This window comes from Arachis ipaensis, chromosome B1 (assembly GCF_059453495.1).
Source record: "Arachis ipaensis isolate K30076 ecotype BB chromosome B1, ASM5945349v1, whole genome shotgun sequence".
In the NCBI taxonomy this organism is placed as follows: domain Eukaryota; kingdom Viridiplantae; phylum Streptophyta; class Magnoliopsida; order Fabales; family Fabaceae; genus Arachis; species Arachis ipaensis.
Genome location: NC_142436.1, coordinates 120508288 through 120580032, shown reverse-complemented (window position 1 = coordinate 120580032; position 71745 = coordinate 120508288). Strand labels below are relative to the sequence as shown.

The window sequence follows — 71745 nt, the reverse complement described above, 5'->3', positions numbered from 1 at the left end:
TGACTCCGTACGGGTCATGGGGGATCGGGAACCCGTTGCATGCCTAGCGTGGTGCCTCCGGGGGCTTCTACCTTGGGCTTCCCCTCTCCTCTGAGGAGACCAGGAGCAAGGTTGGCTCGGGTCGGGCTGGTAGCGCTCCCTTGTCGCCAACTCCCTCTCAAGATTTTGCAGCCTATGGCACAGCTCCTGCATTACTCTTCCGCTGTCGCTTCCCGTTCCTCCGAAAGGGCGCCTTTCCCTAGAACGAGAGGGGAGCTCGTCCCCACAGGAGGGGGATCTCGTGCGTTCGCAGGAAGAAACCAAAAAGGCCGCCCTACTGATTCGGTGAGCATTCTCCTTTACGCGTGGCTCACCTCCATCTTGCCCTTCCACCGGGCCTAGCAGGAATTCCATTCAGGCCAAGGTTCCCCACAGAAAGCGCCAATGTTCGGTAAGTCAGTTCCTGAATGGGTCGGAGATGCTATGAGTGTGCGTGCGATTGGAGGGGACCTGGCTCTGGGCGGCCGGAGCGCGAGTAGATCTCCCTAGCTGGCGCTGGTGAGTGAGGAATGGGGCTTCACGACCTCCTGGGTTGTTGGAGTGAGGAGGGGAGAGCCACCAGCAAAAGAGACTCCAACGCTCAAGTCAGGATCCGTACAAGGTGGCAGAAAAAGTGAGGGTATCGTGACGTACCTCTAGGGAGGGGTAGCACCCTCCCCTTATATAATCTGTACTAGGGCGGGTCCCACAGGAGCAGACCCTCCTTCCATAAAGTTTCTTTCCCAGCTATCAAGTGCCTCGTGGGAGGGGAGGTGACAGGCGGGTTTCCTCCCGGTTCGGACCGTACGAGTTCGTCGGGTCGGCCGGTCGGGTCGGGATACTAAACCAGCTGGGCTGTGTCAAAACAATACATAAACTTACTTTTTTTTGTTATGCTTCACCTTTTGTTGTTTGCTTTGTCCTTGTCCTTTTTTTTTGTTTGTTATTTTTCTTGTTCACTTCTAATAATACATTAAAAAATTTTGCATAAGAAAGAGAAGAACTTTTACAATAGAAAAAAAAATTATTGGAAAACAATATGAATCTTACTTAAATTCTAATTCAATTTTGTTTCAATTTTTTAGAATAAGATGTGAAAGGAGGAGCTTTTATTGTATTTTTACTCTTTTTGTCTTTAGACGAACTCTTTTTGAAAACAAAATACAAAAATTCTATCAAACAACACCAAAAAATACTTACTGATGATAGTCATGGAGGGGTTTAGGAGGGATAAATTTCACAGAGAAATTAAAGGCATTGACAGCTCCTCTGGGGAGATGGAACAAGGACAACTTTAGGGGCATGGATAAGAAAATTCTGCAGCTTGAGGAAGAGATAAAGAAGCTGGATGATAAAGTCAGTAGCGAAGTGCATGATGGAACACTGGAGGCAAGAAGGAAAGCGTTGGTGACCTGCTATGAGAGATGGTATGTCAGAAAAGAGTTGCACTGGAAACAAATGTCACGATCTCGGCATGCGAAGGATATGGACAAAAACACCAAGTACTTCCACCAGATAGCTTCTGCTAGAAGGAGGAATAACAGGATTGATGCTTTGATGATTAATGGGAGGTTGGTTAGGAACTCAGCTAGAATAAAGATTGCTATCAGAGAGTTTTATAAACAGTTGTATTATCAAGAGGAGTCTCCTAAGGTGGGCTTCAGGGATGGATTGGTGACAAGGATATCTGAAGAGGAGTCTGTGGAGCTAGAGGCTTCGCCATCAGCTGAAGAGTATAGAGAGGCAGTGTGGGACTGTGAATCGTCTAAAGCACCAGGTAGTGATGGGTACAACATGAACTTTATTAAGAGGTGCTGGGATGAGATCAGGTCTGAGTTTACGGCAACTGTGGTTGCTTTCTTTCAGACAGTCAAGTTACCTAAGGACGCTAATATCACTTGGGTGGCTTTGGCTCCTAAATTTGTTGGGGCCAAGGAAATTAAGGACCTGCGCCTGATTAGCATGGTTGGTTGTGTGTATAAGGTGATCTCTAAGGTGCTGGTCAGGAGGATGAGAGCAGTGATGCCAGGGCTGGTTGGAGAGACTCAGAGTGCATTTGTCAAAGGTCGCAAAATACATGAGGGGACACTCATTGCGTGTGAAACATTGCATTGGCTCAAATTAAGAAAAAAGGAGGCAGCAATCATCAAGCTAGACTTTCAGAAGGCATATGATAGAGTTAAGTGGAGCTTTGTGGACATCGTCCTGCAGAAAAGGGGGTTTGGAAGCCGATGGAGGGCTTGGGTTATGGAGTGTGTGGGCACAGCATCTATGTCAGTGTTGATAAATGGTTCACTAACAAAGCCGTTTATGATGGAAAGAGGTTTGCGACAAGGCGACCCACTATCTCCTTTCCTTTTTGTACTTGTGGTTGACGTTCTACATAGAATGATCGGCGAGGCAGTTAGAAATGGCCGTATTTCTCCTTTGATGGTTGGGGGAGACAACATAGAATTATCGCATCTTCAGTTCGCAGATAACACTATTTTGTTTTGTCCGCCTGAGGAGGAGACTATCAAAAACTACAAAATGACTGCTACGCTGCTTTGAGCTGATATCAGGGTTGAGCATTAATTTTGACAAATTCAGTCAATCAATTGTGACCAACAATGGGTGTTTCGTATGTGCAGCTTGTTGGAGTGCAAGGAAGCTACACTACCAGTCAGATACCTTGGAATTCCTCTAGGTGCTAATCCGATGTTGGTGAAGACTTGGAAGCCAATAATAGATAAGGTGGAAGAGAAACTAAGCTTATGGAAGTCAAAAGTGCTAAACAAAGCGAGAAAGCTGGTGCTTATCAAAGCTGTTTTAAATAGCTTACTAGTATATTACTTAAGTTTGTATAAGATGCCAAAGGCGGTTGCTGAAAAATTGATCTCATTACAGAGAAAATTCTTGTAGAGTAAGGAGGATGGTAGTAATGGCATAGCTCTGGTTAGCTGGGAAGTGGTTTATGCTCCAAAAAAGCTAGGTGGTTTAGGTGTTGGAGATGCGATGATCTGGAATACAGCACTCTTGTTTAAATGGTGGTGGAGGTTTTCAAAAGATGAATGTCCATTGTGGAAGAAAGTGGTCTGCTCTATTTATAATCTGAATCCTAATAAGCTACTATCCACTCAGACATTACCTATTAGAGGAGGACCATGGAAGGATATATATGTCAACTACAGATCAAGGAGCAACATGTAAGAGATAAGATGATCACTGGTCTCACCATGGAGGTTGGTGATGGTAGAAGAACCCGATTCTGGGAGGACGTTTGGCTATGTTGTGGTGCTCTGAAGGATAGGTTCCCAAGGCTCTTCTCAGTTTCACTCCAAAAAGGATCAGTCATTGGGAATTGTGGGTTCTGGGATGGGATATAGTGGATTTGGAACTTCCATTGGAGGCGTGAGCTGTTCCAATGGGAGTTGGAAATTGTAAATCAGTTGCACGATGCTTTGAGGCCGGTTAAACTAGCGGCGGATAGAGATGATAGGCTTGTGTGGAAGTTTAATAGACAAGGTGTTTTTACTACTAACTCATTTGTGCAGGTGTTGCAGGAGGAAATACTACCGGAGGATATAACAAGTTATAGCTTCACCAAGACTATTTGGAAGGGCTTAGTTCCTCTAAGAGTGGAGCTGTTTGCTTGGTTTACCTTGATTGGTAGGGTGCATATAAAAGAGAGATTGTGTCGACTTGGGATAATTACTCAGGAGGATAATATATGTGTTCTATGTAAAAAGGATGTTGAGAATGTACATCACTTATTCCTTGGATGTGAATTTACTTGGCAGGTTTGGTGTGCATGATTATTTCATCTTGGCAGGAAGTGGTCCTTTCCTGGTACTGTAAAGGAGCATTTTCAATGTTGGACAGGCACAACCAGTAGAAAGGAGGAGTCCAGAAATTGGTTCATTTGCTACTTTGCGATTGTCTGGAACGTCTGGCTGGAAAGGAACAGGAGGATATTTCAGAATAAAGAAAAAGGCGTAGACGACATTATTGACATGTCATTTCTTAGCTACCAGGAGTGGAAGTATAAAGATCCCTTGTGTTGTTGATGGCTATGCCGAAGATGACATGGGGTTGTGTTGTGCTATAAGCTGCCAGTTAGTTTCTGTTTGTGTTAGTCTTTTTGATTCAGTTTCTTGCTCCACCTTAGTGTTGAGCTCCTTTGTTTCAAAAAAAAAGTCATAGAGCTTACCCAATTTGTAATATTGTGATTGGGATTGCAGCATATGGAGTTTTTAAGCAGTCATTATCCAGATCGTAGTGTCTAACTAGCTCCATTTGAAGCATGTGACTCAAGTTCAATGCTTGGATGTTGCTTAATGTGCCAACCCTATTTCATCCACAATATCTCTCTTTTCTTCGGGGATTGCCTTGAAAATCTTCGCAATGTATTGCGAAAAATATCTAATATCATGAATTTTCTACAATGATTCATATAATCATGTTAGTTAATATTTTCTGTATGAAGTTGAATCTTAGATTATATATATATGGGAAAGTCTAAGGAGTCAGCAACTTTTTAAAAAGTTGGCTAGCATTTAATCATCAAAAGAAAATTGAATGATCCTACACCATTGGATTTAATCTCACACCATTAAAAACACTATTAATGGCCAATTGATAGTTACAAAACACAAAAATTGTTGTCCCTAACACTCCTCTGTGTATATATATATACTTAAAATATTTTTTTAGTTTCTTTCTCTTTCTTATCTTTTTTGCATGATCACCTTTCTCGATAAGAGTTTTTCTCATATGCAAATATTTAAATTATGAGATTAGAAATGTTTGTTCATAGCAATGAAATAATAGACACCAACATACAAACAATGGACTAAAGCATAGAATTAATAGACCTCAGCATGGACATACTGAATCAAAGTATATAAACAATCAAACACCACATATAAACAAACCTCAGCACATAAATAAAGAATTACAATACACAAACAATAAAAATTAATACAAAAAATGAACCACAACACACGAAAAATGAACTTCAGCATACAAAAACTGAAACACGGCACACAAATAATGAACCTTTAAGCATACAAATACAGAATCAAAATACACAAACAAATGAACTTTTTAACACAAAAACAATAGATCACATGCACACAAATTTAGTACTTTCAAGAAATTTACATGTAAATGGTTTTATTTCATTTACATTCTTCATAAGTAATTTTTTTAAAAAAAATATAAAACGTGATTTTTTTTTTTTGAAAGCAAACAGCTCAACACAATAGTAGTGGAGCAACCATATCCATCAACAAACAAAAACATAGAAAACATACAAACTTAACAAGAACCACAACAACACGAAAACGATCCCCATGTCATCTCCGGCATAGCCATCAACAACTAAAGGAATCCCCACCGCTCCACTTGTTAGCACTATTCGAAGACATGTTGACTATTTCTTCAACTCCTTTGCTTGTGTGCTGAAAGATCCGCCTATTCCCTTCCAGCCATAGGTTCCATACGATCGTGCAGAAGCACCTCAACCGGTGATTACGCACTTTCATCCTCCTCGGTTCCTCTGTCCAACTAAGAAAATGCCCTTTCATCGATCCCGGAACAGACCATCGTCGGCCAGTAGTACCTCTCCGTTCCTCTTCATGTACTATTTCATTAAAGTCTCCTATAAAACAGCACGGAACCTGACATAACCCCGCTATATAGCTCAACTCCTCCCACACATGAATCTTTTCATCTCTATTATGTGTACTATAGACCAAAACAAACGCACAGTTGAAACTATTTTTTAATATCACTCCTTCAACACACAACCACCTCTCTCCCTTATAGCAATTATTTAATTTAAACACCATCTCATCCCAAATTAACAACAGTCCACTAGACGCCCCCTCAGAACCTACATATTCCCAACCTGGACTACCTTGTCCCCATATTTTTGCAACATCAAAGCTCGTCACTATCTGCCTTTTAGTTTCAATCAAACCTAGAATTTGTAGTCTATGTTTATTCTTTAGGTCCTTCACCATTCTCAACTTCCCATCTCCTCTTAACCCCCTAACATTCCATGAACTAAATATCATTTTAAAGTTGTTTTGCACACCTGTTTTGCATGTTTAGGTCTGCACCGTCTCATTTTCGCTCTCTGCTTTGCCACTTTTTTTACGAGCTATTTTTTCATTCTGTGCTTGAAGAATTGCCATAATATCATCTTCTTCGTTGTATAATATCGCTCCTGACTCGTGTGCCAGCTCCCAGGTCTTTCTATTTTCTAACAGTTGCTCCTCCACATCGGTGTGCTGATTGTCACTTGTTTCCGCATCATTTCCCTTTTCCTCATGGCCCAGTTTGGCCCCTTCAATGCTACACTCATTCATCCTTCCTGTTTTCAAACAGTACTGATCCCTACCAGACATTCGTTCGCTCTATGTATGGTTCCTTGCTCTGTCGCTCTGCTGCCCGTGCCTCCCCTCTATTTTACCAGCCAATATCGCGCCTCCATTCTTTCAAAACTCAGAGGTTTTGTCACTTCGATCTCCCCCTCTCCCTGTTGTTCTGAATTGCCACACACACCGAGGTCTGCCGCAGCCACACGCACCTCTTTCCCGCCACTGACGTCGCTCCCAGCGTCTTCAACAGCATCAGTCGCGCTGGGTTGGGGCCAGACTTCTCCATCGCAAAGCAGCTGTGCCCCCAAGTTCACGTCGCGACCATCTCCATCGCGGCCTTCCCCATCGATCGCGTCGTTCCCTCCAGCGAATAGGGATCTACCATGAGCGATGCGTCCATCCCCCAGGTTCATGCTGCAGCCATCTCCACTGCAACCTTCCCCATCAATCACGCCCTTCCTTCCAGCGAAAAGGGATCCACGATGAGCACTGCGTCCATCTCCCACGTTCCCGCCGCGACCATCTCCTCTGCTGCTGGTGCACGAAATCGCAATCACACTTTTACAAATATGCACAACTAACCAGCAAGTGCACTGGGTCATCCAAGTAATACCTTACGTGAGTAAGGGTCGATCCCACAGAGATTGTCGGCTTGAAGCAAGCTATGGTTATCTTGTAATTCTTAGTCAGGATATCAGTAATGATTCTTAGTTTTAATTTCAAAAAGTAAAAGAACATGAAATAAATACTTGTTATGCAGTAATGGAGAATAGGTTGAGGTTTTGGAGATGCTCTGTCTTCTGAATCTCTGCTTTCCTACTGTCTTCTTCTTCACGCACGCAAGGCTCCTTCCATGGCAATCTGTATGTTGGTGGATCACCGTTGTCAATGGCTACCATCTATTCTCTCAGTGAAAATGGTCCAAATGCACTGTTACCGCATGGCTAATCATCTGTCGGTTCTCACTCATGTTGGAATAGGATCTATTGATCCTTTTGCGTCTGTTACTAAGCCCAGCACTCGCGAGTTTGAAGCTCGTCACGGTCATCCCATCCCAGATCCTACTTGGAATATCACAGACAAGGTTTAGACTTTCCATATCTCAAGAATGGCCGCCAATAATTCTAGCTTATACCACGAAGGTTCTAATCTTAGAGTAGAAACCCAAGAGATACGCACTCAAGCTATTGCAGATAGAACGGAGGTGGTTATCAGGCACACGTTCATAGGTGAGAATGATGATGAGTGTCACAGATCATCACATTCATCAGGTTAAAGTGCGACTGAATATCTTAGAATAGAAACAAGCGTGATAGAATGAAAAACAGTAGTAATTACATTAATTCATCGAAACACAGCAGAGCTCCTCACCCCCAACCATGGGGTTTAGAGACTCATGCCGTAGAAAATACAAGTTTTGATGTAAAATGTCATGCCGTCCATAGTAAGTCTCTAAAAGTAGTTTTTATACTAAACTAGTGACCTAGGTTTACAGAAAATGAGTAAACTAAGATAGATAGTGCAGAAATCCACTTCCGGGGCCCACTTGGTGTGTGTTTGGGCTGAGCATTGAAGCTTTCACATACATAGGCTGCTCCTGGCATTTAACTCCAGCTTTTGTGCCAGTTTGGGCATTTAACTCCAACTTTTATGCCAGTTCTGGTGTTTAACGCCAGAATAGGGTAGAGACTTGGCGTTAAACACCAGTTTGCGTGATCTCAACTCGGGCAAAGTATGGACTATTATATATTACTGGAAAGCCCAGGATGTCTACTTTCCAACGCAATTAAGAGCGTACCAATTGGGCTTTTGTAGCTCCAAAAAATCCATTTCGAGTACAGGGAGGTTAGAATCCAACAGCATCTGCAGTCCTTTTTCAGCCTCTGAATCAGATTTTTGCTCATGTCCCTCAATTTCAGCCAGAAAATACCTGAAATCACAGAAAAAAACATAAACTCATAGTAAAGTCCAGAAATATGATTTTTGCATAAAAACTAATAAAAATATACTAAAAAGTAGCTAGATCCTACTAAAAACTATATGAAAATACCCCAAAAAGCGTATAAAATATCCGCTCATCACAATACCAAACTTAAACTGTTGCTTGTCCTCAAGCAACTAGATAAATAAAATAGGATAGAAAGAAAATCAAGAGGCAATAACATCTCAGAGTTTTATATGAAGCTCAAATTCTCATTAAATGAGTGGGACTAGTAGCTTTTTGCTTCTGAACAGTTTTGGCACCTCAATTTATCCTTTGAAGTTCAAAATGATTGGCATCTATAGGAACTCAGAATTCAGATAGTGTTATTGATTCTCTTAGTTTAGTATGTTGATCCTTGAACACAGCTACTTTATGAGTCTTGGCCGTGGTCCTAAGCACTTTGTTTTCCAGTATTACCACCGGATACATAAATGCCACAGACACATAACTGGGTGAACCTTTTCAAATTGTGACTCAGCTTTACTGAAGTCCCCAGTTAGAGGTGTCCAGAGCTCTTAAGCACACTCTTTTTTTGCTTTGGACCACGACTTTAACCGCTCAGTCTCAAGTTTTCACTTGACACCTTCACGCCACAAGCACATGGTTAGGGACAGCTTGGTTTAGCCGCTTAGGCCAGGATTTTATTCCTTTAGGCCCTCCTATCTATTAATGCTCAAAGCCTTGGATCCTTTTTACCCTTGCCTTTTGGTTTAAAGGGCTATTGGCTTTTTCTGCTTGCTTTTTCTCTTTCTTTATTTTTTTTTATTTTTTTCGCCTTTTTTTCGCAAGCTTTGTATTCACTGCTTTTTCTTGCTTCAAGAATCAATTTTATGATTTTTCAGATTATCAATAATATTTCTCCTTTTTCATTATTCTTTCAAGAGCCAACAAATTTAACATTCATAAACTTCACTATCAAAATTTATGCACTGTTCAAGCATTCATTCAGAAGACAAAAAGTATTGCCACCACATATAAATAATTTGAATTTTTCTTATTAAGAACTCAAAAATAAAACTGCCTCCTTATTCTAAAAAAATTTGCTATTTTATTCATGTTTAATGATGATGAGAAAAATAAATTATAATTTACTTGGAGATAATAAAAAAAATAAAAAATAAAGATACTAATTACTATTATTCATGTGACTCCTAAGGTAGATCTCTAATAGCAAAAGTTATCACAGAGTTAAGATTAGGACTCAACAACCTTTATTTTGGGAGATGGATGCTCCTTCAATCTGTGGGGTGTCTGGCCCTTCAAGAGACAGCTTCTGGCGCTTCAGCTCCTGTAGCTCACGCCCTTGCTTCTCTTGTTCCTTCAGTAGTTTGCAGAGCATGCTATTTTGAATTTGCTGTTCTTCTTTCAGTTGATCCATAGCTTCTTGCAGCTTGGAGACAGATGCTTCTAGACGGGTCCAGTAGTCAATCTGAGGGATTTCTGAGAGGAACTCCTGTGCCCTCCTTTTGATGGAGTTATCTTGCACTTGTTGTCCTTCCATTGACTTTTTGGTGATTGGGTGCTCGACTGAGATATACTCATCCACTCCCATATTTACCCCAGCATCTTTAAATAGCAGAGAGATTAGGCATGGGTAAGCCAATTTGGCGTCAGTAGAGTTCTTGTTTGCAATTGTATAAAGCTCACAAGAAATCAGATGATGAATCTCCACTTCGTTTCCCAGCATAATGCAGTGGATCATCACTGCTCTTTTGACAGTGACTTCAGAGCGGTTACTGGTGGGCAGTATAGAACGCCCAATGAAGTCCAGCCAGCCCCTAGCAATTGGTTTGAGATCTCCTCTCTTGAGTTGATTTGGGACACCCTTTGTGTTGGTTATCCACTTGGTTCCAGGGATGCATATGTCCTCTAGAACTTGGTCCAAGCGCTTATCTAATCTCACCATTCTCCTATTAAAGGATTCTAGATCATCTTGTAGTTGAGGCAGCTTAAAGACCTCTCTTATTTTGTCCAGGTAGAAGTAAATAATCTTCCCTCTGACCATGGTTCGAAAGGTATAGAAGGCGGTTCCAGTCATTCTCTGCTTATCTGTTTGCCACAGATTTGAGTAGAATTCTTGAACCATGTTTCTACCTACCTTTGTCTTAGGGTTAGCTAGAATTTCCTACCCCCTATTTCGAATCTGCTCTTGGATCTCCGGATATTCATCTTCTTTCAGATCAAATTTAACTTCCGGGATCACTGACCTTAGACCCATTATTTTGTGGTAATGGTCTTCATGTTCTTTGGTTAAGAACCTCTCCTGATTCTAAAGTGATTTTGGAGTGTTCTCTTTCTTGCCTCTTGAAGTGGTTTGTTTTTCCTTAAGAGCCATGATCTTAGTGAATCTTAGCTTAGTGATCATGAAAAATACACCAAACTTAGAGGTTTGCTTGTCCTCAAACAAAAGAAAAGAAAGGAGAGGAATAGAAGGAGAGTCAAATTTGAGTTATGGTGGAGAGGGGGAGGCCGAATGTGAATTTATAAGGGAGGGGGTGGGTTCAAAAATTTTTGAAAAAGATATTATAGAAGATACGATTTGTAAAAGATAAATATGATATGAAAAAGATGAAATTTTAAAATTGAAAATATATGAGTGATTTGAAAAAGATAAATCTGAATTTGAAAAGATAGTATAATGAGTTGAAAAAGATTTGAGAAGAAATTAAAAAGATAGATGAGTTTTGAAAAAGATTTGAAAAGAAATTGAAGAAGATTTGAGAAAGATTTTTAGGATTAAAGAAGAATTTAATTTTTTTATTTGTTTTGTTTTTTTGAAATTGAAATTGAAAGATGATAATTTGTAACATGTTTATGCAAGAAATTTTGGATGTAAAGTATGAACTATTATATATTGCTGGAAAGCTCAAGATGTCTACTTTCCAACGCAATTGAGAGCGCACCAATTGAGCTTTTGTAGCTCCAGAAAATCCACTTCGAGTGCAAGGAGGTCAAAATCCAACAGCATATGCAGTCCTTTTTCAGCCTCTGAATCAGATTTTTGCTCAAGTCCCTCAATTTCAGCCAGAAAATACCTGAAATCACAGAAAAACACACAAACTCATAGTAACGTCCAGAAATGTGATTTTTATTTAAAAACTAATAAAAACATAATAAAAACTAACTAAAATATACTAAAAATATACTAAAAACAATGCCAAAAAGCGTATAAATTATCCGCTCATCACAACACCAAACTTAAATTGTTGCTTGTCCCCAAGCAACTAAAAATCAAATAGGATAAAAAGAAGAGAATATACAATGAATTCCAAAAACATCTATGAAGATCAGTATTAATTAGATGAGTGGGGCTTTTAGCTTTTTGCTTCTGAACAGTTTTGGCATCTCACTTTATCCTTTGAAGTTCAGAATAATTGGCTTCTATAGGAACTCAGAATCCAGATAGTGTTATTGATTCTCCTAGTTAAGTGTGTTGATTCTTGAACACAGCTACTTTATGATTCTTGGCCGTGACCCAAAGCATTTTGTTTTCCAGTATTACCACCGGATACATAAATGCCACAGACACATAACTGGGTGAACCTTTTCAAATTGTGACTCAGCTTTGCTAGAGTCCCCAATTAGAGGTGTCCAGAGCTCTTAAGCACACTCTTTTTGCTTTTGGACCACGACTTTAACCGCTCAGTCTCAAGTTTTTACTTGACACCCACAAGCACATGGTTAGGGACAGCTTGGTTTAGCCGCTTAGGCCAGGAATTTATTCCTGTGGGCCCTCCTATCCACTGATGCTCAAAGCCTTGGATCCTTTTTATTTTACCCTTGCCTTTTGGTTTAAAGGGATATTGGCTTTTTCTTCTTGCTTTTTTTTCTTTCTTTCTCTTTTTTTTTTTGAAGATATATATTTTTTCTGCAAGCTTTTCACTGCTTTTTCTTGCTTCAAGAATCAATTTTATGATTTTTCAGATTATCAAATAACATTTCTCCTTTTCCATAATTCTTTCAAGAGCCAACAATTTTAACATTCATGAATCAACAATATCAAAAATATGCACTGTTCAAGCATTCATTCAGAAAGACAAAAGTATTGCCACCACATCAAAATAATTAAACTGTTTTAAAATTCGAAATTCATGCACTTCTTTTTCTTTTTCAATTAAAAACATTTTTCATTTAAGAAAGGTGATCGATTCATTTTCATAGCTTTAAGGCATAGACACTTAGACACTAATGATCATGTAATAAAGACACAAATATAAATAAACATAAAGCATACTTTTCGAAAAATAGAAAATAAAGAACAAGGAAATTAAAGAACGGGTCCACCTTAGTGATGGCGGCTTGTTCTTCCTCTTGAAGATCTTATGGAGTGCTTGAGCTCCTCAATGTCTCTTCCTTGCCTTTGTTGCTCCTCTCTCATGGTTCTTTGGTCTTCTCTAATTTCATGGAGGAGGATGGAATGCTCTTGGTGCTCCACCCTTAGTTGTCCCATGTTGGAACTTAATTCTCCTAAGGAGGTGTTGATTTGCTCCCAATAGTTTTGTGGAGGAAAATGCATCCCTTGAGGCATCTCAGGGATTTCATGATGAGGAGTTTCCTCATGCTCTTGTCCATGAGTGGGATCTCTTGTTTGCTCCATCCTTTTCTTAGTGATGGGCTTGTCCTCATCAATGAGAATGTCTCCCTCTATGTCAATTCCAACTGAATTGCAGATGTGACAAATGAGGTGAGGGAAGGCTAACCTTACCAAAGTAGAAGACTTATCCGCCACCTTGTAGAGTTCTTGGGATATAACCTCATGAACTTCTACTTCCTCTCCAATCATGATACTATGGATCATGATGGCTCGGTCTATAGTAACTTCAGACCGGTTGCTAGTGGGAATGATTGAGCGTTGGATGAACTCCAACCATCCCCTAGCCACGGGCTTGAGGTCATACCTTCTTAGTTGAACTGGCTTCCCTCTTGCATCTCTTTTCCATTGGGTGCGCTCTTCACAGATGTCCATGAGGACTTGGTCCAACCTTTGATCAAAGTTGACCCTTCTAGTGTAGGGGTGTACATCTCCTTGCATCATGGGCAAGTTGAATGCCAACCTTACATTCTCCGGACTAAAATCTAAGCATTTCCCCCAAACCATTGTAAGCCAATTCTTTGGTTCCGGGTTCACACTTTGATCATGGTTCTTGGTGATCCATGCATTGGCATAGAACTCGTGAACCATTAAGATTCTGACTTGTTGAATGGGGTTGGTGAGAACTTCCCAACCTCTTCTTCGAATCTCATGTCGAATCTCTGGATATTCACCCTTTTTGAGTTTGAAAGGGACCTCGGGGATCACCTTCTTCTTGGCCACAACTTCATAGAAGTGGTCTTGGTGCACCCTTGAGATGAATCTCTCCATCTCCCATGACTCAGAGGTGGAGGCTTTTGCCTTCCCTTTCCTCTTTCTAGAGGTTTCTCCGGCCTTAGGTGCCATAAATGGTTATGGAAAAACAAAAAGCAACGCTTTTACCACACCAAACTTAGAAGGTTTGCTCGTTCTCGAGCAAAAGAAGAAAGAAGGACGGAGAAGAAAAGAAATAGAGGAGATGGAGGGGGCTTAGTATTTCGGCCAAGGGGGAGACGTAGTGTGTATGTTGTGTGAAAATGAAGGAGTGAAGATGAGTTTATATAGGAGTGGAGAGGGGTTGTATGGTTCGGTCATTATGGGTGGGTTTGGGAGGTAAAGTGGTTTGAATTTGAATGGTGAGGTAGGTGGGGTTTTATGAAGGATGGATGTGAGCGGTGAAGAGAATGGTGGAATTTGATAGGTGAGGGGTTTTTGGGGAAGAGGTATTGAGGTGATTGGCGAATGGGTGAAGAAGAGAGAGAGAGGTGGGGTGGGTGGGGATCCTGTGGGGTCCACAGATCCTGAGGTGTCAAGGATATCTCATCCCTGCACCAAGTGGCGTGCAAAAATGCCCCTTTCTGCCAATCCTGGCGTTAAACGCCAGGCTGCTGCCCATTTCTGGCGTTTAACGCCAGCTTCTTGCCCTTTTCTAGCGTTAAACGCCAGTCTGGTGCCCATTTCTGGCATTAAATGCCCATAATGGTGCCAGACTGGGCGTTTAACGCCCATTCTACTACCCTTACTGGCGTTTAAACGCCAGTAAGTTTCTCCTCCAGGGTGTTCTATTTTTAATTCTGTTTTTTATTCTGTTTTTGCTTTTTCAATTATTTTTGTGACTTCACATGATCATCAACCTACAGAAAACATAAATTAACAAAAGAAAATAGAAATTTAACATAGATAAGTAAAAATTGGGTTGCCTCCCAACAAGCGCTTCTTTAATGTCAATAGCTTGACAGTGGGCTCTCATGGAGCCTCACAGATGTTCAGAGCAATGTTGGAACCTCCCAACACCAAACTTTAGAGTTTGAATATGGGGGTTCAACACCAAACTTAAAGTTTGGTTGTGGCCTCCCAACACCAAGCTTAGAGTTTGACTGTGGGGGCTCTGTTTGTCTCTGTATTGAGAGAAGCTCTTCATGCTTCCTCTCCATGGTTACAGAGGGATATCCTTGAGCTTTAAACACAAGGAAGTCTTCATTCACTTGAATGATCAATTCTCCTCTGTCAACATCAATTACAGCTTTTGCTGTAGCAAGGAAGGGTCTGCCAAGGATGATGGATTCATCCATACACTTCTCAGTCTCTAGGATTATGAAATCAGCAGGGATGTAGTGGCCTTGAACCTTTACCAAGACATCCTCTACAAGTCCATAAGCCTGTTTCTTTGAATTGTCTGCCATCTCCAGTGAGATTCTTGCAGCTTGTACCTCAATGATCCCTAGCTTCTCCATTACAGAGAGAGGCATGAGGTTTATACTTGACCCTAGGTCACACAGATCCTTCTCAAAGGTCATCGTACCTATGGTACAAGGTATTGAGAACTTTTCAGGATCTTGTCTCTTCAGAGGTAATTTCTGCCTAGTCAAGTCATCCAGTTCTTTAGTGAGCAATGGAGGTTCATTCTCCCAAGTCTCATTACCAAATAACTTGGCGTTTAGCTTCATGATTGCTCCAAGGTACTTAGCAACTTGCTCTTCAGTAACATCTTCATCCTCTTCAGAGGAAGAATACTCATCAGAGCTCATGAATGGCAGGAGTAAATTTAATGGAATCTCTATGGTCTCTGTGTGAGCCTCAGATTCTCATGGTTTCTCATCAGGGAATTCCATGGAGGCTAGTGGACATCCATTGAGGTCTTCCTCAGTGGAGATCACTGCCTCTTCCTCCTCTCCAGGTTCGGCCATGTGGGCTATGGTGATGGCCTTGCACTCTCCTTTTGGATTCTCTTATGTATTGCTTGGAAGAGCACTTGGAGGGAGTTCAGTAACTTTCTTGCTCAACTGACCTACTTGTGCCTCCAAATTTTTAATGGAGGACCTTATTTCAGTCATGAAACTTTGAGTGGTTTTAATTAGATCAGAGACTATAGTTGCTAAGTCAGAGTGGCTCTACTTAGAATCCTCTGTCTGTTGCTGAGAAGATAATGGAAAAGGCTTGCTATTGCTAAACCTGTTTCTTCCACCATTACTGTTGTTGAAACCTTGTTGAGGTCTCTTTTGATCCTTCCATGAGAGATTTGGATGATTTCTCCATGAAGGATTATAGGTGTTTCCATAGGGTTCTCCCATGTAATTCACCTCTTCCATTGCTAGGTTCTCAGGATCATAAGCTTCTTCTTCAGATGAAGCTTCTTTGGTACTGCCTGTTGCTGCTTGCATTCCAGACAGACTCTGAGAAATCATATTGACTTGTTGAGTCAATATTTTATTCTGAGCCAGTATGGCATTCAGAGTATCAATCTCAAGAACTCCTTTCTTCTGATTTGTCCCATTATTCACATGGTTCCTTTCAGAAGTGTACATGAATTGGTTATTTGCAACCATCTCAATGAGTTCCTGAGCTTCTGCAGGCATCTTCTTCAGATGAAGAGATCCTCCAGCAGAGCTGTCCAATGACATCTTGGACAGTTCAAACAGACCATCATAGAAGATACCTATGATGCTCCATTCAGAAAGCAAGTCAGAAGGACACCTTCTGATCAATTGATTGTATCTTTCCCAAGCTTCATAGAGGGATTCTCCTTCCTTCTGTCTGAAGGTTTGGACTTCCACTCTAAGCTTGCTCAATTTTTGAGGTGGAAAGAACTTTGCCAAGAAGGCATTGACTAGCTTTTTTCAAGAGTTCAGGCTTTCTTTGGGTTGTGAATCCAACCATGTTCTAGCTTTGTCTCTTACAACAAAAGAAAAAAGCATAAGCTTGTAGACCTCGGGATCAACCCCATTAGTCTTCACAGTGTCACAGATTTGCAAGAATTCAACTAAGAACTGATGAGGATCTTCCAATGGAAGTCCATGAAACTTGCAATTCTGTTGCATTAGAGAAACTAATTGAGGCTTAAGCTCAAAATTGTTTGCTCCAATGGCAGGGATTAAGATGCTTCTCCCATAGAAGTCAGGAGTAGGTGCAGTAAAGTCACCAAGCACCTTCCTTGCATTGTTGGCATTGTTGTTTTCGGCTACCATGGCTTCTTCCTCCTTGAAGAGCTCTGTTAGGCCCTCTAGAGAGAGTTGTGCCTTAGCTTCTCTTAGCTTTCTCTTCAAGGTCCTTTCAGGTTCTGGATCAGTTTTAACAAGGATGCCTTTGTCTTTGCTATTGCTCATATGAAAGAGAAGAGAACAAGAAAGTATGGAATCCTCTATGTTACAGTATAGAGATTCCTTGAGGTGTCACAGGAAAAGAAGAATAGAAGGAGAAGGTAGAAAGAGAAGAATTCGAACTTATCAAGAGGGATAGAGTTTGAATTGTTGATAGTGGAGGAGTGTTAGTCCTTAAATAGAAGGATGTGAGAAGAGGGGAAGAATTTTCGAAATTAAAGTAAAAGATTTTGAAATAATTAAAAGAAATTTTGAAAATTTGATTGATGATTTTCGAAAACTAAAATTGGGAAAGAAATTAAGTGATTTTGAAAAAGATTTTGAAATTAGAAATTAAAAGGATATGATTGAAAATTAATTTTGAAAGAGATGTGATTAAAAAGATATAATTGAGAAGATATGATTGAAGATCAAATTAAAAAGAGAAAGTTTTAAAATTAAAGTTGATTACTTGACTTACAAGAAATTAGAAGATATGATTTTAGAATTAAAACTTTTGATTCTTTCTTAATAGGCAAGTAACAACTAGAAAATTTTGAATTAAATTACTAATTGTAGCAAGAATTTTCAAAAATAGAAAAAATAAAAAATGGAAAGAAATTGATTTTGAAGAGATATGATTGAGAAGATATGATTTGAAAAAGATTTGATTTTGAAAAATTATGAAGATTTGAAAAAAATTTGGATTAAAAACAAAATCTTCCCTCTAGTGTCATCCTGGCGTTAAACGCCCAGAATGGCATCCATTCTGGCGTTTAACGCCCAAAATGCTACCTTTTTGGGCGTTAAACGCCCAGCCAGGTACCCTGGCTGGCGTTTAAATGCCAGTTTTCCTTCTTCACTGGGCGTTTTGAACGCTCAGCTTTTTCTGTTTAATTCCTCTGCTGAATGTTCTGAATCTTCAATTCTCTGTGTTATTGACTTGAAAAGACACAATTTAAAAAAAATTTTGAATTTTTTTTTAAATGATGAGAAACAATAATAAAAATAATGCAACTAAGATCAAATAAACAATGCATGCAAGACACCAAACTTAGAAGTTTGTATACTAAGGACTATAGCAATTTGAAAATGCATATAAGAAACAACAAAAGACACAAAATAAGAGAAATTAAAGATCAGAGCACTGAAATCATCAAGAACAACTCGAAGATCAATGAAGAACATAATGCATGAAATTTTCGAAAATATGAAGAATAAAGACATGCGATTGACACCAAACTTAAAATTAGACACTAGACTCAAACAAGAAACATAAAACATTTTTTATTTTTATGATTTTATAAAAAATTTTTGTGATTTTCGAAACTTATATAGAGAAGAAAATAAAGAGAATCAAAACTTTTAATAAGAATTTCAGGAATCATGCAATGTTAGTCTAAAGCTTCAGTCTAAAAAGATTAGACATGGTTAGCCAAGCTTCAGCAGGACATTACATTCAGCAGCTAAATTGATGAGAATCAATCAGCTTTTGTGATGATAAGAACATCACCTTGAAACTCTAAAATTCATTCTTAAAAATTCTAAAAAATAAAAAGAAAAGTACCTAATCTAAGCAACAAGATGAACCGTCAGTTGTCCAAACTCGAACAATCCCCGGCAACGGCGCCAAAAACTTGGTGCACGAAATTGTGATCATCAACAATGGCGCCAAAGGACTTGGAGCTCTCAAACGTGAATCACACTTTGTCACAATTCCGTACAACTAACCAGCAAGTGCACTGGGTCGTCCAAGTAATAAACCTTACGTGAGTAAGGGTCGATCCCACGGAGATTGTCGGCTTGAAGCAAGCTATGGTCATCTTGTAAATCTCAGTCAGGCGGATTCAAATGGTTATGGAGGATTGATAATTAAAAGATGAATAAAACATAAAATAAGATAAAGATAGAGATACTTATGTAATTCATTGGTGGGAATTTCAGATAAGTGTATGAAGATGCTTTGTTCCTCCTGAACCTCTGCTTTCCTATTGCCTTCTTCCAATCATTCATACTCCTTTCCATGGCAAGCTTTATGTTGGGCATCACCGTTGTCAATGGCTACTTTCCGTCTTCTCAGTGAAAATGTTCTACGCACGCTGTCACCACACAGCTAATCATCTGTCCGTTCTCGATCATGTTGGAATAGGATCCATTGATCCTTTTGCGTCTGTCACACGCCCAACAATCGCGAGTTTGAAGTTTGTCACAATCATCCCTTTCCAAATCCTACTCAGAATACCACAGACAAGGTTTAGATGTTTCGGATCTCAGGAATGGCCGCCAATAATTCTAGCCTATACCACGAAGGTTCCAATCTTAGATTAGAAACCCAAGAGATACACATTCAAGCTTGTTTGCATGTAGAACGGAAGTGGTTTTCAGTCACACATTCATAGGTGAGAATAGTGATGAGTGTCACATAATCATCACATTCATCATGTTCTTGGGTGCGAATGAATATCTTGGAGAAGAAATAGACTTGAATTGAATAGAAGAACAATAGTAATTGTATTAATTCATGAAGAACAGCAGAGCTCCATACCTTAATCTATGGTGTGTAGAAACTCCACCGTTGAAAATACAAAAGTGATAATGGTGTAAGCATGGCCGAATGGCCAGCCTCCAAGGTCTAGGGACTAAACGTCCAAAGATGAAAATACAATAGCAAAAGGTCCTATTTATAGAGAACTAGTAGCCTAGGGTTTACAGAAATAAGTAATTAATGCAGAAATCTTCTTCCGGGCCCACTTGGTGTGTGCTTGGGCTGAGCATTGAAGCTTTCACATGTAGAGACTTTTCTTGGAGTTAAACGCCAGCTTTTGTGCCAGTTTAGGTGTTTAACTCCAGCTTTTGTGCCAGTTCTGGCGTTAAACGCCAGAATTCTTGAGCTGACTTGGAACGCCTGTTTGGGCCATCAAATCTCGGGCAAAGTATGAACTATTATATATTGCTGAAAAGCCCAGGATGTTTACTTTTCAACGCAATTGAGAGCGCATCAATTGGGCTTCTGTAGCTCTAGAAAATCCACTTCGAGTGCAGGGAGGTCAGAATCCAACAGCATCTGCAGTTCTTTTTCAGCCTCTGAATCAGATTTTTGCTCAGGTCCCTCAATTTCAGCCAGAAAATAGCTGAAATCACAGAAAAATACACAAACTCATATTAAAGTCCAAAAATATTATTTTTATTTAAAAACTAATAAAAACATAATAAAAACTAACTAAAATATACTAAAAACATACTAAAAACAATGCCAAAAAGCGTATAAATTATCCGCTCATCAAAATTCCAAAACTAAGATAAGATAAAATAAGAAGTTTTAAAAGGAAAATTTGAGTTTTTAAAGGCAGAATTCGAAAATCAATTAAAATAAAGAGATAAGATATTTTTGAATTTAATGAAGAAAGAGAAAAACACTAAAAACGACACCAAACTTAAAATTTTTAGATCAAAACAAAGAAAACAAACAAGGAAGCTTTGAATATCAAGATGAACACCAAGAACACCAAACTAAAAAAAAATTTTATACTTTGAACACTAATAATTCGTAAAAAATGAAAGAAAAATAAACTTATGCAATTGACACCAAACTTAAAATATAAGACTAAACTCAAACGGAAGACTCTAAACCAAAAAGAAAAATTTTCCTAATCTAAGCAACAAAATAAACCGTCAGTTGTCCAAACTCGAACAATCCCCGGCAACGGCGCCAAAAACTTGGTGCACAAAATCGCAATCACACTTTTGCAAATCCGCACAACTAACCAGCAAGTGCACTGGGTCGTCTAAGTAATACCTTACGTGAGTAAGGGTCGATCCCACGGAGACTGTCGGCTTGAAGCAAGCTATGGTTATCTTGTAATTCTTAGTCAGGATATCAGTAATGATTCTTAGTTTTAATTGAAAAAAGTAAAAGAACATGAAATAAATACTTGTTATACAGTAATGGAAAACAGGTTGAGGTTTTGGAGATGCTCTGTCTTCTGAATTTCTGCTTTCCTACTGTCTTCTTCTTCACGCACGCAAGGCTCCTTCCATGGCAAGCTGTATGTTGGTGGATCACCATTGTCAATGGCTACCATCCATCCTCTCAGTGAAAATGGTCCAAATGCGCTGTCACTGCACGGCTAATCATCTGTCGGTTCTCACTCATGTTGAAATAGGATCCATTGATCCTTTTACGTCTGTCACTACGCCCAGCACTCGCGAGTTTGAAGCTCGTCACAGTCATCCCATTCCAGATCCTACTCGGAATACCACAGACAAGGTTTAGATTTTTTGGATCTCAAGAATAGCCGCCAATAATTCTAGCCTATACCACGAAGGTTCTAATCTTAGATTAGAAACCCAAGAGATACGCACTCAAGCTATTGCAGATAGAACGGAGGTGGTTGTTAGGCACGCGTTCATAGGTGAGAATGATGATGAGTGTCATGGATCATCACATTCATCAGGTTGAAGTGCGAGTGAATATCTTAGAATAGAAACAAGCGTGATAGAATGAAAAACAGTAGTAATTGCATTAATTCATCGAAACACAGCAGAGCTCCTCACCCCAACCATGGGGTTTAGAGACTCATGCCATAGAAAATACAAGTTCTAATGTAAAATGTCATGCCATCCATAGTAAGTCTCTAAAATTAGTTTTTATACTAAACTAGTGACCTAGGTTTACAGAAAATGAGTAAACTAAGATAGATAGTGCAGAAATCCACTTCCGGGGACCACTTGGTGTGTGTTTGGGCTGAGCATTGAAGCTTTCACGTGCATAGGCTGCTCCTGGTGTTTAACTCCAGCTTTTGTGCCAGTTTGGGCGTTTAACTCCAACTTTTATGCCAGTTCTGGTGTTTAACGCCAGAATAGGGTAGAGACTTGGCGTTAAACGCCAGTTTGCGTGATCTCAACTCGAGAAAAGTATGAACTATTATATATAACTGGAAAGTCCATGATGTCTACTTTCCAACGCAATTGAGAGCGCGCCAATTGGGCTTCTGTAGCTCCAGAAAATTCATTTCGAGTGCAGGGAGATCAGAATCTAACAGCATATGCAGTCCTTTTTCAGCCTCTGAATCAGATTTTTGCTCAGGTCCCTCAATTTCAGCAAGAAAATACCTGAAATCACAGAAAAATACACAAACTCATAGTAAAGTCCAGAAATATAATTTTTGCATAAAAACTAATAAAAATATACTAAAAAGTAGCTAGATCCTACTAAAAACTATATGAAAATACCCCCAAAAAGCGTATAAAATATCCGCTCATCAGCTACCTTCTCCGTCAATGGCGCTCTTCCTTCCAACAAAGAGGCATCCTCCATGAGCGCTGCGTCCATCTCTCGTGCACACTAGGTCTGGAGTATCACGACCCGTTTCCTTCAATGGGAACCGGCCCGAACAATCCCCCAAGGGCCTGCGAACCGCATCCTCTTGCTCCTTGAGTGCTGGGCCCAAATTTTCTGGTCTGTCCCCATGGTTTCTAATGTTGCAGATGGCCCAATTATTTTCTAAGCAAGTGTGTTTTTGTTTTGCTTTTGTGGACCCCTTCCTCAGCCCAATTAGGTTACATGTTACTGTTCTCTCTGAATCTTCCTCATAAAGCATAACAGTATTTTTTCCCAAATCATGCAAACCATGATTATCATCAGTTAATGCTTGATCCGTTTCGATTTCCCCGCGATTACGATACGCACAGCCATTACTCCATTCATTTAAAATTGTGTTTGTAATTACAATTCTGCCCTTGTCTTCTTCCTTACTCCGTGGAATCATCAACAGCTGCTCTTCATCCTGGATTCCTTCATGCAATGACCCTGCTTCAAACTTCTGCATTATATCCCTACCGGCACTATTACTTTTGCTATCAGAGTTTCTTTGTACACTTGCCCTTTCATCCTCAAATTTTCCGGGTGCAAATCAAATTACACGCCTCATGTCCAACCTCCTTCACCAGAATATCAAAGCCTCCCGTACCAACTGTGACGTGAACCCATTCTTGAATCACATCCATTACACAGATGTCAATCTGTACACGACCTATAGTGAAAGAACTACATTCTTCCGTGTCTCTGGCACATCCAACGACTTCACCCCATTGGCCTCCTATCGTTCTAAAAGTGTTAACTGACCAAGCATGCAGCGGGACCCCAAAGCACTCCAGCCACACCCTTCGAGTTTCACTATGTTCTGACTCTTCCCATCGCCACACTCTATGGAACAACTGTAAGAGACTATTCATGTTAAAGGTGTAAGCGTTGTCAGCATGCCGAACACTATCAAAAGTCAGAAGTGCTTTGTATGCGCCCAACATTAGGCATATTCTTCTTGATCATTTCCTTTAAAGAAGCAAAGTTGATTGCTTTTGTCGTGACCCCGACGAGGCTCCTCTGCAGCCATTCCAAATTCTCTGTTGCCACTGCTACTTTCACTTTCTTTGTCCATCCATTTCCATGCGAGTCTTTGTCGATTTTCTTCTTCCGTATCTCATTTCCAGGTGACTCAGTATCATTCTGATCAACTTTCCTATGTGGCTTCCAGGTAGCGATTTGTCGCTTGTCCCCCTCTGCACTTCTATTGCTTCTTGTTGCTGCTCCCGACAATCTTCTGTATTTAGCCTCTTCCACGAACACTATCTTCCCTCTCAGTCTTTGGCGATTCATTTCTGCGATAGCTTTCAATGCCCCTCCTTTCGTTGTGTACCGCACGAATGCGATCATGTATATATTTCCACTTTTCTGTTTCCGTGATAGATATATATATATATATATATATATATCATTGATTCGTCCCGTCCAGCTGAATAAATGAAATAACTCTCTCTTTGATATGTCATGCGGAAGATTACTCACAAAAACAAAGAAGGATTCATTCTCTAGCCGCCAATACTCTTCTCGAATCCAAACCCTTGGATCCTTGTCATGTTCCCTATGCCTACCCCTCCCAGTGTTTCCCACCCCCTCTCTCTCTCTCTCATTCTCTCATTCTCTCATTTTCTCATAAACAAGAATTAATGAGTATGTCATTATACAAAAGAAGAGTGAACTACCAACCCAGCCCCTAACCATTTTGCAGAATGACAAAGCAACCCCTGATAAATATTGTAATCCAGTTCGGTCCCTGTCCCATGCCTCCGTCACACAAGCCGGTCCTTGAGGGTGAATCTCCGGCTAGAATGAACGGAAAACGCTGAGCTGGCACGGTGAGCGTGTGTGAGCTGGCTGACGTGGACGATCGCTGCATACGTGGAGTACTAAAATGGTTAGGGGGTTAGTTGTCTGAGTCCACGTCAACATAAAACGTGGTCGTTTTGATGGGAGGTGCCAAAAATGTTTAATTCATAGTGTGCCATTCCATAAAAACCCTTCATTTATGCTTCAGAATCACCAGTAAACCCTAGGAGAGAACGTTTTTCACCTTCGTGACCATTGTTAACCTTGGGGAGTTAGAAAGTCGTGTTGACGTTGTTACTGGGGTGGGCATTGACGAAGTTGACATCGTTGTCGTTAACGGAGGTTGACGGTGCACTGACGGCGATTGGAGGAGTTGACTGACGGTGCTTGTGACAGTCTAGGTAAGCCCCTTTCTCCGTGGACCTCCTTGTTTCTTCTGCTTTATGTGGTCCGATTAACTCACTTTGACACACCACCATTGAGCTTTACAACTCAGTTGCCCTGAATAAAGAAAACATGAAACTTGATTAAGAAATGTCCAACGTGATTAATCAGGGTTGATTATGTATTATTTTAAGCACACATTAGAGAAAGTTAGAAATAGATTCCACTAGTTTTGACTGTTGTGAATTTAGGAAAAAATGATTCTGAGATTGTTATGCATGTTTATTTTTTTTGTAGATGTCTGAATATTTAATTACTCCGGTGTTTCACCATGGGGGGAGATTTCAGAATGATTCTGAGGGAGGTCTGTGCTACAGGCATGGGAAAGTGAAGAGGTTTCCCCCGCTGGACCTGGATTATGTCAACTTTTTTGACCTGGTGACATTGTTTAAGGAGTTGGGATATACAGGGTATAAAGAGATGTTTTGGCTAGACATGAGAGCACCCAACATGGAGGTTGGTCTTCATGCTATGAAGGGGGATATGGAGATTAACCAGATGAGGGAAAATAAGCTTATGAACAGGGACACTGATGAATTACATATTTATTTTGAACACGAAGTAGATGTGGCTGAAGTAATGGAGGATGGTGTGGACCTTGGTACTATTGTGGTGAGTTCATCATCGTCATCCTCCGATGATGGATATGAGACAACAGAGGATGAGCCTTATAAGCCTCCTCCTCCTGGGTATGAGACAGATGACAGCAGCAGTGAAGAAGGGGTAAGAGCAAATAAAAAAAAGAGGGTGCCAAAGAAATCATTGTCAGGTAAAAGAAAAGTGGATGAAGAGGCTGGTGGTTATGAGACAGATGACAAGGGTAGTGATGAAGAACTTAGGACCACAGATGGTGAAGGGAGAAAAGGAGGCTCAGCTAAGAAGAAGGTTGGGGGTAATAAGGCTTCTTCATCTGCTAAGAAGAAGACATCTAAAAAGTATTCAGGTGTGAGAAGAAGACATATACTTAGGGATGGGCTGCATGATGGATCAATGAAAGGCCATAATTCTGGGCCTGGGCCCAATGTTGGGGGCCCAAGAAGAGGTCAGAAACCAACCCCTGTAGGAGGGACAAAGGGTACTGGCAAAAATAACCTGGGGGAAGGGGTTCATCAGTCTGGCTCGGTTCCTACTAATGTGGAGATGGATAGTGATTATGAAAAGCCATATGAGTATGAGAGTGAGGCCTTCAACAGTCCAATCTCTTCAGAGGACGAGGATAAGACAGCGTATGATCCATTTGATGAAGATTCTGAATATGGTGAGGTTGAATTCAAGGTTGGACAGTTGTTTCCAACGCTTGAGATTTTCAAAAAGGCACTAAAAGACTACTTTGTGCATGAGGGGAAGGACGTGTTATACATTAAGAATGAGAAGCATAGAGTGAGGGCAGCATGTGCAGCTGATAAATGTCCTTGGTTGATTTATATTTCTTGGAATTCTGCCAGTAGATGCTTCCAGGTGAAGACCTTAATTGATGAGCATTCTTGTGCTCGGGACTATGGTAGTAACATGGCTGACCGTCAATGGGTGGCGTCTAAGCTTATTAAAAAACTTCTCATTCAACCCGACATGAAGCCAAGACATGCAACGGAGCATATGATAGAAGAATACAACATCCAGCTGAACCCAAGAATGATTGTTATGGCCCTTAAAGTTGCTAGGGAAGTTGTTATTGGTAATGCAAGGGACCAATATGAAAAAGTGCATGATTATCTGAATGAACTGCATAGGAGTAATCCGGGCACAACAGCATTAGTGGAGACAATTCCCCAGCCAGTTTCTTTTCCACTTTTTGATAGGTTGTATGTAAGTCTGAATGCATCTAAGAAGGGGTTTAAAGAGGGTTGCAGACCTCTAATCGGCTTAGACGGATGCTTTCTGAAAGGGTACTATGGCGGCCAGCTCTTAAGTGCGGTTGGGCAAGATGCCAATAACCACTTCTTCGTCATTGCATTTGCAGTTGTCCCTAACGAATGCAGAGACACATGGAAATGGTTCTTGACACTCTTACAGGAGGACTTGGGAGAAGTGACACAGTTTGGCTGGAATTTCATTTCGGACCAGCAAAAGGTAACATGTGTATATTAAGTATGTTAATTTTAGTGTTGAACTATGTTGATGGTTGGTTCTCATTTGTTTATTAATTTATGTGTATGATGCTTGAAGGGTTTGGAGCTGGCTATAAAAGAAGTTATGCCTAATGCACACCACAGGAACTGTGTGCTTCATATCTGGAAGAATTTTATAAAGCATTTCAAGGATCAGCAAACAAAGAATCTGGTATGGGAATGTGCACGATGCACCACTTTCTAGGAGTTCAACACTGCAATGGAAAAATGAAGAAAGTTAACACTGGAGCTTGGGAGTATCTTCAAAGGTTTAAGCCTGCAGTGTGGACTAAGGCTTACTTCAGCCATGGTCCTAAAGTTGACAACATCACAAACAACATGTGCGAGGTATGGAATGCGAAAATTGTCGAATACCGTGGGAAACCAATTCTTACGATGTGTGAGGACTTACGTTGCTACCTGATGAGAAAAATGGCCACACATAAAAGAAAGTTGGAGGCTTGTTCTGGTGTATTGGCCCCTGTGCAACAGAAAAAATTGGATGAAATTATTAAGCCTAGTGCCAATAAGTGGAGAGCAATTTGGGCCGGAAATAGCGACAGAGTTCTGTTTGAGGTGCATAGGGGAAACCATAAGGTGGGGGTAAATCTGCAGCAGAGAACATGTACCTACAACGTATGGCAACTCACAGGTAACTCTATGTCCAAGCTCATTACCTTTTCGTCTTGTACACCTGATTATTGTCATAGTAAACCTTGTACTTTGCTTCATGAATGCCTTGCAGGCATGCGGTAGCAGCCATGTACAAGATTGGCTTGAAGCCAGAGGATTTTGTACATAAATGGCTGACAATGGAGTCCATTAGGGCCACGTACAAACATTGCATCAACCCTGTGAACAGTGAGGAGTACTGGATTTCATCTACTGCAGTACCATGTGATCCTCCACCAATAAAGAGACCTGCACACTGCCCAAAAATGAAAAGAAAAGTGGATCCAGTTGAGAAAGAAATGCACCCAAACAAGACAAAGAAGACTTTTGAAGTCACATGCAGTAAGTGTGGCAAAACTGGGCATTACTACAAGACCTGCAAAAATCAAGCTAAGGACCCAAACTGGACACCAATGACCAAGAAAGAGAGAAGGTCTGCTAAGTTGCAGATTGTAGTCACCAATGTCCCCAGCCAGAACACACCTCAGGTAACTTGGGGTTCGATATGTCATATGATAGACATGGTCAGGGTCTTAAGTGTCTGATTTTCTATTGGTCAGGGTTCGATTTGTCTTATTTAACTATTGCATCTCCATTTCATTAGGATCAGGCACAACAGGGCACTAGTGCAGATGCACCTCAAACTGATCCATTGGTAAATATTCTTTTCAAACACATTCCTATTGCTAATTTTTGTTAACTGATTGGTAAGTTCTTGGTCTAGGCAAAAGCAAAGAAAAATAAGAAAAAACAACCTAAAGCGATTGGAAGGTCTAATCCTTCACTTACTCAAGAACATATGGATGAGATACCCCTCTCACAAACTGCACCACAAGCAGAAGAGGTACTATTCTCTGAAAAATATAACTTATCTTTATTCAATATTTTCTCAGTGCATAACTGCCTTCTTTTACTGTTTCAGTATGCATCAGATACAATCAACTTGAATCACATGCCACCACACCAGCCCATCTTTACTGAACAGGTGAACCAATTGCAAAGGAGGAAGCACCCTATTGTAAGGCCCCCAGTGCCTCCCACATCAGCTCCACCAATGATTAACCAATCTGCCCAACCAGAAATGGGGGTCAGGCCTTCTGCTCCACCAATGGAAAACCAATTTGCTCAATCACCAATGGGGATCAGGCCTTCTTTTCCACCAACACCAAACAGCATATCCACGGAGACAATGCAAGCAGCAAGTTCTGTGACTGCTTCAAGGCTTTTCAAGTTTATTCCAACTCCTGGGTTCATTCCACCAAGAAAGAAATAATCGATGCAGGGATATGAGAAGCTCATTTCATATGTTTTGTGTGTTATTTTTGTGTTAATTTGGATTTGTTTTGGCCAGTTTAGACCCTAGGTGGAAAACTGAAATCTTATGTCTTATCCTTATTTTGTAAGGGGTTATATGCTGCCCCTGAATACTAGTTGCTACATTTTCAGAACCTTTTTTTTTTGTGTTGCTTCTTTAGTGAATGAATCTATTATAATATATGAATTATGTTTGCTTTTCGTAAGTCTATTCTCAGCTTCATATGTCCACAATAACAATAATAACATTAAACAATATCTGTGTTTGATTATCTCCAAATCAAATATCATAACTTCATAACAGTCTTAACATCAATGGTCATTGACATCCTCTAACTTAATGTCCTAACAAAGTTTGCAACTATAACTCCACAGAAAAATGCAACAACTGTTGCACCCCTAAAACACCTATGCTCACTATGCACATGTTTGCATCTCTTAACTTGCAATTCTAAAGCATGTATTGTATGCTCCAACTCCCTCACTTTTCCACCAAGCATCTCAGCTGCAGCCACGTGCTGATCTTCGAGTTGCTTGCCACTATCAAAACCAAGCGATTTCGAGCCTTCAAAATCCAACAACGCCACGAAATCATCGAGCCATGCAAAGTATTTGCAGTGTGACCCTGAACTCTGCAATATTGATAAATAATGGTAAGAACATGTTACCAGAGGCCACATCAAACGAACTTAATTAAAAATTCAAATCACCTTAAAATTGGGACATCCATAAAACAACCGATTAGGGTTAAGCTCCGTCGAAGATAGGAACAGAATTGCATGAGTTCCACAATAGCACCGCGGAGCATTGAACTTCTTCTTCTTCATCGTCTTCCGCGGTCCAACACTACCAGAAGAACCGGTGGTTGCACTTCTGCTTTCGTCGTTGACTACGTCTCTTCCAATTTCGTGAACGGACATTGAAGTGAGATCTCTCATGATGCTCATGGCGAATTAGGGTTCCACAAATTAGTCACAAAGAGGGGGACGAATACCCACAACGAATAAGAAGGCTCCTCCCATCAAAACGACCACGTTTTATGTTGACGTGGACTCAGACAACTAACCCCCTAACCATTTTAGTACTCCACGTATGCAGGGATCGTCCACGTCAGCCAGCTCACACACGCTCACCGTGCCAGCTCAGCGTTTTCCGTTCATTCTAGCCGGAGATTCACCCTCAAGGACCGGCTTGTGTGACGGAGGCATGGGACAGGGACCGAACTGGATTACAATATTTATCAGGGGTTGCTTTGTCATTCTGCGAAATGGTCAGGGACCGGGTTGGTAGTTCACTCTACAAAAGAAAGGAAAAAAATTAAAATAAAATACTTAAAATATTAAAGATCAAATTAAAATTTGACTCAAATATTGATCATCAAAATAATACTTTACATTTTATTATAAGAATGTCAACAAATGTAAACAAAAAATTTCAATGTATTTAACTTAATGTAGTTTGTTTTTATACTTTTAAAAATACGTTGACCTTTTTTTTGGCATGTATATGAGAGGAGAAAAACATCTCTAAAGAAAAATTTTGAAAAGTAATAAAATAAAAATTAATTATCATTAAATTTATAATTTTTATTATGTATAAATCTTACCATCATAAAGTTGATTAAATTTTCAATTTTTTGCTAAGTTGGTTGATCCAGACGGGAGAATTGAGCTTGTCTGTATTTTATCATATTCTATAAGTTTTTCTGTTATGATGGATGAATTTGTTGTGTACCAAAAAGACAAAATTGAAGATTTATTTTTAAGAATAATTAACGAGTGAGATAAAGGAAGTACTTAAAGTCAAATTAAGCCTAAAAGTATCCAGCTATTGAACTTTTTCTTTTTTCCGTAATAATTTCCTAATAAGGGCCTTCATATTTGGTTGTCAAATTATCCAATATAATTATTTTCTATAGATTTAATATTTAATATTTACATCAATTGTGGGTTTAAAAAATTTTGTATTTGGTTAATGAATGCTTTTACGACTTGTTCAGAAAAAAAAAATCACTGAAAAATAATTTTTTTATATTTATAATATATTTTTAATATATTAAATACACTAAATATATAAAAATGATTATTCTTAGAAAAAAATATTAAGAGACTATCATAATTTATTATTTTAGTCATTATTTAATTATTAATTCAATTTTTTTAGTTAGTTTCTTTAATTTAGTAATCAAACTACATATTTTATTCTATATTTTAAATATTAATAATTAACTGATAGATAAAAATAATAAATTCTGATAACTTTTTAAATTTTTTTTTTTTAGAATTTTTAACAAATATCTTTTAATTAAGGTTTAATTATTTTGTCCCTAAAATTATTTTGCTGAATTTTTAATTAGGTCTCTATATTTTTATCTTTTTGATTGAGTCTCTATATTATATCAGATTTTATAATTAAATTTTTACTATATAAAAATGTTGAAATTAATAGAATATTCGGTTAAACAAAATAAATATACTTAATATTTGACTGAATATTTTATATAATTTAACATAATATTCTATTAAATTTTTTATCATAATAAAAATTTAATTACAAAAATTAATATGATATAAAAATTTAATTAAAAAAATTATAAAAATTTAATTAAAAATTCGATTAAACTATAAAATCCAACCTAATAAATAAACCTTTAGTTAATTCTAATTTTTTTCCCCTATAAAAAGGCCATAATAAGCAATGTGAAAACCAAGACAATGTCATAATAGTGTCCCAACTCCCAACACGCATTCTCAAAAGACAAAGCACATCATTAATTTTGTTTGTGTTAGAAATCAGTAAGAAATACTTAAAAGAAAATAAATGTGAATTTTGTTTTTTTCAAGTGTGAGTAAAACGTAAGAAAGAAAAGAAAACCAAGCGAAGAGTTTGTCAAAAACTCACAAATAAAAAGAAGAAATCAAATATCCTTTAAATCATTGGTAAAGAAACAACAATTCATCACATAAGTGCAAATTTAATTACTACGATATATTAGAATTCCTGCCACAGATAATTCATAAGCATTTTTTAACAGATAATTCATATATTAAATGTAACTATGTAAGTGAAAAGAATGTGACTAAATTGGAGTCAGTTATATAAAAGTAAGCTCAACTTTTAAACAAATAATTGGAGTTTAAATTTTAGAAAAAATATTTAATTTCTAGTTAATAGTTGGTTAAACTTTTTCTATTTATCTATCTTTAGTTTGTTAAAAGGGAAAAAAATAATTTTATGGTAAATCAATTACTTTAACCTTTTCTTGTTGTCTAAGAAAAAATGTCCTAATAGCTAATACTAGTAAGAGAATCAAGTACAGCCTGCGTACCTAAACTTTTGTTCTTCCAAAAAATAAATAAAAGATAAATAACTATTGTTTTAATCCATAATTCATAATAAATATACCATAACTAAATAAAATAAATTTTATATTTTATGAAAAATAACATTTGTTACAAAAATAACACTAATTTCATTTAAAATAAAATTTTAACATTTTAACTATTCATAATTAAAAATTATATTTAATAATAAATAAATTTATGATTTTTTTTTTTAATTTTTATGAATAAAAATAATAATTTATTTTAAAAGTATGCAGAAGAAGCTGAGAAGGGAAGGGATCATAAAATATAACGGACGAGGGAATGACAAGAGAAGCAGGGGGCGCAGTACGCCACAGAGGCTTGTCTGTTGTCTCCTTCGCTGTGATCTTCAACCTTTTTAATTTCTTTTTCTCTTTTTATTTTTGACGGGTGTTCAGTGTTCACTCATCACTGTGATCTTGAACCTGAACAAATAACACTATAACAGCACCTCCCACCCAAAAAAAAAAGATCTCTCTGTTCGCCTCTCCTTGTCCGTGTCCGTGACCGTCACCGTCACCGTTACCGTCACCGTCATCCCCGCTCTTTCACTAACTCACTCAAAATCAATAAATTACTTAGTAGCAACCACCAACACTCCCTCATTCAGTCTCTTCAAGTTTCATTCATAATTCTAATTATTATATTATTCCTAAACACTTGAATGAGAAACAAGAAATCGTTAGAATTGAAATAATTGTAATAATAATAACAATGGAAGGTCCTGTCATCAACGAGTCCACATTCTCCTCCGCCAACCCTTCCTCTTACTCTCTCTCTGAGATTTGGCCCGCCACCGCAACCACCTTCACTCCCATCCACAACCATAAGAGGAAGGAATCATCCCCCTCCTCCTCCACCACCACCGCCACCGCCAATCACTTGGTTTGCCTTCTCTCTTTCATATGTAACTGTATGCTATTTGCAGTTATTGTTATGCTGAGCTGGATTATAGTTGGTTAGTTAGTTAGTTAGTTACAGTTAACAACAAACTATTCTTACCAGCTGAGCTAACTAATTGATTGCTTACTTACTTACTCACTCTGTTTTGGAAACTGAATTTCGTGTTCTGGTTTGGAGCAGAATGATTCGTACGGCAATAAGCATAGGAAACTGGAAGGATCCTTCCAGGAGGAAAACCGTGCTGGCGATTCAAAAGCCGTGGTAGGTGCCAGTTTAGTTGCCGGTAACAAGTTAGCTCGGGAAGGTGGTGGTGGCGGCGGAGGCGGCGGCGCTGCTAAGCCTTCTTGTGAGCAACCGCCTAAACAAGACTACATCCATGTGAGAGCCAGGAGAGGCCAGGCTACCGATAGCCACAGTCTCGCTGAGAGAGTATATATTTTTTTTTCTTTTCGAACTTTCTTTCCTCTGTTTCTAAATGAGCTTTGCTTGTATGAGAAGTATTCGAATTCTTTTTTTCTCTTTTCATATATATATGTATGTTTGTTTATGTTTGTTGCTTGTTAAGGAGCATATTGCTTATGATAACAAGTTTTTTGCAGGCCAGGAGAGAAAAGATTAGTGAGAGGATGAAAATTCTTCAAGATTTAGTCCCTGGATGTAACAAGGTAATAATCTTATCTGTTGGATCAGTGATATATTATTGTTGCTATATAATTTAGATTTTGATTTAATTGAATATTTATCTTTGTTCTGTTTTGTTTTGTTCAGGTAATTGGCAAAGCACTTGTGTTAGATGAGATAATCAATTACATACAGTCGCTGCAGCGTCAGGTTGAGGTAGATCTCTTTGTTTCGTCTGTCATGATGGAGCACTACCCATTGATATTATCTTTCGTTTGTACCAATGAATTTAATTCTGAGCAATATATCTTGATTTTTGCAGTTCCTTTCAATGAAGCTTGAAGCAGTTAATTCAAGATTGAACATGAATTCTGTTGTTGAATGTTTTCCTTCAAAAGACGTAAGGCCATCATTTTTTTACCTTAATCCGCTTGGCTTAGATAAATGTTTAAGCAAAATTCAATATAAAGTTCTATATACTATGACATTCTTAAACCAAAATGATTAATTTTGTAGAAAACTAATCTTAATTGACGAAAGTCAGAGCTTGCAAGTAGGAGGTGTGTTACTGTGTAACTACTAACAGGCTAACAAACTAGATGTTTTATACATAGATAACTAAGATAAGGAAACAAGAATACAATAGAATGCACACAGTTGATATTGTCCGAAAATAATAGTAAACAAGCTAATAAGGTTGATGAAATTGAGAAAACATGGCCGAACCCATTTTTGAACCAATGAAAATGAATAAGAAAATTTTGGAAAGGAAGAAAACTGGGATGCAGGGTTGCTTGATAAATATGACACCAATATTTTGAATGTCTGGTTTGAATGGTTTGTGGAAATCTTCAGGACCTTGCAAACCTTTCTTTGTTGCCTAAATATGAATTAAAAGGGGCTTAACAAAAGAACAAGCTAGATTGTTTGTGAATCTGTGGATCCAGATTCATCTGATCAAGTTAATTGTTATGTAGATTGATTCCATGTAAACATGGTTAAACCAGTTACTTAACTAGTCAAGGGACTGATTCCATGTTTAATTGTTGAACTGTGGCAGCCTCACCCTTGCTGTGCTATTAATTTTGATTAATACTAATTGATTTAGTTTTGATGATGACATTTTTTTTCCCTTCTAAATTTGCAATATTATTATTCAGGAGAGCCGCATTCCAAGAGTTTACGTTTGACATCCCATGTATTTGTAATTCTGTTCATGTATATATGTATATCTTGGTAAAACATTTATATCTAGTTTGCGGTTTTGTGTAGAGTTTCTCATATTTTTCAATCCTTAACCTTATCGTACAGCCTATGTAGTTATATTATCACTTGTATGCATGTGGCTGATAGGATTTTATAGAAATATGAACTTAAGCATTTGAAGTGGAAAGCAATGCTGATTTAATGGGGCTGATAGAATTGTCATAGGAATATGAGCTTTAACATGATGGAGAAGTGGAAAGCCTCCCTAAACTTAACTTGCAACTCCCACACCAGAGACTCAATAAAAGCTAAAGCGCATTTCAGTATGTTGCTCTAGCAACAATTACTGGGCTTCTCATGTATGGAAGAATTTTTTTTCCTCTTTAAAACACAAAAAGGAACCTCAAAGCAGCAATATTTTCATTATTAGCTGAGTAAAAAAACTTAGTTGGACCATTTGATTGTTTGAAATGGTCCCAATTTGTGTTCGCATGTGTCTGTATTGAGATCCTTTTAAATACCTAGTGGGAAACCATATCTTAAAAGCTAGCTATTAAGAGAAACAACCATTTTCTTTAAATACAACCTTAAGCTTCCCATGCGGTTGTGGGACTTTGGGCACTTCAGAATACCCAAGTCCCTAACAGATTCTCAATATCATTCTTTTTCTTTTTGGTTTTATTAATTATTATTGTTATTATTATAATTATAATTAATATTTATTATGTTGGGCTGTTGGCTGTGTATGTGTTGAATTTTCCTTGTATTTCCTCTTTTTAGTAATAACTTGAACATACTTTTATGTGCAAAGTGACTTATTTGAGTTATGAGATGACTTAGCTAAGCAAATCCTAGTGCTATATCAATGAGCCCTCCGACCATCTTGAAAATTTGCAGGGTTCTCAAAGATAGAGATTCTCAATTAGGACATCATCTTCTTCACTCTGTGTATTGTTCTCTAGACCTAGAACATGTATCTACACCCTTTCTTGTTAGGACTGTTTATGTTCACAATATTGTGTTCTTAATAAGCTATTCTACAGGTTCAGGTTGGTAATCAGCCATTTGATATTGCCGGAATGATATTCGGATCACAAGCAACCAGGGGGTATGCACAGGGATCACAATCTGGATGGCTGCATATGCAATTAGGAGGTGATTTCGATAGAGTGGCATAATTTAAAGGAGATTCACTGGGAATGAGAGATCAAATAGTGTGGTTGGTTTTCCTTTTATCCATTTAACAACCCAGTCAATTGGTGCAGAGTGCCGTAGGTCTGTACGTCCATTCTCATAGTATGATGTCTTTTGTAGGAAGTGTATCTAATCTTCATGTGCACCATCTGATAGGCAACTCAAATAATCTTTAAGTGTGTATTGTTGTCTCAAATAATCTGATGTGAATGAGAGTAACTTCTCTTCTTATTTTCTATCAAAAAAAAAAAACTTCTCTTCTTTTTTGCTCCTTCAGGAGTTTAGGATGCATTAGCAGGCAGCCGTTTTTTCCATTGTTTTATAGTTATTTAATTATATTTGTAAGCATGGAGAATATTGAATTATTGATAGCAATTAATATAAAACTAATTAAGGAATTTTTTTTTTTTGGATAAAAGAAGAAATGACTATATTTTATGCGTGTAAAAGAAATTTTAAAAAATATCACTAATTGCAAAATTGAGAATGTACTTGTGGAGTTGTGGTGTAGTGAAAGTGCTTCGATGGCTTTATAGAACAGGATAGACATAGAATAGAAGAATAGAATAGAATGGTATAGACAGTATAGAAGTAGTGCAGTAAGATCAAACATAAGAATATACATTTGCACTAGGATAAAAAATACAAAGTTAATGTTCTCTCACAAAAGGTTACATTAACATTTTGCTTACAACCAGAGACAGCAGTAGTATAATTTGGATTTATTACATGTGAGATAGAAGTACATGCTAATAATAAGAATAGGGAAGTACTGAAAATAGTAATATAAACTAGTAAAACCCTAGACAACACAGGCATTGTGAGGGATGGAATGAAGTAACCAAAATAATCACTAGTAGTAGAAATCTCAAAGCTACCTAGTGTTTGTTTCATCACCTGTCTCTTTCTCTTTCTCTTTCTCTTTCTCGGCTACATTCTTATTTTGTAAGGATTGGTCTCCACTTTCTGCCGCCACCTCTGTCTTGTGTTCTGGCTTCTTATTCTTATTTTGTAAGGATTGGTCTCCACTTTCTGCCGCCACCTCTATCTTGTGTTCTGGCTTCTTCAGCATCCGGCCAAGAAGATATGTTTTCTCTGCTTTAACACCTTTCTTGGGGTCATTTTCTCCATTATTATTATTATTATCCTCACCTCCTTCGGCTTCAGCATGAGATAATTGAGCTTCCTTGATCTCTTCCTCCGGAAGTGCTCCATACTTGTTTCTGTAAACATCGCATTCGCTTTCTAAAGCTTTGACTTCCTCCTCTAGTTTAGCAAGCATTTCATTGGTTGCTTGCAAGTTCTCTTGTTCATACTCTATCTGCTCCTCCATCATTCTTTGATACTGCAAAGCATCCATCTGTAATGCAGCCTTCTCTTCTTGCAGGCGGGTGATCATCGCCATGGCGTTCTTCGCAGCAATAGCCGAAGCATTCCTTTCTTCATCCAACTCCATGCAAAGAGCCATGAGTGATTTATGATCCATATGAACCTGCCTTTTAAGAAGCGAGTTGGGATCATCTCCTTCAGTTTGAGCAGTTGCCTCGTTAGAATCGCCAGCCTGTTCTGTCTTTTCCAGTAGCGATTTCCTAGTAGTCCATCTGGGGCTGGTGCTTGTAGAAGTTGAATCTGTTATTGGAACCCAGAAGAACCTACTCTGAGTAGATCCCTCTGCAACCTCAGTGGCGATTTCGGTTTTTTCCAGTGGTGATTTCTTGTAAGACAATTTAGGACTGTTGCTCGGAGAGTCTGAAATTGGGAGCCAAAAGAACTTGCCACCCTTTAAGAAAGTTGGGCTTCTTGGAGACTCACCAAAGAACTTGATACCCTTTGCAAAAGAGGGGGTTGTTTTGGGGGTGGTTTCACTGTTTCCTTCCTCACCTTCTGCCAATGGAGGCAAAGAGGTACTTTTTGCTTCTTCTCTTACTGTATAAATTTTGAAAAGAACGTTATCAAAGTAGGTATATGACTCCAAAGTGGCATCATTACTTCGAATGCAAGTAAATCATACAATAGCACCTTTAAGAGCAATTCCATTGCTCCGTTTCAGTTCAATTTCGTTTGGGAGTCATAAAATATGACCTCGGTATTTCTGATACCACAATGTCATAAATAATAATCAATTCATTATAAACTTTATATAAGGTGGCAAAATTTTGATTCTCCACCAAAGTGAAACCATCTCTCTAAAATGAGATTGGTCTCATTTCACCAATCATCTCCAATACAAAGTAAAATTTAAAACCGTTTCACTTCATGTACACGTCAAATTTTAAACTCCAAAAACACTCCATTGGAAACTTTAAAAACCTGAAACAGATAAAATTGTCTGCTAGAATTCCATGGTCAAACTGATGTAACATTATTGTTATTATTCCCATCAACTAATGACGTGTATCCCAAGAAATTTAATATACTTACATCTGATCTTTAGAGTTTTTCCACTGCCATCTTCATTCTCTGACAGAAGCCTGAGTGCTGCGGATCGGACATGAGGCGATTCAAGACCACTGGATTCCTCATTCTTTGATGTGGTGTTTGGATGAGCTCGCGGTGAGGCAGCCGGAGCTCGCAAGTGGGCACCTGAACTCTTCCCCTTTGAGACGGAAGACTTGGTTGATGTCGCTCCACAGCATGCACACTTGTGAATCCTGCCTTTCTCAAACTGCATGATCCCATCGTCCTTCAAGCTCAAGTGAACTTTTTGTCCATCTTCTACAAAGAATTCTAGATCCCTCTGAAGAATCCCTAGAAGAGACTTATATGTCTCTGAATCGGAATCCTTCCCGTTCGCGAATGAAAACAGGCACCTTTCGCACATCTTCCTTATATCAGTGATCTTCTTGTGTTGGGTGCAGAAAAACAAAGAAGAAATCTCTTTCTTGTGAGATTCACACCAACAATTGTTGTAATAAAAAGTTGGAGTTCTATGAGCTAGAATATGTGCCATTCTAGTGCACAACCAACATGGGATTTGCAATTCAAAATACACAGCTAATTCATTAGCAAAAAGTGCAATAAACCCATCAAGGAAAAGAAGAATTATCAACACCCATTCAAGCAATACATTCATCAAAAAGAGTGGCAGCTTTCCCAATTTTTGCTCAACAAAACGAGTAAATGGTTTAGTGGCCATGTTGGCTTTATTCTCTTTTTATTTTTTCTTTTAATGTTTCATGTAACAATGGTGGGTGACTGGGTGTTGTGACGGTTGAGGAGTTAGCAGAAATGGAACAAGAGAAGGAAGATCACATGACCTTCATTTTTTTTATTTTTTTCTTGTGCCCTTTTCACTTCCTGGCAGAGGAAAGAAGATAGAAAGATTTTTGATTTGATAACAAGTGAAGAATGTTTTGGGTGGTGGAACTAATTTTTGGCTAAGAAGAGAATGAAATAGAAGGGTGCATGGAGGGTGGTTAGTTAACGTTGACCTAAAATACCGGTAAGAATGGGGAAAAAAAGTTTTCTTATCTATTTTTTTTTTTTTTTGTGTGATTCATTGGTTTTCTTGGTTGAGTTTAGTTTGTTAGATTGGTTGCTTTAATTAGCAAGTTAGAGATCCTTCTCTACAATTCATTACTGTATTTGTACCCATTTATTACTTTTTTTCATCATTATTGTTAAACAAATAGTATTTTTCTTTTTTTATTGTTTACGTAAATTATGAATTCTATTCTTACTCATTTTACGGATATGTCTCTTCTCCAATCTCCACCGTGCTATTATAAAAAAAATAGAGTAATTATCCTTACCCAAATTAATTTTCAAGAATTTTACAAACGGATATTTTAGTCCTTAAGAAAAATTAATACATAGATTAATCTTCAAGGATTTACTTCGGCAGAGTAAATCAGTTTTTAATTTATTTTTCGGCAGAGTAATTATCCAAATCAATTTCCAAGAATTTTTCTCTGTCAGACATAACAGTCCCTCGTTCATTTTATTTTTATTATATTATTAACTTAGCTGTGAGTATGTGGACGATGACACTAGCATATTAATACATTCTTTTTGTTAGAAACAAATAAGGTGAATAATGATGCTTTGAAATACAAATTAAAACATTTTCTTTTAATACAAACATGTTTTTTAAAATAGGACATCTTTTGATTATATTAAATACAAAAATATCAAATAGTTTCAACCATAAATTTCTTATAGAATAATCTCTAATAATTTTATTATTATTATTATTATTGTTGTTGTTGTTGTTGTTGTTGTTGTTGTTGTTGTTGTTGTTGTTGTTGTTGTTAAGTGACTATATATATTATAAATACATACGTAAAAATTTAATGAATAAATTTATCATTATTTTTGTCCAAAAAATACAAAAATTATGGTACATTATTAGGCTCATTTTTTTTAATATTGGTTAGGATTTGGTGTAATGCTTCGTTATTGGATGTGGTGGTGTTTTGCATGTATCTGGGGGCTAACAATCCGCAGGGGGTAAATTGCGTTACCCAAATATTTTTTTTTAATAAAAAAAGACAATACAAGGGGCGTATTATTTTTTTGAAAATTTTAAAAAACAATACAAGGGGGCATATTGTATTAGTTTAATATTATAAACATAATACAAGAGGGACGTATTGTCAATACAAGAACAGCGTATTGCCAGAACGTAGGGGGCGTACTGTATTTTTTAGATTAAAAAATATACCTCGAGTATTATAAAAAGAAGAACGAATTTGTTGAGTGTGAGTGTAGTTTATTTCGTTGAGAGAGTAAGAGAAGAAAAATGGAGGAAAGTGTTAGTTTGAAAATATATTATAATGGCCAAATCTTTCCACAAACATCCGAAGGTGTGAGTTTTGTATGTGAAAATCCATATGATCTTGTTATTCCTTTTGGAATAACATATGAGGAATTTAAGAGTATACTTTGTCAATGTGTTGATAATCAAATATTAAAGAGGGTCACAAATATTTTTTATAGACAGCCTGTGTTAGTATTTGGTGGTTTTATTCAATTTCAAATAATGTATGTGGTTGACGATGCAAGTATGCAAGGGATGTTTTTGATCTACCAACAAACACGGGCACAAGTGTCAGTTATCGAGTTATATGTTGAGTTCGAAGAATTAGTTGAGGTTAATTTACCCGAACCTAACATCGACTGGATGGTTTATAACACTGAAAGTGAAGAGGAATTCGAAGGCACTTATCATATTGTTGGTCCAGTTGAAGATGTCGACGAAGATGATATCATAGTTGAGCCTGACGTTGCAGATGTGACAAATGCACTAACAAGCTAACATCTATCTAGATAGCCTTCTTTTATGCATGCTTTGGATCTAGACGTTATGAATGCACCAGAATTTTCTGAGTTTGTCAATGCAGGTAGGTAGTCTTCTATTTTTATTGTGATTAGTATTATAATAATTATTATTAGCCTTTATTATAATACGCATTATTATTATTATTATTATTATTATTATTATTATTATTATTATTATTATTATTTGTTGTTATTATTATTATTAATTTATTATTATTGTTATTATTATTAGTAATAGTAAGAATTATTTCTTGTTATGGCTGGTGTAGACCCTGTTGTTATTACGGATGGTGAATTTGTCATCAGCATAGAGTTTAGTTCTAGAGAAATTGTGATTGCAGCAATTAAAGATTATACCATTCGTTGGGGTGTGAATTATCGAGTGTGTGAATCTGAGCCAATCACATTTTATGCTAAGTGTGTACAATATGGAACAAATTGCAATTGGCTTATCAGGGCTAGTCTTATTAAGAGAAAGTTTTGTTGGGTTATAAGGCGGTACAATGGTAGTCACACATGCTCCAGGATAACAATCTCTCAAGATTATGCCAAGATAAACTCAGACATGATTGTAGAGGTTATAAAGCCATTGGTTGAAGTTGATCCATCTTTAGAGGTGAAATCTGTGATTACTGAAGTGCAATCGAAATTCAATTATACGATAAGTTACTACAAAGCATGGCTGGCTAAGCAAAAGGCAATTGCGAATATTTTTGGTGGTTGGGAAGCTTCTTGTGAAGCTTTGCTGTCGTGGTATAAAGCAATGGTACAAAAAGATCCATCAGCTACAGTCGAGATCGAAACTGCACCAGCTTACCAAGGGGATGAGGTGGTCCAGGATATTAGGATACTGACACGGGTGTTTTGGAGCTTTTACCCTTGCATTAGAGCATTTAGGAGTTGCAAACCAATCGTCCAAATAGATGGCACATATCTGTATGGCAAATACAAAGGAGCTCTCTTATTTGTAGTTTCTCAGGATGGCAATGGCAATATTGTGCCTCTTATATTTGCCGTTGTTGAGGGTAGACTTCTGATGCATGGCACTTCTTTCTTACTCATTTGCGCACACATGTGGTGACGCGGGATGGTATCGGGCTTATCTCTGATCGACACAACTCTATTACCTCAGCAATAACACGTAGTAACGGATCATGGGAGCCTCCGAGAGCTATCCGCATGTTTTGTGTTAGGCACATAGCATCCAACTTCTTAAGGAATTTTAAGGCACCGTATTTACAGAAGTTGATTGTAAATATGGGTACGTAAATTATAGTGAAATACTGATGTTAGTGTTATGTGGTGATACTTATTTTTTTTCTTGTTTTTTTTACAGGTTATTGTAGGATCGTGCGTGAATTTAATGTGCAGTATGCAAGATTATATGAGCGTGGTGAGCTTACACTCAATGGCTCGATCGGATCCCACGTTAGCAATATGCTTTGGAGTTCGATAATGGATACCGCTGGGGTATTAAAGGGGGCGCGAAATCTTCCAATTACATCACTTGTCAAGACAACTTTTTATAGGCTAAATGAGTTGTTCACTAGGAAGAGGGCTGAGGTTGAGACTCGACTGAATGCAGGACATGTATTCTCTGAATATGCAATCAACAAACTTCAATTAAATCAGGAGGCAGCGGGAAACATCCAAGTTAACATGTTTGATAGGCAGAACGAGGTCTTTGAGGTGCACGAGATGCCCAGAGGTTTAGAGTATGCGGTAAATCTCCATCAACGGCATTGTGATTGTGGTGAGTTTCAGACATATCGAATTCCTTGTCATCATGTCTTTGCGTGTTCTGCGAACCAACGACTTGATTGGCAACAATATGTTCATGACATATATAGGATGGAGGAGATAAAAAAGGTGTATAGAGCAAGGTTTAAGCCATTAGGGAACCCAGCAACATGGCCTATGTATCAAGGACCAAGGCACATACCTAATCCGCACTTAAAGCAAGTATCCAAAGGACGTCCCAAAATAACTCGCTTCTTGAATGAAATGGATATGCGTGATCTGCGTGGTCCTAGGCGTTGCAGGCTTTGTGGAGTCCAGGGTCATAGTCGAAGTAGATGCCCTCATCGTGCAGGGTCAAGTGCTAGTGGTGGTGCTCATAATTCGTAGGGTTTTTGGCATTTATTTACTTCTTGTATTGGATTATGTACTACATTATGAGTTAAATTAAACAAAACTACTATAGCAATCTTACCACAATAACAGCATTACAACAATAGGTGAACAACAAATATAAAGATTACTTGCTAAATGTCTTTTTCACAAATTTAGTACATTTTTTACTGCCTTTTTTATTGTGGAAGGGGTATATCTACTTGTGCTCCTACGTGTTGTGTCAATCCTCAAGTTATACCCCTTTGTACATCGGTAGTGTGGAAACTTCTCGCACCTTCCACCCCATCTATATCTTCCGCCGCAGCTGCATAACATGAACAACCACAAGATTAAATACACTAATATTAAATACACCAATATTAAATACACTATTACCATCGCTATCATCTTCACTGTCGTCCTCACCATCATTATCAGCCGCAGTCATTAGTGCTTGCACTTGAGGAAAATTAACATCATTACTATGACCAATCCTTCTAGCGACACTCTGGATCGAGTCAACAGACCTTCTAGACCCCGAGCATGGAGAGGGACTGCGACATCTTAGTCTCGAATCCACAGATGACCGACCCAGCGCAATTTGAGGTGATCCCTGACTATGCTGTGGTGCCTACTCGTTAACTGTAGGAGGTTGATGCTGGGATTGCTGCACTTGTAGCTGAGGGTCAAAGAACAAGTCATTTACCCATTGAGATGTCTCTATTTCAGCCACTTACTGATATAGCTGGCGGTTTGATGATTGTGCAGCTGTGTCTACATGCTGTGACATAAAAGGTCAATAATATCCCTGGTAGGGCGGCATGTGTAATGAGTGTGAGTCAGGGAACAACTGACTGAAGAACGATGGTCCAGGCTCAGGGTTTGGCTGTGTGTACGAGTACTGGTGTGGAAAGGAAGTTGGCAGTTGGTATGGGTGTATGATGGGCTATGGCTGTGGCTGTGGCTGTGGCTGTGACTGTGGTTGTGAAACATAACCAGTCAATCGCAGGTGAGCCCCATATGCTTCTGTATACCATTGCATATACCGATCAGATGCTTGATAGTGTAGTGCAGGATCACCAACCAGAACGAAACTCAAACGGTTTGTCCATCTCATAATGTATCCAGAATGCTCAACTCTCCAATCTTTGTTCTTTGGTCCAGTCAGAACCACGTTGTGAGATTCTGCAAGACGAGTAGCTTCTCTAGGAACTTCCTGTGCCAGACCGAATTGCCTCATCACCCGGTCTGATGCATGCCACTCAATGCCTTCAAACGATATTAGTGGCACAATTGCACTCCACATCAATCGATGCTGTAAAATGTCATTTGGAACTACAATATTTTCTATATGATCAAGACTGTACGGGTTTCACACAAACTGCAAAAACATTCCAAAACGACTGCATAAATACAAACACAAATATAATGCCAATATTAATAACAACACTGTTATATAAATACCCCAAAAAAACTAACTCCATCTGCAGGAATATCATCTAGTAAACAACTGGTGTGAGAAATGGTCCACTTTTGGTATCCGTGAAACTGCGAGCGCCAAAACATCCAGTTGAAATAAAATAAATCTCTAACACTCAGAACCAATATATGTTATATAATATAATTAAACAATACATAAGCGATAATATGTTGACATATGAAATAATTTTACCTGCATGCAAGCAGAAAACTAGGATGTGATCGCACCGGTGCTAGGAACGGTAACCGTTCTCAAGCCCATATACAAAGCAATGCCAATGGGCCATCCACCTCCTTGCAATCATAACGTGATGTCCGACATAATGCTCTATACAAATGTGCCAGGCAAGCGGATCCCCAGCTAAAGCCTCTAATGTCAGAAAAATTTCGGAGCAAAGGCAAGAACTTCCAGTGGATTGTCATTCCTGACTTGTTGCAAAATAAATTTGTGCCAAACAACAATAATAAGTGTATCTTGACGTACATTTATCTACCAAGTGCGGTGTCCAACTGCATGCGCCGCTTTAGGGTGCGGAACCATGCAAGCTTGACACTGCTTCCTTTATGATCAGCGGCAGTAGGTACAATACCAAATTGTGTCATGAATTCATTTTCGAGGCCATTAGTGCTGCTATCTGTAAATCCTGACACCGGCATACCATCTATCGGGAGTCCAAATATCATTACAACATCCTCTAAGGTTATCGTGCATTCACCATGTGGAAGATGAAACATATGAGTCTTTGGACGCGATCGCTCCATTAAGGCATTTATAAGTGCATTGTGCAAAACAAGTTTTCCAATTTGAGATATGCGTTAGAATCCACTATCTCGTAACTCGATCTCAACTCGGGAATCATATGAATCTTGGTTCAGATGTCTTGATTCTAAATTTCTTGAACTCTGAAACAAATAAAAAATTATAATTAACAATAGCAACAAAAAAAATAAACAAACATAAATAATAATAATAATAATAATAATAATAATACTAACTACGATAACAACAACAATAGTAACAAATATACAAACATAAAAATAATTAAATATGGTAGACGTTCAAAGTATTCAACAATGTGATTTTTAGGACGCGTAATGTCACGAACTATCTTCTATTTGTATTCTTTCTGAAACAAAAAACTATTATATTATGTAAACTATATCTAACATATATCCAGTATTTCTCTAACATTAAATAAATAAATAAAAGCATATTTAAATAATATTATATATAATATTTTCGGTTCTGTTTGAAATAAACAACATACTCCACTTTAATATTTATTCAACATAAATTTAATAATACATTAAATAAAATATATTCTGAACATTTAAACAATATATGGCATCAAATCTTATATTTTATATTTTTGTAAATAATATATGTAAACAATATATACTAATATATTATATTAAATATGTTTAACTTATTGTTAAATATATAAAATATATATTTAAATTTTAATATATGTTCGTATGTATTGTAGTATATATTTAAGTATTTAAATTCTTCTACAAAAATATATAATATAAGTGTAATAACCCGTGCTATACACGTGATAAAATTGAAATTATAATTTTAAATTATTCTATTAAAATTAATTTAAATTATAATAATTTAATTAATAAATAAATAATATAATGTGTATTGTTCGTGTTTTTTTAAATATAATATTAAATATATTAACTCGAATGTAGCTATTAAGTGTATAAAAATTATGTTTGAATTATGAATTCTCTAAATGAAATTATCCCGTTTAAAATTTTTAAATTATGGTTTCAATCATAAATTATAATTATGATTTAAAAAAATTTCTTTGATATAATATTACATTTTTTCTCCACTTTACTATTAATATATTGATATTACAAGTCTAAATTACAGTATTTTACTTAATCTTGACTGAAAAAGAAAATAGTTACGTGTTTCTATCATTTAATTTATTTAATACACCATGTGCTAACACTAACGGTATTTTTTTTAAAAAAAATATATTGATAAAAATAGATATAATATAATTACAAATATAACATAAATAAATAATGTAACACCCTAACTACCAAAGCTCACGCTTCCGGCTGCGTAACTCTGATAGCTCGGACATTACGACGACACTTATACTATTTAATACTAAAATATGAGCCTGTTTAAAACTTTAAACCGCAATACCGCTCCCAAAAATACTTTCATCCGATGACATACATCCATAAATACCATACAACTTACAAAAACTCATAAAGAGTACATCCATATATATACATACATATATATAAATAATATTACAAACATAATCCAATACAATTCCTATCCCTCTTACAGATTATATCAAGATAAAGGCGAGGGTACAATAAACCATAACTAAAACAATACAGAGCATCACAACAACAATTAAATAAGCTCTTCGTAACTTCTGCGCCCATATCCTGAAAGGGGAAAAATGTAGGGGGGGTGAGAACATCATCCTCGAAAGGGTTCTCAGTAGAGGGTTTTTGGGAATTACTGTAATAGGATACATAAAGATAATTGCACCAGTGATTAATAACCGTCTCATGCCTCTTTTCAAAAACAACAGTTTACAATGAAAGTAAAGTCGGAAATATTTTCGGAAAGAAGAACGGTTCAATTTTCAAAAACTCAAAAGCCTTTCAAAACGGTTTATCTATGCGGAACCAAAATAGTCTTTCATAATTTATTCCAAACCAGAAACACAAAGGTGAAATCAACCATCGGTTCACCTCATTCCAACCACGGCCCTAGGCCCAAATAATCCAACCAGCAACCAATCACCACAGTCCAACAGAGTCCCAGTAGCAAACACAAATAGAAGGATGCAAGCACAAACAAACAGTTATTACAAGTAGAGCAGTTAGCAATTAATCACATAGGCAAACCAAGTATAATATGCACACCCAACCAATGTCACACAAATGCATATGATGCATGCCTGTCCCTAGTGGCTGATGATATCATCTGTCGGTTATAGAGCCAACCCGACAAGTCCTGGTAGCTAACCATTGGACTGTCCCTCTGTCGTGCATCCCCAACTCGAGTTATACTCATCATAAACTTGATCATAATCATGATCCATATCCATCACCCTCACTGGTGAATATATACGGGGGCGAGCTCATCCGGGACTTTCACAGTGCTCGGCCACACTTACGACATAGGGTCAACAGAGTATCAAGTCTCAACCTGGAGCACGTGGTGGCTAGCCACTGCTACTACCCAGGGAAACTCGTATCTCAGATAGTGGAAGTGCAACATTTACATTTATCAATGATTCAGCATAAACATGCATTCAATCTCATCCATGGATCAACATCCATCTCAGCCATCCGGCTCACGGTTCAGTCCAGAACCAGCCAATACTCATATCATACACAGCCATTCCGGCTCACGGTTCAATCCAGAACCAACCAATATGTATAATCATACACAGCCATTCCGGCTCACAACAAAACAGCACTTCCACCATTCAACATCATTAAATTCATAAAGTCGGCATTTAAGCCATAAATCATTTTCTCAATTCATTTCACTTTGAAATCGAGTTTCAACTCTTTTCAGCCCTGGCTTTAGAAATCTCATTTCTCAAATCATCTCAGGCTCATAAGCCGAATTTACTCAAAGTGAGTTCCCTTTTTAAAACAAAGCCACTCTCGGCATTCTCTTTCCAAAACTTCCAAAACCATGGCAAGTTAAGGATTTGTTTCACAGTATTCAAAATCATCCATCCAACGATGGGATTTTATAACAAAAGTTTTTCGGCAGAGTCCCAAGTCTTTAGGGAAGGTCATCTTACATCAATTCTTTAAAACTCATTGAAACTCTTAAAATCATAGATTCTCGGTTCAAGTAAATAAAACTGAATTTATTATGAAACTGAACCATACGAAATCACAAGTTCCAACCCGGTCCAAAAATCAACTCATTTGAAACGGAACCGGTTTATTTGAATCAAACCGCTTTCAGATTTCTTTTTGGAACCCATTTTTCCAACTCTTTTAAAATGCCTCAAACTTGATTACTCAATCAAAAATCTAGGTTCCTTTAAAATCACTAAAAAACTCCTTTTTATATTGAAATCGATGTTATAGCATCATTCTTTCCTTCAGTGATTCAAACGGTAAACATAGTTCAGTTCTAAATAAACCGAACTCAACGTATAAGGTTCATCAAATAAATTAAGCTGGAAAGCATAATTATCCTCTTAATAAATCAAATAATACAATTTCTCAAATCCAAATCTTTTAAATAACCTTTCAAACAAGACTTAGATTTTATAGAAATTTCGGCAGCACCTCCCCTAAAACTTGGACTTTTGCCACCCGGTTCGGGTCCCAACTAAACCGTTTTCTCATTCCTTTTCAACAGCTCAAACCAGAAATCAATTTAACAACAAGCTAAATCCAACAGTTGCCTCAGTGGCATATCTCAAGAAAATCATTTCAAAATCAACTCAATATCAACCAATTTAACTCATTTCCAAATCTTTAAAGAATCGGTTCACTAACAAATCATTTATCAAAACCAAATTAATTAAAGTAACCCAGGCTGGATTTCAAGAGTATTCTATCTTTCACATCATCAAATAATTGACTCAATTCAAACCAATCCTCAACGGATTAAACTCATTTCAAATATTTAAAGAATCAACTCCAAACATTACATTTCACAAGCCACACAACAATTCAGCCAATCCAACATCCATAATCGTTCGAGTCAATCAAATAATACATAAGGCAGATACAATCACTAATTACACCATATCTCACATCAGTACCCATATGTAATAATTCCAACAATAAACTGTAGTTTTTGGAAAGCGCCCCTACCTCGAAACGCAAAACCATAGCCCAAACGCGTCACAAAATCCTTTCCGCCTTGACCCGAGATCAACAATCAAAATCCCGTCAGCCAAAACCTCGGCTCCACGCCACTTTCGCAACAGTCTCAACAACTCTAATCGCAACATATAACAACTGAAACTCAATCGTATAGCAATTAACGTCACAAACCTCAGCGTGAGATTACAGAACAGTAACAAAAGGGCTTTCAAATCGAAACGCTTACCGAACCGAAGAAGGAACGACTGAACCGAAACAGCAGCGGTCTCCGAACCGGTTCGGCAGCATCCCGACAGCCATCTCAAGTTGCAGCGGCGACCGGACTCCGGCAATGGTGCCTGAAACCAACATGCCGCGACAATAAGACTCCCATAATCTCACAAGAAATGAAAACCAAGTTTGAAACCCTTACCGGCATACTTTTCCGGCGACGGCAGCAAGGTTTTCCGGCGGCCAGAACAATGATAACGCCACTAACCAAAACAGAGCAGGATCTAAATAAGCGGCAAAACCTTGGAACAGTTCCGGCTAGCTCCATTAGCGGCGGCCTGGACCCTTTTCTGACGGCGACAATTCCAACCGAGGCGGCGCCGGCGACGCAAGCACGGCTGGGCATGGTGGTTGAACCCCCAGCTCAGCCTCAGATCTCTCTGTCTCTCCTGTTCGGTGTGACTGGACGGCCTCCTCCTCAACGGCACGACGGCAGAGCAAACCAGACTGGCGACGGCAGAGGTCACGGCGCGTTCGGCGGTGACGCGGGATGGAGGTGCCGGCGACAGCGGCGACTTCACCTTCTCCGCGCTCGCTCCTCCTTCTCCATCGGTGGTTATGGCTCGCGCTCTCTTCAGGTCGCGGTTCTGCCTCTGATGCTGCGCAAGGATGATCGGCGACGGCACGAGCTCCTCGCGCGACGAATCGGCACAGTGACGGGCTCGGCGGCTGCGTTGGCCTCCTCCCCTCTCGGATCTCTCTCTTACTCGGACTAGATCGGCGGCTTCATGGTGGCGACGGCAAGGAGGCTCGCGACGGTGACAAGGACGCGTGGACTGCCGCGGCGGCGCGACGCGGTGAGGGCGACGGCGGCACTGTGAGCTCCTTTCCCTCTCCACGCCGGCGAACCTTCCTTCTTCCTTCCCTCTCAATTCGTTCCCTACTCCTGTTTCTTTCTTTCTTTCAAGCAGCTTGCAGCTGCTGCTGCTGCATTAGGTACTCTAGGTGTACCGGGTCAGGGGAACCGGGTAGGGTTTTTAGGGTTAGGGTTTCTCTTTCAAAATTAGGGTTAGGGGCATTTTGGTAATTTCAAATAAAAATAGGGATATTATAGTAATTAGAAATAAATTCTAATCCATTAATAATAATGTATAAAAATACTATTTGCTCATCAATTTCATAAATTATTTTCAATAAAATGTCCCAACCAAATAATTAGAAATAATATACTCAATTTCTTCATTTTCCAAAATAGCAGTATTAATATTTAAAATATTACTTATTTAATCCAAATCATATAGAAATCCTTATTATTTCGCAACTACCAACTTTATAATTTGAATATAGAAAATAATCCAATAGTTGTAAAATTGGATAATAAATCATAACTTATCTCAAATTCAATAAATCACAACTTGCCTTAATTATCTTTAATAAAATGATTTCCGAAATTAAGGCTATAAATAACTATATGATTTGAGACTTGATCATAATAAGACTTTTCAAAGATTCTGGGTCTTACAAATAAAACATATAAATAAATGCAAAACCAATATGTTTACCAATGTCTTTGTTAAATTTTATAAATTAAAGAATAAATTATGTATTCGGTTGTTCGGTGATCACATAAATGATCAAGTAATTAGATTGTAAATTGATCTCATAGTGTACATCTTATTGTTTTCTCATTTTTGAATGAAAGCGAGAATTAAGAGAGTAAGTAGTAATACATAAAGATAAAAAAATTGCACCACAACACATAATTATTACCAAAAGAAATATTCATATTAAAATATTAAAATTTTATATACTGCAAATCATGAAGATCAATCATAATGTACTGATCACTTCTCTCTATTTTTGACCATAATATAAGTTTTTCTTTTCCAGTCAAGAGTCCAATAACATCTAATTGAAAAAAATTGAATTAAAAGCACCAAATTAAGGATAAATGAGTGAATAATATAAGAAATTATAACTTCGTACATGTATAAAATAAAGAGAATTTACTGATTTATTTTATGTTAAACGATAAAATTAACAATAGTATATTAATAAAAGGATATACCTTTAAAAAAAGGTACAATACAATTTCAAATATTTTCATAAACAAACTGTTAAAATTTTTGTTGTCAATAAAATGATGCTATTATACAATTTTTTTAGCAAAATTTAAAATCAAAAGGAAAATAATTGTGTGAGTTAATATAAATTAATTACGTACCAAATAAGTAGAATCATTCATTTGTTTGTTTCAATATATCAGTATGGGCAAGCAAATTAAAATGATTATCTGGAATTTTACGATCATCGACGGTATGTACTATACGTGACTCATTCTTAAAAGATATTTTACACGTGTGTACAGTCAAAAGATATATTCCGCTTGATTTTTCAATCTCAAAATTTGAGAAGATATAGACCTTCCTTTCTACCAATTCATTCTCAAATATTTTTATCAAATAATTCTTCATTGAACAATGAATTTTATCGTACTACAAAATAAATTAAATATAAAAGCTATTAGCATTTACAAAGCTATTAAAAAGAATTGTCTTTGACTTGTGAAATGGTGTACTTATAAAATTAACTTAAAATATGAACTACAAATATTTATAAGAATTAATTTTGATGCGTTGACAGTGTAAAGTAGTTTTACATATGCATCTAATTACGTAATGACACATCAATAAAAATAAATACCTTTCACATTGACCGTGTGAATGGTCATCCAAAAGAACGGATATGATTGTACGACTGTATAAAACGCTTTACACTGTCAGTGCATCGAAATTAAACTCTATTTATAAATTGAACTTAGCATTACTTGAAAAAATTTAGTAAATGAATCAACTAATCTTATCATCTATTAGAACTATTTTTATGTAAACCGTCTTGCTCTTGTCAAACTTGGATGGGACTTTCTATAGCCTTATAATTCTTGTCTTTATTTTTCATATTTTCTCTTCGTATAATCTACTATAGGTGATACTATTGATATGATCGTAGTCAATAGTCATTAAGTATGGAAAAAAATAGAATAAAGATTATATCAAAATTATAAATTTTTTAAATGATAAACATGAAAAGAAAATTTACTATTGCTTATTATATATATTAATATGTCAATAATTTTAAAAATATACTAATAATACTAATAGTTTAAGGATAATTGTACTACAGTTATAATAAATTTAGTTATTACTCTAAATAAATAAAATAAATAATATATTTGAAAACTAAAGAAAAAAAGATTAGCGGTAATTATGTTTGAAAGGTTTCTATATTTTTTTTTGTTTGTCATTCTTTCACCGCAATATTAGATCAAGAAAACTCTAAATTTAAAATATAATAATAAATATGTCATGTGATAGAAAAATAATAAGCTAAATATATATATATATATATATATTTGATATTGTCCAAAATTAAATTAAAATTATGTTCAAAGTCTTAATACTGTAATTGAGGTATAATTAATACCTAAAATTTTAATAATTAAATACCTAAAATAAGTTAATTAAATAACAACAATTAATATCTAAAATATTGAAAAGGAATTCTTAATAAATGTGAGAAATATAAATAAAAAATTAATAAATAATATTAGTATTTAAATGAAAGAATTGATAATGAATAATAATTATAAGAAAAAATAATATTTTTATTTTGGAAAAAAATATATGAGAAATTGTTTAATAATCTATGTCATGTACATGATAATAAATTGTTCAATAATTCGTACTATACACGTGATAAGGTTGAAATTATAATTTTAAATTATTTTATTGAAATTATTTTGATTGTAGTAATTTGATTAATAAAAAAGTAACATGTTATGCATTCATTTTTTCTTAATCTAGTGTTATGTGTATCAACTCTAATATAGTTATTAATAGTTTTTGTTAATATATTTTTCTTTCTAAATTTATGATTTAAAATAACAATTGTAAATATTAATAATTAAACAAATTATTATATTATAATTATTTACATTTTATTCCCAAAATTAAAAACATACTATTTATTTTTTATTTAATGATTTTTTTTGTTTATACTACCAATATATATTGATCGATTAGTTAATAATTTTTTTTCGTAGGACATATTTATTTATTTTATTTAAATAATTTTAAATCTTTCCTTATTTAAGTATACATATATATTAAGTCATATATTTTAATTATTTTTTTTATTTTTTGATTATAAATATTTTTTTAGCCTACAATCATTTAATAATTTTGTTATTCCATTAATACCATCATACGCATAATAATATTCATAAATCATACTAATTTTCGTATTTATTTATATGTATATATATCAATTGTTTAGTTAATATTATTTTTGTTTTTAGAATATATTTATTTTGTTAAATAATTCTAAATACTTCTTTATGTAGTTTATATATATATATATATATATATATATATATTTATTAATTATATTTAAATATATTTAAATCAAATATATTAATTATTTTCTGATCATGATTAATATTTTTTTGAGCCTACAATTATTCGATAATTTTTTTTATTCTTTATTATTAATGTCATCATATGTGTAATTTTTATAAATTATAATATTTTTTTTATTTATCTATACATATATAATAATTTTGTTAAATAATTTTAAATATTTGTTTATTTATATATATTAATTGTACATATAAAAATTTAAGTCACATATATTAATTATTTTTTTGTTATAATATATATATATTATCTTTTATTCTACAATCGAGTAATAATTTTTTATTTTTATATCCATTCATATTCTCCAATCCCTTTTTATATGCGTGATTAACAATTTTTTTTAAACGGTGATATTTTAAATTTTTTCACGTATTTTTATATATTAGCAAGAAAGCACTCTTTTTCCTTTTTCACGCCTTAATCTTAATTAATCAATCTTGTATCCACACAATATAATTAAACTTTTAATCATTCTAATCTATTGATGAATTATATTTCTCTTAATAATTGCATTACTAATCTGAAATAAAAAAAAGGTGATACATATATCTAAAAAAGAAGAAAACTTAAAAATAAAAAAATTCATATTAAAAAGTTTAAAAATAACATATCCAAAAAAATAATAATAATATATAAATTGAGACAACAATTTAAATTTTTCTAAAACTAATTTAATCAAATAATACGAACATTAGAACTAAATTATTTAAATAATATTTAATCTATTCCACTACTAGAAATCGGGCTTTTTCGGACAAAAATTTTAAACGAAATTTATTCCGTCCGAATGACTTTTTCATTTCGGATAAATTTGAGACAAATGTTGAACAATTTTTAGTGGAGATATTGAAATAATATATTCTGTCCTAAATTTGTCTAAATTTTGTCCCAAATTTTGGCGCCAAATTTTTTTTAGATGGCGCCAAAAATTTCATACAGATTAGCAACACATTTTGGACAAAAACTATAATTCGTCCGTATTCCATCTGAATATGCGCAATAACTTCAGACGGATTTGGGACGCATTTTGAAAAATGTTAATTCTATCCCAAATTTGTCTATAATTAGTCTTAAATGCTTTTACTATAACTAACCCTTCGAAGTAGACAAAATTTTTTCCCACAAATTTGAGACAAAAATAGCATCATTTGTAAATTCCGTTTGAAAGTTCATCAATTTTCAAATAGATTTCAAATATTTATTAAAAACTTTTAAAATTTAGTATAAAAATATTATTTATATTTTAAATTAGTCTATGATTTGTCCCAAATATTTTTACTATTCTAAAATAAAGTTTTTTTTCCTAAAATAACCTTAATTATATATAACTTATAAAAAGGTACGGTTTTTGTTTGCACCTTTCAACTCCAAAACCTCTTGTTCAAAATATGCAATAATCATCATACCAATTAACATCTTATTTATTATTATACATATTTTTTAAAATTGGATTAATAGGTACGTTAGCGATTATTTATGCAGGCTTTTTTTATATAAATAAGTAAATAAAAAAATTAATTCTCATAATACGCATGCAGAGAAAGCTTTACAAAAATGCGCAGGCCATTGTTCGCAAAGCACCCGCGAAATAGATTTAGTGTCATCATCTCAGGAGAGGCGCACACGAATTGGAACTTCTGGTGGGGGAAGTCATTTTGTGCTGGCGCCAACGAAATGGGTACTTTTGGTGGGGTTACCATGAAATTTAATTGGTTTATTTTTAAAATATATTTTTAAATATTTTAAAAAATAAAAAAATCATTTAATTTTTTATTAAGTTAATAATTTATTTTTATATAATATCAAATATGAAGTAAATTACAATCTTAAAATAATTAATTGAATCATTATAGATCAACCATTAAAATATAAGACTAGTAAATTATTATTCACCGTAACTCTTTTAATTCAGGTAGTACGTACTCAGTACTAAATAAAAAAATTTTAACAAATATACTTATTCAATCCTAAATTTTAGAACTAAATTGACTATATTAGTTTTCTTTTTCTATCATTGTATATTATGTTTGACTTTTTTATATACTCTATCTTCTTTTTTTTTATTCTTTTATTTTTATTATACTTAATATTAAATTTCTCATACAAATTTTTATAAACCATCTTATATTTAATTTTGATTTTTTTAGTTACCTCATATTATTTTTAATTTATTCTTTTAATTATTTACGTTATAATAATTCAAATTTTAATTTTTTAACAAATTTAAGATAAAGTGTATCAAAGAATTACATATATAAAAATTTTAAAAATAAATTAGAAGAGTGCTAGGGGTCAGCAGATTTTGTGATTTGTAACCATCAATTAGTCATCAGTAGTGTTTTTAATAGTGTAAGATTACATCTAATGGTGGACAATTACTCATTTTTCCTTTAATGATTAAATGCTGGCCAAATTTTAATAAAAGTGCTAGTTCCTAGACTTTCTCAATAAATTATATCCAATCTTCTAAAAAAAATAGTAAAAATAAAATATAATAAAAAAATCACGTAAAATAAAAAAGTCATATACTTTTTCATAAGATTGTAGTATATTAAAAATTTAAAAAAATACAAATAAATACATTTCTTAGTGGACTTTTTCATACTATTCATTTTGATCTTCATCCTCATTGTTCTCGTCGTCGTCCTCATCTTCGTTCTCATCCTCATCCATATCTTCGTCTTCATCCCCAAGTGGCTCATTATCATCATCATCATCATCATCATCATCATCATCATCATCATCTTCTTCTTCTTCATATCTTGTACTATTGGTATCCAGTAAATCAACAGTAATGTCAATATCATTTGAGATATGATTGTTAGATTGATTTGTGCCATCTTCTTGATATGCAAAATCCTCCGTTGTTTCAATCTCAATCTCACCTCTTGCTTTAGTCTTGAATACAAACCACCATTCTGCTTTTTCCTTGGTGTTGCTCATTGGATGAGGTGCAAAATATACTTGAATTGCTTTATGTGCAATGATAAACGGATCATATTTACCATATCGTCGATTCTTTCGAATCTGTATGATTCCATACTCTTTGTTTACCTTTGTTCCTTTGCCAATTGTGGGATCAAACCATTCACATTTAAATAGTACAACTCTTTTTAGTGGTAGCCCAGTATACTCAACTTGAATAATTTCATTAAGCTGGCCATAGAAATCATTTTCATATTCACCATAACCTGTGCCTTTGACACATATTCCATAATTCTGAGTTGACTTTCCACTTGAGTGAGATCTTGTGTGAAACTTGAAGCCATTGACTTTGTAGATAGGCCAACATTTAACAATTCTTAAAGGACCCCATGCCAAGGAATGAATATTCGAATCTGTCACATTATTTAAAGGATCATGAACCTGTATTAAATAAGAACCAATAAGTTAGAATATAATATGTCATCTACCAAAAATTGTGTGTACAATAAGACTATCATATCATGTTGACTTACATAATTTTTAAACCATTTTGCAAACTCCGCTTCAATAAATTGATCAACTTGTTCATCACTTAAAGTTATATGATCTTGGCGTATGAAATCCACAAAGATCCTATAGTACATAAATTTCAAATAAATTAAAATTATTAATATAAGAAAATATTATTAATAGTAAGAATATATATAGAAAGATAAATACTCACTCAATATATGGCTTAATTTCATCACAGTTTATTAGTATATGATTCATGGCTGCACTGAATTCTTTGTCATCTAAATAACGAGTTTTGCATTCACCAGCAAAACAACCAGGCAAATTAAAAATAGACAAATTTTGCTCAACTGAATCATCACCTTCATCATTTTGCTTTGCGTCGATGCTAGTTTGGTTAAAATAGTACTCACAAAAGTAAGAAATCTCCTCAATTAGGTATGATTCAACGATAGATCCTTCAACATGTGCTTTGTTCTTGACCTTTTTCTTAAGATGATGGAGAAACCTATCATGAAAAAATTCATAACAAAAATCAAATAACAAATAGTTGACCTAATAAAACAGTAAAAAGAAATTTGAGAGTAAATATAGAGGTGTAAATAAGGTACCTCTCAAAAGGATACATCCATCTATATTGCACAGGACCACCAAGCAATGCTTCAAATGGCAAATGAATAGGTAGATGTTCCATTGAGTCAAAAAATCCAGGAGGAAAAATACGTTCTAGCTTGCATAGCACAATTGGAATATTTTCTTCTAGCTTATTTAGAACATCTTCTCGTAACGATGTTGAGCACAAATCTCGAAAGAATTGACTTAACTCTGTTATTGGCTTCCATATCTGCTCTGGCAATGAACTAAAAGCAATTGGCAGTAAACGTTCCATAAATATATGACAATCATGACTTTTCATTCCATATAACTTGCCCTCCTTCATGTCAACACATCTCCCTAAATTTGAAACATACCCATCAGGCATCCTTAACTCTTTCACCCATTCACATATTGCCCTCTTTTGCTGGAGGGTAAATGTGTAGTTTGCTTTGGGTTTTATAATTTTACCTCCACTTTGTTCTGGCAGTTCTAAATTTTTTCGCTTGCAGTATAATGACAGATCCATTCTAGCCTTTACATTATCTTTAGTCTTCTCTTTGATGTCCATGACAGTATTGAATATATTATCAAATACGTTCTTCTCAATATGCATTACATCAAGGTTATGACGGATTAAATTATGACGCCAATAAGGTAAATCCCAAAATATGCTTCTTTTGGTCCAATTATGCGTACTTCCATATCCTTCTATCTCAAGTTGCTCAACATCACTTATCTTATCATAATTCTGAACTATATACCATATTTGATCTCCAGTCAATCTTGGAGGAGGTTCTGATCTCTCAATTCTATTCTTATAGAATGCATCCTTGTTTCTTCTAAACATGTGATTATTTGGCAAGAATTGTCTGTGGCAGTCAAACCATGATGGCTTTCCCCCATTTTTTAATTGGAATGCCTTGGTTCGTTCCATACAGTATGGGCATGCTAGCCTGCCTGCTGTCATCCATCCAGACAACATTCCATATGCAGGAAAATCATTAATAGTCCACAACAATGCAGCTCGCATTACAAAATTTGACTTGGAATGAATATCATAAGTTAAAACGCCATCTTTCCATAGTAGTTTTAGCTCATCAATCAAGGGCTGCAGGTATACATCAATCCTGGTTTTGGGATTACGAGGACCAGGGATAATCATGGATAAAAACATGTAAGGAGTTTTCATGCACATAGAAGGAGGCAGGTTATACGGAGTGACAATTATTGGCCAACATGAATATTGTTTACCGGATTTACCAAAAGGGGTGAATCCATCAGCACATAATCCTAGTCTGACATTGCGTGGTTCTTGAGAAAATTGTGGATGTTTTCTATCAAAATACTTCCATGCTTTTGAATCTGATGGATGCTCAAGAACTCCTTTAAACTCGTGATCAAAATGCCATCGCATGTGAGATGCTGTATTCATTGAAGCATAAAGTCTTCTTAAACGAGGTATAAGTGGTAAATAGTGCATTCGTTTCAAAGGAACTTGTTTACCCTTTTTACCTATCTTGTACCTTGGAGAATGACAAAATTTACATTCCTTTCGTAGTATATCATCCTCCTTGTAATACAGCATACAACCATTAATGCAACAATCAATTTTATTGCTTTCCATGCCAAGTTTCGATACTAGCTTCTTTGCTTCATAAAAATTGGAGACAAGTAAGTTATCCTTCGGCATCACTTCTTTCATAGCTTTCACGAAATCATCAAAGATTTGTTGAGATACATTCCCTTTAGCTTTTATACTCAACATTTTAACTGCCATTGATAATTCTGAATGATCAATACATCCCTCAAATAATGGGCGCTGAGCAGACTGTAATAAATCATAAAATTTTTTAGCTTCTGCATTCGGAGGCTCCTCCATGTTTTCTTCAAATTGACTCATAAATTCTGGTCCAGCAGCATCAACCACCATAGATTCATACGAATTTCTTATTGGCATATTAGCATGCGGAGAAGAACATGTATCTTCTTGATTATTATCTTGATCTAAATTCAAATGCAAAGGACTCTCTCCATGTGAATCCCAACACCAGTATCTTGGCATGAAACCATATTTATATAAATCTAATGAAACCTCATCCGGAGTTAAGAAAATCTTATTTTTATGTTTGTTGTAAGGACATCTAAGTACACTGCCTTCAAGTACAAATTGAGGTTGTTTTGTAACTGTATCAATAAAATTTCGAACGCCATTGACAAATTCCTGTCGTAATCCTCCTCGATTTGGCAAATTTCTATTGTACATCCACTTTCGATGTTCTGAAATTTCCATATCTACATATAAAGTATATTAAAAATTAGATTAATTAAATTATATTTTTATGAGATAACCAACTATGAGTATAATTAATTTAATGTTACAAAATTATAATATTATATTTTGATAAATAATAAATCATCTAAAAAATATGTACCACACTTCACCGATAATTCATATTACTATTAAAAAATTAGTATATCATACTATTAAAATGAACTATTTCACTATAATTTTTTAGGAAAAAAACTTAAATGTATGTGTTGAAATTTATAATATGAAAAAATGATAATAATAAATAAAATATATACTAATTTTAAAAACACAAGATAAAAATTACACAAAGTCAAATAAAATAATAATATTATTCTATAAAAAAATATATATCGATAATAATGATAAAAAAATTTATATCAACAATGAATAATAAAAATTCATGTAAAAAATTATAAAAATATACTTCAGTGAACATAAAAAAATTCCAAAAATTTTAAAAAATACAAAAATATAAAAATAAACTTGCAAAGATCTTATCCATTTTTATTAAAATTAAATCAGATCGACCGCTTCGACAAAAAAATCAGTCAAATCCAAAAAAATCGGTCAAATTCGATAAAGTCGGTCTGACCGCACCGTATGAAGTTTAAAATTTCTCAAAATGTGTGAATTGGGTTCGAACCCTTGTCATTTACAATAAAAATATCTTTTTATGCCACTAAGCTGATTTAACTCTCATTAATGTATATGCAAATTATAATATATATATATATATATATATATATTTTATCATATAGTTTACTTCTACTTAATTTATTTTAATTTTAATTATAAACTCATTCATTCTTAAATTAATTATATTTTTATTTAATAATAATTATAAATTCACTTATTTTTTTTAATAATGATATAATATCTATTAATATCATTTTTGAGACAATTACTTGTAGTATATAATAGATATAAACTAATAAATAAATTATTAAAATTTAAAAATAATAGTTATTTTAATATAAAAATAAAATACAAATATTTATAATAGAATAAAATTAACAAAATATTTATTATTTCTGTTCTATATTGTTTTAAATTAGCTAAATATTTTTAAAATATTAGTAAAAATATGTATTTTAAAAAAATTTTTTTTATTACATTACTTTTTCAAATTGTTCAATCATAAAATTTCAAAGAGATCTACTGGAACCTTACTAAATCATACGGTATTATAAATCTCATCGTTTTGAATATGACTGTTCATTGTTTCAAGTTTTTAACGTTATCTAATTTAAAACTTAAAAAGTATTCCATTCTTATGGCTGTGTTTGTTTATAGAGACAGGACATGATATGATACTGAGACAGAGACAATAGGATGGAGATACTAAAAATTATTCTTTGTGTATTATATTTGGATACGATGTACAAGACACTAATGTAATGTCCAGTATTATGTTTGGATACACATGGACAAGACTAAAATATTATAGTGAATGACTAAAATAGCCATGTAATTCCAAATTTTCTACATCAAATACAAACTAATTTAATAGAGAATGAGAGGACATAGGAGTACAGACAGAACTTGAAAAAAATGTTTGAAGAAGCCAAAAATTTTAATAAAAAAATATATAATAATATTTATATTAAAATAAAATTTATAAATATAATTATTTTATTTTTAAATTTAATATTTATATGTAGCAATACATATGGTTAAGATTAACAAAAAAATAAATATGAGTTTGATTAATAAAAAAATTTGTTTAGGTTAATAAGCCAAACTAATTTTAAATAAAAAATCAGTATTAAAAAAGAATTCGTTTTTACATGAAAAAAATAGTTTTTACACATAAAAATCTATTAAATATTTAGAAAACCAATTTTTTTATCTAAAAACTGATTTTTCTTTAAATTATATAAAATCAATTATAACTTATAAATTATTTTTTAGCATTTTAAAAGATCAATTTTACCTTTGATAATATTTTCAAAAGTTTTAAGAATTAATTATTTTTGTCATTATTTTTATTACAAATCAAATAATATAATACAAAGTTAAAATGGTATTGAAGTAAGAACGATAAGAAGGAAGGAATTATGAAGTCCAATAAAAAATTCTACAAAAAGGAGAGAATACCTGAAAGAAAGAGAAAGAAAGAACGCAGAGATAAAGAAAGACCAGGAAGAAGATAGTACCTCTCTGAACATAACGCAATAAGAAAAATAAGAAGGGGTAATAGTGGAATAATAAAAAATATCTATAGACACAAAGGAAAACAAAATTTATAAAAAAGTCTATGCCTATCCTTCTAAATCCTGTGTCCATCACTGTCCTTCGTAGAAGAATGGACACAAAAGTATAAAAAACTGTCTCGGTTAGATATTAAAAAAATTTTTATTCTTTATTCTTTTTTTTATAAAAAGACACAAATAACTTTTTATCTTAAAAATTATTAATTCAACTAAACAAGATAAAGTAAATAAAGAACTAATCGGTAAATAATAAATTATTAATAATAAAAAATTATAATAATAAACATTAAATCACATAATGATAGATATTAAAACAAATTTTACCTATGTACGGATTGTGTTTAAGACAATTTGTCTTATTGGAACGATGGATGAGTACTTATAAAGATACTCCAACACAGAATATATTTAAAAAGTATATGTGTGTGGAATGAGTAATATAATTGAGGAGTCTTTAACACCTCTTTATATAATTTGAGACAATTATCTTATCTTATTTTATCTTATCTATCTTATCCATTAATATAAAATTTGTATTTAATTAATATGATCTTCTAAATATTTAGTTTTTAAGATTATTATGTAACAAAAATTTAAAAACATAATTTAATTCAAATACTTTAAAATTAATATTAGATATAATTTTTTAAAATATCTATCTTTTAAAAATCAATATTCCATAACTTATTTTTGGATATTTTCGTTATAATCTTTTTTTTTTAATTTAAAAATAAAAATTAGATATAATATTAATTTTAAATATTTTCGTTATAATCTTATCTTTTTTAAAATTGATAGTAAAAAGTAGATATAATATTAATTTTAAAATTTATTATATGTAGTTATTTTAAAGCCACTTATTTACCTGCGCCAAAAATCCAAAATTTTTAATCAAGACCGCCATTTGGGTTCCAAGGATTTCAGATTTAAAGTGCCTTCTCCCTTCTCATATCACAGCTAGGGTCACTTTCTTCTGCGTGCTCTGCCTCCTACTTGTGGCCGCCGGTGATCTTCCGGGACGAACGCTAGGCAAGCCTCGGACCTCACACCTCAGGCAACCTCCACGCTCGTGCGTCGCGCTCAAGGCTACAACCCCAGTCGCTCACACTGCTTTGCTCACACCGTTCTGCCTCCTGCATGTGGCCACCTCTTCCGGTCTCAGCGCGCCAGTAAGGGAAGGCTTCCGTGCAGGTAGTTAAAGCCTGGGATCTGGATAGCGAAGAGAAGAGTTTTGCCCGGCAAGCGAATCATAGAAAAAGCACTTCCCTAATTCTTGACGTGAGAAAGGAATAGAATCTGGTAAGTAGAGGTGAGTGGGGTGTCTTCCATAGAGGAGGAATGCTCCACCGATCTATACATGCTTTTATTTTATTTTATTTTGTTTCGTATCTTATGGTGAATGAATGTGTTTTTTTGAAGTTTTGCTTTCAGTAAAGAGAAACCATCTCCCTGGATTCTTTTGAAGTTTTGCTTTCAAAAATTGTAAATGTCTATTTTATTTTATTTATGATTTGTTATTAATTTATTATGATACTTCAATGAAACTATAATTGCTATGACCAGACTGAATCATAAGTTTTGTATTTCCGAAGCTTCAAATTGATGGTTTTATTAAGAGCTTTTGTCACAAATGGCTTTCCTGCTATCAATGTATCCTGTTTTGAATGAATGTGTTTTTTTGAAGTTTTGCTTTCAGTAAAGAGAAACCAGCTCCCTGGATTCTTTTGAAGTTTTGCTTTCAAAAATTGTAAATGTCTATTTTATTTTATTTATGATTTGTTATTAATTTATTATGATACTTCAATGAAACTATAATTGCTATGACCAGACTGAATCATAAGTTTTGTATTTCCGAAGCTTCAAATTGATGGTTTTATTAAGAGCTTTTGTCACAAATGGCTTTCCTGCTATCAATGTATCCTGTTTTGAATGAATGTGTTTTTTTGAAGTTTTGCTTTCAGTAAAGAGAAACCAGCTCCCTGGATTCTTTTGAAGTTTTGCTTTCAAAAATTGTAAATGTCTATTTTATTTTATTTATGATTTGTTATTAATTTATTATGATACTTCAATGAAACTATAATTGCTATGACCAGACTGAATCATAAGTTTTGTATTTCCGAAGCTTCAAATTGATGGTTTTATTAAGAGCTTTTGTCACAAATGGCTTTCCTGCTATCAATGTATCCTGTTTTGAATGAATGTGTTTTTTTGAAGTTTTGCTTTCAGTAAAGAGAAACCAGCTCCCTGGATTCTTTTGAAGTTTTGCTTTCAAAAATTGTAAATGTCTATTTTATTTTATTTATGATTTGTTATTAATTTATTATGATACTTCAATGAAACTATAATTGCTATGACCAGACTGAATCATAAGTTTTGTATTTTCGAAGCTTCAAATTGATGGTTTTATTAAGAGCTTTTGTCACAAATGGCTTTCCTGCTATCAATGTATCCTGTTTTCAACTGTGTTAACTGCTTTTATGATACTTATGTAGATAAACCTGTAAGAAAAATGTAGTACCTTACATATGAATTCTTCATTCTTTTGCACGCTTATCTATTGTCAACTGTTGATTTTCTGTGGTATGAGTCCTAAAAATATAATTGTCCCTCAATAATTGTTACATATGAATTCTTCATTCTTTTGCACGCTTATCTTCTTTTTTTAGTCTGATACTGTAAGTGTAAAAATTTCTGAACTTGAATTGAAATTGGCAAGTGGCACAAATAATTTTATTTATGCCAAAAGGTCTTGAAATGTATTGAAATGGAGAGCAAGTTAGAGATAATTTATGCCAAAAATATTATATGCCAAAAAGAATGTTTAAGAATCCATTGAGATGAAGTTTGAAATGGAGAGAGTGGCAGAGTACAAATGATAAATATTTTCTGTTAAAGTTTAGGAAGAATTTATCTTTTTAGTTGTGTTTATCTTTTTCTTTTATAAGAAAAAACAACATATTAGGAACACATAGAAGAACTATAAATTATTAAGTTGTTGAATAAAAAATATTCTTTAAATTTATTAATAATAAAAAGAGTTTTGTTATTAAATCATATTAAATTCACAAATTATGAGTTGTTTGTACAATAATTTTATACTTTATTCATCCGGTTTTGAATCTATAGTCTTTTATAAATATGAGACTTTCTTTTCTTGATTGCATTCATCATATTATTATTAGTTTATCTATGTATATAAGTAATAAATATTGATAAGAATTATCTAATATAGTTGTGAGCAATAATAGTTCCTTATTGCATTATTTCATATTATTCTTTGGCTTCAATATGGAATTTGCACTTGTACAATGGAGTAGTTATGAGCAGTAGTGGAATATAAGTATAATATATATATAGAAAAAAAGGACCTTAATTTTAACAATATTTAAAACTATATAAAGTCAATTAGTTGCATTTTATTCAAATTGTTTCTTCTAGGCGCTTCTCAAGAGTTGTGAATCCTTCGTGAATTGTTTAAGTTTGTTAACTTTTTGATTGTGTCTTTTGTATGGCTTCTTTTAAGAAAGTGGGAGTCAGTAACAAGCTACACGCACACATATTTTAGTGAAGACTACGGCATAATCATGCATTCTTATGAAGAAAGGAGTAAAAAGGTATTTATGACTGGAAGTTTGATGTTAAAACACCCAGTGTTGTATTATGTGATTATTTGACGTAATTGACTTTAGTTTTTGACTATGAATTATAATTGTCATTGATATTATTGTGATTATAGTTTATTGGTTGGATTTAGTTTGATTATGTCTGTGTTGTAATTATGACTATGAACTTGTTAAAATACTCATGTGTACATATATATTAGTAGTTTAGTACTAAAGCATAGTAGCACTTTATTTTACATCCTCATTGATTATTTTGGCAGCTAAGTATTATTTTACATTGTTATTTTTTTAATTATTTCGATGATGTACATGTTACTGAAATTTAAATGCAATGTCTTAGTAATCTTATAAATCTTTGTTGTTTTAGATGTCAGGTTCTAAAAAAAATAAAAAACACTTGTCAATTAAAGTACAACAGTCTGGTAATAAGAAGGTGATTAGTGCACACAAAACTAAGCTTTCACACCCTAAACCTACAAAATCACGAGCTCCAGTTCCTTCACATGTATCTAAAAAGCCTTCAGCATTACCACCCTCTTCTTCGCAGCCACCACAAAAATTCAAGAGAAATTTACTATCTTCCCATGCCGATCATACACCATCACCATCACAATCACCAGCTGAATCACCATATTGTTCACCTATCCAACCTCAGTCATTTGATAATGCTCCTAATAATGAACGAAATTTACATCATGCTCACTCATCGGATGAAAATCATCAAGATGAATCTCTTGCTCAAGAAGGTGAACTTGTCACTCAAGAAGGGCTCTTGAAAATAGAGCCTTTTGGCAATGAGTAAGTACAACAATCAGTTTTCTATTTTAATGTTCTCTCTATATTATTTTTATTATGAATACATGTGTAATTACTCATTATTTGAACTTCTTATAGGTTTAATCCATGTACTGCTGTTCGTCATGTAACAAATGCCATTAAAAGCAAATTTTCAGAATTCTGCCCTTCCTGGAGACATGCTAGTGAGCAAATGCGAGATTTGTGGTTTATTGAATTTAAGGTAAGTATTTATTATCATTTTTTTTGTTATTTTGATATTATACATAGTGGGTAATTCAATGTATATGTTTGTTTTCTTTTATAGAAAAATTGTATGTGGGAACCTCAACACAATGCAAGAATTCGTCAAATTTTTTAGATTAAAGGGAGTAATCGATTAAGATCATTGATGAATCAGGAGAGACGCAATTATTCAAAAGACCCTAACCATGTACCAAAATATATTCCTGAACCCGTTTGGCGTCAACTATTACATTATTTTGCTACAGATTCAAAATTTAAGAACTGGTCAGTAGCAAATACTGTGAATCGAGCATTAAATGCTGGAAGTTCTATGCATACTGGTGGTTCCATATCTATTGGTGAACATGCACGCAGAATGGTAAGATAAAAATAGTTTATTTATAGTCTTATTCTTATTATTTTTGCAATGTTCTCTTATTCTTTTTTTTTTCTATCGATTAAAACTGTTATATTATAGGAGAAAGCTACGGGACTAAAACCTTCTCTAGAAGAAGTTTATACTAAATGCCACACCAAAAAAGACAAAAGTTGGATTGATGAAAGATCTGAGAAAGTCATTGTATGTGATGCTAATTTGTTCTTCTTTTTGTTTTTTTCAACTGCTAATTTTCACTATATGTTAGTATTTGTTCATGGCATATTTAGTTGCGATTAACATGAATTGATTTTGTAGGGTGAATTCAAAAAGCGAAAGACAGAACTTTCTCAAGTAGCTTTATCCTTGGATAATGAGGGAGATGTTGAGGCATCTAAGGAAGGCCTAGATATACCAGATGATTATACTGTTTGGAACGAAGTTGTGACAAAGGGAAAAAAGAAAGCTGCTTTTGGTTTAGGTTCTTTTGGTTTAGATCTCTCTTCAAAGTTGGATTCCAGAAATTGTTCAGAGACATCCAAAGATAATCTAAATATTGAGCAAGAACTTCACATGTGGAAAGAAAAAGCAAAGGAGCAAGAAATGATCAATGAAGAGCAAAAGGTTAAGTTGAAAGATGCTGAGCACAAGTTAAAAGATCAAGGACGTCAACTAAAAGTTCAACAGAAAAGAATTGGTTCTACTGAAAAGACAATTCATGCTTTGTATAAAAAGTTGAATCTCCCACTTCCTTCAACCTTGTCTGATCCTACGGAAGATGAGCTTGGGACAGGCTCTAGTGATGATAACATGAGTGATTGATATTTGGAGTATATGTTTCTTCTGATTTAGATTAAGGAATTTTAGGTGAATTAGTTAGTACATTTTATTTTATTCATGATATTTGACCTTTTTAAAGGCTTTCTTTGTTTTAGTTTAAGTATTTTTTTTCTTATTTTAGTTTGATTACATTTATGGACAAAAGTATTTTAATAATAAATATTTTTTTAACTCTTTTATGGTAATTAACTTTTTCATGATTTTATTATGTGTTTATAATTTGGATGATGTAATATGAAAAAAATGATTATGATGGTCTTAATATAGAAAGCAAATCGAATACAATTTATTTTCTAAAATATTTATCTATTAAATAGCAAATTATTTTGTATGAAAATTATTTGAAATATTATATTAAATTTGTAGAAAATTTGTGCGAAAATAATTGGTTGTTTTGTATGAAATTTGTTTCAAATATTTAAATTCTTTTAAATTAAATTTGTCTGAAATTTAATTGAAAAGAAATATTTGATTTGTCTAAAATTTGTTCGAAAAAAATTTGTTATATTTGACTAAATTCGTTAGAAATTTGTCTGAAATAAAGTATATTTTTTGTTTGAAATTTGTCTGAAATACGTTGTTTTTATGTTAGCTAATCTGTCTGAAATTCGTCTAAAATACATCATAATAGTTAGAAATCTAGCAGATAAATGCCTATTCGAAATCTGTCACAAAATCGTCTGAAAAAATTTCGGACGAAATTTCAGACAAAATTTAAATTAGCAACAAGGCTTTTTGGGACAAAAAAAATCCGTCCCAATTTTGTTTGAAAGAAAAAATTTGTCTATAATTTGTTCGAAATTTATTTCAATTTCGTCTCAAAATTCGTCCGAAAAAGCCTTATTTCTAGTAGTGTTCTAATCCTTAGATACGTATAGATTAGAGTCAATCTCGTAACACCCAACCGAAATAATATCATAAGATCGAACATTTAGAATCCGTACAAATTTAGACTATCTTGTTAAAATTGTCAAACTGAATTGACTTTTATTCTCCTCAATGGCATTGCATTAATGCACCAGAAGGCCGGTAGTTTCTGAAAAAAAATCACAATATATTATAAAATTATTATTAATACAAAAAGCTTAAGAGAAGAAAATTTAAATATAGTACCAATCTTTGAATTGCATCTTCACGGTTAACACGAATTTTTCAAAACTGAACCTAAATTGAGAAAATTCAATCTCATTATATACTCCACTTCGAATATTTTCGGACAAACGTAGAAAATATGGAGGGGATGTGATTTGAACTTGACCTATAAAACTCCTTAGAAACAATTGCCCAATCAAATAAGAATAACAGATTAGAAAAAAAAAAAGAATGCTTTGATTCTTAGATTTAGACTCACTAAAAAAAAAAAAAACTATATATATAGCCTTTAGTAGTACAAAAATAATTATAGAAATTAATTATTGCAATATCAATTTACCATTATGAATGTTAGTATCATATTGATGGCAATTAGAATTATAAATTTATGTTTAAGTTTTTATATAATTATAATTAAGGTATTTTTTTAAATTAGTATAATTATGCATTATTTATTAAATGGTAATTGTAATATAATTTTAATAAAGATATTTTTTATTATATACAGTAATTACACATCATATATTAATTTTGTTTAAATTATATAATTTTATCATATCATGATTAGAATCATTATCTTCTATCATAATAAGAGAAATCACGAACAATAAATAAGAATATTATTCCTGATATATATAGATTAAAATAGAAATATATGTCTTAAAATTTAGAAATATAAATTTTATTATATCTTCCTAAACAAACCTAAACAACTCTACACTAATAGCACGTGCCATGTCGTGTTTTTCAAGACTTATATTTAGGAACATATAGAATTTTAATAATAATACATGGGTAATTGAAATAGTTTATATACGGGTTTTTTAAGTTATTATTATTATTATTATTATTGGATAATAAATAAAAATTAGAATTATATCAATATTTTTAAAATTAATATAATTAAAATGACTAAAAATATTTAAAATTAATGTGTGTTATTGATATCATAAAATTTGATCATTTTATGATTAGATTCAAATATTCTTATCATGATTATCATGACCGGTGCAATTATCATATCATTATCGTATATTATTATTATTATTATTATTATTAAAAATATTTTCAATTGATAATTGATAAGTAGTTTAATAATGCATTAAATATTGATTTGATATAATTATAACGAAGATATGTTCTTAAATTAGTATAATTATGTATTATTTCTTAAATATTAATTATAATATAATTATAGTAAAGATAATTTTTATAAAATAATTTATAATAGAGAATAGAAAAGTTCATTTTGGAGGAAAAACAGAGTTACGAGGGATCGACACCTCACCTTCATTAGTTGAAAAAAAAAATCCAATTTTAATATATTAAGTAGATATAAAGTATGTTTAAAGTTTAAAGTATCTTAATAATATATTAAGTACTGTTTTTGTTTACAAGTTAAAAATATATTTTAGTACTATCTTAATCTAACTAAAGCTGTGACTCTAACTAATACTAGGTTCAACACTATTATTATTAACAGTGAATTAATTAACCCAAATTAATTTCTGAAAACTAATCTAATTAATTTTTTATTTACAATAATTAAAATAATTTAATTCACTAAAAATATTATTACTAAAAAATGTACTTACTTAGTGATGTTGATGGAGATATAGTTAAAAATAATAAATCTGAAGATGAAGTTCTAGTAGGGGAAATGGGTTGTTTTAAGTTACAGAAGAAAGAAGAAAGAAGAAAAAAGAAAGAATTGTTGAGTGTGGTGTTCAGGAGAGAGAGAACGAGATTTGAAAGTGAGAGGAAGAGAGAGAACGTGAGTATGAAGAGAGACCAAGGGGATTATGAGATTCACATGTTGAGGG

General features: G+C 34.7%; 7 protein-coding genes across 8 annotated transcripts; 3 read left to right on the top strand and 4 right to left on the bottom strand.

The window, feature by feature from the left end:
- Positions 1 to 26958: 26958 nt before the first annotated feature.
- Positions 26959 to 28675, top strand: LOC148578147 (uncharacterized). The gene is made up of 5 exons (XM_088502975.1): positions 26959 to 27382; positions 27463 to 27890; positions 28007 to 28057; positions 28127 to 28246; positions 28325 to 28675. The coding sequence occupies exons 1-5, from the start codon at positions 26959 to 26961 to the stop codon at positions 28673 to 28675; spliced, it is 1374 nt and encodes a 457-aa protein (XP_088359101.1).
- Positions 28676 to 29048: 373 nt separating this feature from the next.
- Positions 29049 to 29663, bottom strand: LOC148578146 (uncharacterized). The gene is made up of 2 exons (XM_088501645.1): positions 29427 to 29663; positions 29049 to 29348 (listed from the first exon to the last, which is right to left on the bottom strand). The coding sequence occupies exons 1-2, from the start codon at positions 29661 to 29663 to the stop codon at positions 29049 to 29051; spliced, it is 537 nt and encodes a 178-aa protein (XP_088357771.1).
- Positions 29664 to 32315: 2652 nt separating this feature from the next.
- Positions 32316 to 36404, top strand: LOC107633840 (transcription factor BHLH094). Its single transcript, XM_016337441.3, has 6 exons — positions 32316 to 32966; positions 33165 to 33413; positions 33584 to 33649; positions 33753 to 33821; positions 33928 to 34005; positions 35855 to 36404. The coding sequence occupies exons 1-6, from the start codon at positions 32796 to 32798 to the stop codon at positions 35987 to 35989; spliced, it is 768 nt and encodes a 255-aa protein (XP_016192927.1). The 5' UTR covers positions 32316 to 32795; the 3' UTR covers positions 35990 to 36404.
- Positions 36405 to 36879: 475 nt separating this feature from the next.
- LOC107611024 (putative myosin-binding protein 5) lies at positions 36880 to 39519 on the bottom strand. The gene is made up of 2 exons (XM_016312994.3): positions 38427 to 39519; positions 36880 to 37931 (listed from the first exon to the last, which is right to left on the bottom strand). The coding sequence occupies exons 1-2, from the start codon at positions 39139 to 39141 to the stop codon at positions 36880 to 36882; spliced, it is 1767 nt and encodes a 588-aa protein (XP_016168480.1). The 5' UTR covers positions 39142 to 39519.
- A 1791-nt stretch (positions 39520 to 41310) lies between these two features.
- On the top strand, positions 41311 to 43412 carry LOC148578145 (uncharacterized). Its single transcript, XM_088502974.1, has 3 exons — positions 41311 to 41347; positions 41555 to 42310; positions 42622 to 43412. Exons 1-3 carry the CDS (start codon positions 41311 to 41313, stop codon positions 43410 to 43412), a joined length of 1584 nt encoding a protein of 527 aa, XP_088359100.1.
- A 6809-nt stretch (positions 43413 to 50221) lies between these two features.
- Positions 50222 to 51771, bottom strand: LOC107606583 (uncharacterized). Its single transcript, XM_088502973.1, has 2 exons — positions 51749 to 51771; positions 50222 to 50924 (listed from the first exon to the last, which is right to left on the bottom strand). The coding sequence occupies exons 1-2, from the start codon at positions 51769 to 51771 to the stop codon at positions 50222 to 50224; spliced, it is 726 nt and encodes a 241-aa protein (XP_088359099.1).
- Positions 51772 to 57016: 5245 nt separating this feature from the next.
- Positions 57017 to 60737, bottom strand: LOC148578144 (uncharacterized). 2 transcript variants are annotated; one of them, XM_088499242.1, is made up of 5 exons: positions 58462 to 60737; positions 58264 to 58358; positions 58062 to 58131; positions 57871 to 57970; positions 57017 to 57778 (listed from the first exon to the last, which is right to left on the bottom strand). In XM_088499242.1, exons 1-5 carry the CDS (start codon positions 60735 to 60737, stop codon positions 57017 to 57019), a joined length of 3303 nt encoding a protein of 1100 aa, XP_088355368.1. The 2 variants fall into 2 exon arrangements, with proteins under 2 accessions (XP_088355368.1, XP_088355364.1); XM_088499238.1 differs by having other exon boundaries at positions 58062 to 58358.
- Positions 60738 to 71745: the final 11008 nt, after the last annotated feature.

Coding starts and splice junctions, on each gene's coding strand:
- LOC107611024 (XM_016312994.3), bottom strand. CDS start 39,141: ATGGCCACTAAACCATTTACTCGTTTTGTTGAGCAAAAATTGGGAAAG. Junction 37,932..38,426: donor AAAAACTCTAAAGATCAGAT/GTAAGTATATTA, acceptor AAATTTATACAG/TAAGAGAAGAAGCAAAAAGT.
- LOC148578144 (XM_088499238.1), bottom strand. CDS start 60,737: ATGGAAATTTCAGAACATCGAAAGTGGATGTACAATAGAAATTTGCCA. Junction 58,359..58,461: donor TGGATGTATCCTTTTGAGAG/GTACCTTATTTA, acceptor TTTTCATGATAG/GTTTCTCCATCATCTTAAGA. Junction 57,779..57,870: donor CAAAATGGTTTAAAAATTAT/GTAAGTCAACAT, acceptor TATTTAATACAG/GTTCATGATCCTTTAAATAA.
- LOC148578146 (XM_088501645.1), bottom strand. CDS start 29,663: ATGAGCATCATGAGAGATCTCACTTCAATGTCCGTTCACGAAATTGGA. Junction 29,349..29,426: donor ATGGATGTCCCAATTTTAAG/GTGATTTGAATT, acceptor TCAATATTGCAG/AGTTCAGGGTCACACTGCAA.
- LOC107633840 (XM_016337441.3), top strand. CDS start 32,796: ATGGAAGGTCCTGTCATCAACGAGTCCACATTCTCCTCCGCCAACCCT. Junction 32,967..33,164: donor CCGCCACCGCCAATCACTTG/GTTTGCCTTCTC, acceptor GGTTTGGAGCAG/AATGATTCGTACGGCAATAA. Junction 33,414..33,583: donor GCCACAGTCTCGCTGAGAGA/GTATATATTTTT, acceptor AGTTTTTTGCAG/GCCAGGAGAGAAAAGATTAG.
- LOC107606583 (XM_088502973.1), bottom strand. CDS start 51,771: ATGATTGATCTTCATGATTTGCA. Junction 50,925..51,748: donor ATTGATCTTCATGATTTGCA/GTATATAAAATT, acceptor TACCTAATGCAG/CAGCAGCAGCTGCAAGCTGC.
- LOC148578145 (XM_088502974.1), top strand. CDS start 41,311: ATGAATGCACCAGAATTTTCTGAGTTTGTCAATGCAG. Junction 41,348..41,554: donor TTCTGAGTTTGTCAATGCAG/GTAGGTAGTCTT, acceptor TGGCTGGTGTAG/ACCCTGTTGTTATTACGGAT. Junction 42,311..42,621: donor TATATTTGCCGTTGTTGAGG/GTAGACTTCTGA, acceptor TTTTTTTTACAG/GTTATTGTAGGATCGTGCGT.
- LOC148578147 (XM_088502975.1), top strand. CDS start 26,959: ATGAAGAAAGTTAACACTGGAGCTTGGGAGTATCTTCAAAGGTTTAAG. Junction 27,891..28,006: donor CCAGCCAGAACACACCTCAG/GTAACTTGGGGT, acceptor CCATTTCATTAG/GATCAGGCACAACAGGGCAC. Junction 28,058..28,126: donor CACCTCAAACTGATCCATTG/GTAAATATTCTT, acceptor TTCTTGGTCTAG/GCAAAAGCAAAGAAAAATAA.